The sequence below is a fragment of the Rhinopithecus roxellana genome, chromosome 2 (assembly GCF_007565055.1).
Source record: "Rhinopithecus roxellana isolate Shanxi Qingling chromosome 2, ASM756505v1, whole genome shotgun sequence".
Lineage (NCBI taxonomy): Eukaryota > Metazoa > Chordata > Mammalia > Primates > Cercopithecidae > Rhinopithecus > Rhinopithecus roxellana.
The window spans coordinates 120,083,187-120,155,275 of NC_044550.1; the positions used below are offsets into that span (position 1 = coordinate 120,083,187).

General features: G+C 37.0%; 1 long non-coding RNA gene across 1 annotated transcript; it reads right to left on the reverse strand.

Annotated features, from left to right (window-relative positions):
• Nucleotides 1–17,782: 17,782 nt before the first annotated feature.
• On the reverse strand, nucleotides 17,783–49,959 carry LOC115894883. Its single transcript, XR_004055108.1, has 3 exons — nucleotides 49,912–49,959; nucleotides 18,690–18,839; nucleotides 17,783–18,103 (listed from the first exon to the last, which is right to left on the reverse strand). It is a non-coding gene; the product is annotated as an uncharacterized LOC115894883 (long non-coding RNA).
• Between the last annotated feature and the right edge of the window lie 22,130 nt (nucleotides 49,960–72,089).

Here is a 72,089-nt window from a genome sequence, read left to right on the forward strand (position 1 = left end):
ACTGGAACACAGACCTGACCCTCTCTGTGGATAAACTAGCAAAGCCTGAAATGTGTTAAACTATACATCTTTGACATGTGCAGTAAGATGATCTGATCTGAATGTTTGTTATTTCACATGAAATAAATTTCATTTACACATAGAAATTGCATTCAAGGCCGTGTTGGAACAGAAATCTTCCGTCTGACTATGCTGAGTTTCATTTCTTAATATTAATAGCAAATAAATACATGCACTTACTATGCACCAAGCACTGTTCTGAATGGGTTATTCCTGATTTGTAAATCGGGAATAATAATAGTATCTATCTCAATCTTGTGAGACAGATTCCCAATTTACAAATAAGGAGACAGAGGCACAAAGGCTTAGTAATTTATACAAGGCCACACAGCTACTGTGTAGTGGAGGTGGGATTTAAACTCAATCTTCTAGTTGCAAATTGATATTGCTGGCCTTTAAGCTAAGAGAAAAAGCTTCCTGTGCTATATATAAAAGATTTAAAATAAAATGTCTTTCCTGGAGAGCACAGAATCATGTTCAAGTACAGCTGCAGAACTGTCAGTCATACATAACTGCAAACAGTAAGTGAATTGTATGTTTAAGCTTCAGGTATAAAATGAGTGTCCATTAATATGCATGTGTGTGAGCACAGATGAGTGAGCATCTATTTGAACATATGCATGAGGAGTGTGTGACTGTATTCATGCATGCCTGTGTGAATGTCTGTGTATGTGAATGCATACATGCATGCTTGAGCTGTACCTATGTGTGAGTAAATGGCAGAGCCAGGATTTGAGACAGATCTATCTGATCCAAAGCATGTATTATTATGCTATATTTTCTCAAACAAAAAAAGATAATAGCAACTGGTATTCTGGCTGACTTTAAGATTTGTAGATTTCTTTTGTGTACATTGCTTCAGTTGAAGAAAGAAAATATGCACCACAGAATCTTCCGTCCACAGTTCCCATAGCTTTCCCAGAAAGTGGAAGTGAAGAGGGTTGGGAATTGCGATAAGTTTTATGTTTATACCTAGGTCAAGAGAATGAGAAGGGATGGAAAGGAACACATTATGGAGTTAATACTTTTACGTATACCTCATCCTTTCATCAAAAAGTTTCAAAGCACATTATGGGTATTTCTAGCCAATATTCTCATGCATCAGTGAAGTACGCAGCATTTCGCTTACATTTTAAGGGAAATACATTGACATCAAGAGAGCGTATATGATTCTCCAGAACAAACCAGCGGGTGTGGGGGGCATCATGAAAAATCAGCCTTAAGGAAAATGGCTACTTCGCTTGCCAGGAGACCCCAAGGCATCCTCTAAACAAGTCAGTGATTTTACCACATTTGTCTAGAAATGTCGTTGCACATCTGCATGCTTGACTTTTGATGCTAGCTGAGTTTCCTGTTGGTAGCTCATCTTCACCTATTACCAAGCTCCATAAATAGCTTCAAAAGATTCTCTTGGAAAGAATCAAAGCCAATTCCAGCTGAAGCTTTCCAAAGGAAACTTGAAGCAAACACTCTCGCCTCCTGGTAACTCTGACACATTAATTTCCCTCAGCAACCTCACTTAAAGTAGTAAGTCTGGCACCACTGTGGCGGGGAGTCCTAATCAGATACCAAACCAGCACTGGCTGTGTCAGAAATGATGTCAGATGAACGGCAGTCCCCGGACCACTGCCTCATTTGGAGCAAACACTGAAACACTTGTGTTTTAGGCTACTTTATGACTTGCTTGAAAAATGACTTTGTTCACCATGGAAGGCCACTAATGTATGAGGTGTTACCCCAGGATTTTAGCACTTCTACTATGTGCACAACATTCTTTTTATATGCAGAGCTACACAAACAGTGGAAGTATCATTGAACTACTTATATTATCAATGCCATATATCAGGGAGAAACTAAATGGCAAAAGGTGTGTTAATACTTTCCTGTATATAAAATCCAGTAAGAAACCATTTTGCCAAAGGTAGAGGGAGAAAATATATTCATTTTATACCATATGGTTTGGCTTATATCGGATTTACACATTTGGAGTTTCTTACTTATTTTTAATGGTGGTCCTTCACCTCAGGTACATAAATGTGATTTTCACCTCTCTTCTTTGGGGACAGTGGCTCTATCAAACGGGGTCCTGGGAACTTGCTGGTTCATCAGTTGGTGAATCCTCATTGCCTCCTATCTCTTGCCAAAAAACCTCTGTCCTCTGAGGAGCAGCCAGGAGCACTGCAATTTATCCTGTGGCTGGGGCTGGGGGAGAGTGGCCATTTTTCCTGGCACTACTCATGTTCTCACAATCAGTCACTAAGAACAGCACTCCTCGTTTCCAAACTCTTTTTCTCCCCTGAACAGCTACTGGAAAATCAGGCTCAAGCCTGATCTCCTTCTGGAAATTATTTGGTAATAAGAAACAGGCCCAAGGCAGTGTTGTGAGGTGAGGCTGTGACCTTTCACCTCTAGAGACCTTGGTTCCAGGCCCATCCAGAGGCTGGTGGTCTCTGCATAGTGCACAGCAGGTACCTTTTGATGCCACAGAACTGAATGACATTTGGGAGCAATATTACCTTGACCTCAAGAAGGCGCAGGATTATGGGGAACGACTCATCATTTTCCTGCATCACCATGGTTTCAGATCTGTTGACTTTCTATTTTGACTTCAGTGACATTCACTTTTGTAGATAATAATTTGTAGCGGGCCAGGTGCCAGTGGAGATGGTAGATCAACTTTTCTGTATAGGCCATGGTACTCTTGGATGCATGGTTTTCATTTAGAATATTTTTACATATTAAAATTAATTAGTCCAGATTCTAATTCATACTTCATTGCAATTAGTCCAGATTCTAATTCATACTTTCTAATATGAATATCATTCCTTTGATTCAGGCTTCCAAATCCTTATTGTGTCATTTTTTCAAGTTAAATCTCAGAAACTTTAACTGATACAAAATACACTTGTTATGATGATACTATGATATATATTTTTCCACTTTATTTACCTTCAAGGAAACCTACAATACCAATTTTATTTATCAGAGACCTAGATATATGTTGCTCGGTTTACTTTAGAAAGGAGTTCAGTCCATTATAGTAACTGAGAATGGCTTTGTACTATTACCACAGTGCCAAAATTAAACTCCAGAGAATTGAAAGACAAAGCCCCAGGTCTCTCTGACCCCTCCGGGCATCAGCTCACAGAAGCTAATTATATATCTAACTCACTTTGAGTGGCTCTGAGACTAGTGGGAGCCACATTGCTTGGGTTGAAATCACAGTCCTGCCCCTAATTGTTTGTGTGATGCTGAGCCTGTTACTTCACTTCTAGGCATTGCAATTTTCTTATCTATAAAATGGGACTGATAACAGTATCCTTGTCACAGGGCTATTGTGGAGTGATCTATGCAAAGTGCTTAGGACTGTGTCTGTCACACAGAATAAGTGTTGTGTAAGGGTTTGTTATTATTTCATAAGACAAAAGTAACAACAAACTTCCTCTAATTTGAAAAGTATTTTCAGAAGGCCACAAGAGACTCTATTTGATAATGAAAAGTTCTGCACATGAAATGTAAAAATGAAAGACTTATATGAATCTTTTTCAAAGGACAATGAGGCGGGAGCATGCACAGTTAGGTCAATTTCAGGACTACGAGCTTTCATGGACCTGACAGTACCCTAGAGCCAAAATTAAATATAGAGAAGACCATAGACCACTACCTCTTCTCCTTTCTAAATCAGGTCTCACCCATTGGTATCTTCCAATGCTGGTGCTCATTTTTATTCTAAAATAATAGTTCACAGATTCCTAAAGGCTCAAATAGCACACATTCTAGAAATGTACCTATTGAGGCTCAAGTCATCAAAATAAGTAAGGCAGCAACAACAACAACAAAAAGACAGAGTTATGTGGAGACATATGCACCTTGGACAGTGAATAGAACTTAGGAATTTCAGAAGATTCTACTTGTAGAGAAGTTTCCAGAGCTTTTGATTAAGGGATTGCACTCTTTTCAAAGACATCCAGAAAGAATAGAAATCTTTGCATGCCAGGCCCAGGGATTTTCTGAAGACAACTGAGCTGAGAAATTCCTTCTTTGGTACAAAAGCCTTATCTTTCTGATCCTAACCATAGCATAGAACCACAAAGAAGTTCAGGCAGTAGATGAAATAGAGTCTCTCCTCTGTGTCCCTCTGTTTTCTGCATCCTATGGGGCCTCTTCTAAGAGAATGAAGAACACACACGTAGCAACAGAGAAGTGGGAGCTGTGCCCCATGTGTTGCATTTCTGATTGTAGGCAATAAATCTGGATTTCAAATTGTTTTTATACAAATGGATTTGATTTATCCAAATTGTAGCTAAAAACCCACTTCAAACTTACACCTGGGAACTGAGCACTAAATTTGCCATCATAAAAACACTAGTGTAAGAAGAGCGTATTCACAAATGATTTTTATAATTAAAAGTGAGAAAAAATAATCATATAATTAAAAACATCATTCCTTAAACTATATTGCACTTACATTTTGAGACTCATGGGTGAGCACTGGTGTACATGGTTCCTGTTTCAGAAAACTGAAGTATTATTTTTTAAATAAAATGTGTAAAGACATAAGATGAAAACACTTGTGCATGCTATCCACACATTATGTAAAAATTTTAAGTTGTTACAGAGGTAACAGATTGGTTTACTAAACTTCTAAAGTTCCATTTGAAGGTTCTACAATGTCTAGCATTTTCAAATACTTTGGGAAATTTGGAAAAAAAAAAAAAGAGAGAGAGAGAATGATACTATGTGCCATGTTTATGCCCATGACTCAAGGGCAATATTTCTTAGAAAAGTCAAAATTTGGTGGTCAGATTTCCCACTAATAAGAACCAGGGTTTCTTAAGAGAAATGGCTGATAGTAGGTCCAGGAAATATATACAATGAGGCTGGAAGAAACTAGAAATCTGTTAAAAAGAAACTCAATCATGTCAAAGAGACATGGGAGACAACTTGAAGAGGATTCCACTGGTCTAGAATGGGAGAGTTTTAGTATAAAAATAATAACTGCAATGGATTAAAACACATCACATATATAAAACTCTATATACTCATTATGATAACTTTAAAACTCAAAACAAAAAACATTTGCAGCATCTTTAGGATTGGGGTTACTAGGACCATAACACATTATCTTGAGCATCAATAAACAAATAAAAACAGTTGTAACTGTCTCAGAAGATCTGTATTTTAGAGTAACTAAATAATTAATAAGGTAAAATTCCTATTACAGAAAATTTCAGAAATGACAGAATTAGGGAATCATTATTTTGCAAATTCCAGTAAAATAATGGATATGTGTAGCCATAGTCAATATATGCTAAAAAAAAAATTAAGTGAAGGTGTGATGGGGATCATTATAATGGAGAATTGGGCTGACCTCATCTGACCCCACTGATCAATCTTAGCAATACTAAGAATACCAAGTACTCAACAACATGTTTGAATAATTGAAGCTGAATGTAATCAAGCTTCTTGACCTAAGTACCAGTATATAAGAAAAACCCCCAAACCAAAACCAATAGCAAGCAACTGGCCATACCTAGAACACAGGGAATTCTAATCTCTTTATCAAAACAATGATAAAAAACCAGTAGGGTGAAGAAGGACTATAACAAAATAAAAGAAACTTAATTGACTAACAATAAAGCATAGTGTATTGATCTTATATGAGTCCTTATTAGAACAAACTAGCTGTAGAAAGACATTTTTAAGACAATCAGGGTAGTTTGAAAACAGATTAGAAATATGAATATAGATTATACTTAGCAACTGTTAGTTTTGTTGGCATAGGAGCATGGTGGTTAATAGAAAAAAGTTCATAGCATTTAGAGTGTATGCTGAAAATATTTACAGGTGAAATGACATGTCTGGAATTTTTTTTAATACTCCTGAAAAAATGTTGTTGGAAAATGTCTAATGATAAAATGGTTATCACCACTGAAACTCAGTAAGGGGTAAAGAAGTACATTGTAGGATTGTCTGTATCATTGTTTACACTTGAATTTTTAAAAATTGGTAGACAGGGTCACAGTGATGACCTCGAATGTCTTCATTCTGCATCTCAGAATATGTTTCACACCTCTGGATACCCATAATACCAAAAACATGCAAAATGGACCAATGAGTTTTCTAGAAAGATTTCCAGGTTAATTTTTTTACTGCCACAGTGTAATACAATATTGGGTCCTTATTAAGTATTCCTGAGGTTTTATGCACTTTTGGTACTTATTTATTAGGCAATGGTATGACTTAAGCTATACATATTTTAGGTATTTTATCACTGATCTCCTTGGCAACAAATGAACACATATTCTGATCAGTTTCCTTTAAAAATAAAGTTGATGGAAAGAGCATTAAGCTCTTGGTGAGGCATTCTAGGGCAGCATATAAATCCACAATAACAAATTTCAAAATCTCTCTCCAAACTTTGGGGTCAGAAGCAGTGACATCCTTAGACAAAACTCAGGAGTGAGGCGATAAGAACACCACCTCTCACTTCAGATTCACAACTGCGGGAGGACGAATTGTTTGTTGCATTTTCTACTAAAATGGCAGATTCTAGAAGCTCTGCGGTTCTCCTGGATGACAGCTGCCCAAACTTTCATCCAAGGAAGGGCTAGCTCCAAGTACTAAACCCATTCTCAGAAAGACACAGTCTGTTAGTGAAGCAGTTACAAGCTTGTCAACAGCAGTGACGTCTGGTGTCAGCACGTGGTACAATACTGATATCATTCATCATTTTGACGCTTATATTAGGATATATCTTTACTTGGCTGGTTTATAACTCAAATCCTAAAAGTGAACAAATGTTTCACTGAAATTTCCTGGAGTTTAGTAGTATACACCTGAGACAAACTAAATATATCTCTATCTCACACAAACACAAAGAGAGAGGTAATATCGTATAGTCCATTTAACATTATTTTCTATAAAGTCATAGCCTCCATTTAGAATCTTGATTATTTGAATTCAGGACTTATACTATTGTTATCCAGCTTTATTTTATCCAAACAGCTAAAACACAAATCCTGCTTTGTTGTGAAGCACCAAAGTTATTCAAGAATAAGTGGAAACAAATGCATCTTTCACTTTATGCTGGGCTAGCTAACTCTTTTAAAAATATATTGGGTGGCCCGGGTGCGGTGGCTAAAGTCTGTAATCCCAGCACTTTGGGAGGCTGAGACGGGCGGATCACGAGGTCAGGAGATCGAGACCATCCTGGCTAACACGGTGAAACTCCGTCTCTACTAAAAAATACAAAAAACTAGCCCGGCGAGGTGGCGGGCGCCTGTAGTCCCAGCTACTCGGGAGGCTGAGGCAGGAGAATGGCATGAACCCGGGAGGCGGAGCTTGCAGTGAGCTGAGATCCGGCCACTGCACTCCAGCCTGGGCGACAGAGTGAGACTCCGTCTCAAAAAAAAAAAAAAAAAAAAATATATATATATATATATACACACACACACACACACACACACACATATATATATGTAGAGTGATTTTTAACCTCCAGTTCACCCTGTGCCTTTGATAGCCTTTAGTTTGGTCATACACTGTCAGAGAGTGTGCGTTTTTTAAGAATAGAGAAAGTCTCTGTGTTTGTGATGGGTCACTTTTTCCTTGTATGAGCTGAACCCACTGTTCAAAGTTCAAAGAGGGGTAACAAATAGAGGGAAGGACAGCTGTCACCCCTCTGAACCCCAAGAGAGTCAGGGGATGTCCACTGGGTGCATGAACGGAGCTTGGATAATCTCTGGACTCCCATGGGGTTTTTGGCTGCTAGTGACAAAAAGTTCCGGATTTCCTGCTCAGGCTGATCTCTGAGATTCAATCCAGCTTCCATTTACCTGACACTCCCCCGACTGACTCCCTTCCCAAGTCCAGGAGTCTGATAGTATGAAAAACCCTAACCCTCAAACCCTTGCTCTCCTTCATGTGGGCCAAGGCTGAGTCTCCTAGTATTCTATATCGAAGCACTGAGTGACAGCCAAGCCAAGCCAAGCCAAGTAGAGATGAGAACCTCACGATCTATGTACATTGAAGGCAAAGCTTGGGGGACAGTGAAACAATTGTTGTAATTATTACCTTAACATTTTATCCTACCATACATTTTATAAAAATAGAATACTTCCCACTCTAAAGTTTTTGCTGTCACAACTGCACCATGTGAAGTAGATATCTGGTCCTCAGGCCCTCCAGCCATCCCAACTCACCCCCAGTCTTCAATCTTGGCAATCTACTGGGTTTGGTCATCCTGGATATATCCTAATCCATGAGGTTTTCAATCACCTTTCCCCCAGTTCTCTAAGAATGTACCAATCTTGACTCCAGGAAAGTCTTATGAACAGCTGGTGAAATGCAGTACATTACTAATTTCATGAATGTGAATGTGGTAATGCAGAGCAAGAACACTGCCACTAAACAAAATCAGCGACTTTGAATAAAGTTACTTTTAAAAGTTTTTTATTTTATTTTATGTTATTTTTAAGACACCGAACCTCAGAGGGCTATGGAGGTTAAATTTAATGCATGGAACATCATAAGTGTTGCTCATATATAAAGTCAGCACCAAGACTTTGCCTAATATGGGCAGAAGATACTCAGTAAATGTTTGAAAAAAATGATACCATTTGGTTGAGCCTATGTTTGGCCACGTTCCACACAAATGAACTTTTGTCTTATTGTACTCAAGGCCCATGTATCTTATTTCTCAGCACAATATTTTTAAGACATGGAAAACATTTTCAAAATAATTAACACCCTTTCTGATACAGCCTCTTCACAGAGTACATGCAAAAATTATAAATCATACGGCGATTTAAGAATATTGATTCATTACATGTACTGTTTGTATTGTTATTCATGTTATAACTAACATAAAGTTAGTCCATGCCAACTGACTTGTGTGTTATTGAGTATACGTGAATCCAGAAGACAGCATTTATACCTAAGATAATGCCATGCGCCTGGGATATCCTTGAATGAGGGAAAAGGAACTGTGTAACAGGATTATCTAATTATACTAATACAAATGTAAGTAGATATAAAATGAATTTAAAATGAGGATGCTAATCTGAGACAACCTACTTACACAACCACGAAAAAACACAAAAAAGTAAAAAGGAAGAAATACATTAGAAAAGGCACAGCAATATTTAAAGAAAAGGGAAAACGGAAAACAGCAGCAACAACAAAATGATGATCCTATTTCTTAAAAGCATTGTTCAACCACCCATATATGAACTCAAGAAAAATATCTGATTGCTGCATTTCAGTAAAGGTTGGATGTCCCTGTCCTCTGATGACAGCACTATGCAGAGAATAATATTTTGTACACAGGACTTCCAGTGATGTCTCTTTTCCATGCTTAGTGCCAGGGATCGTATGCCAGTGTGGCGATGAGAAAACAAGTATAAATATTTTTATATTGTGCTTTTAGTAGTTTTTTAAGTTGAGGTAAAAAAGTGGGAACATAAATAAAGTGAAAATATTTTTATAGGGAAAATGAACTCTTTTATAGTCAATTGTACAGAAACAGGAAGCTTCAGAAGCTGAGGTTCCAGGAGCCCCAGTCCAACTCCTGGCCTATTTTTCTCAGCTGCCCAATGTGTAGAGTGACTACACTAAGGAATTTAAGAGCTTACAAGCTGATTTTTATTGAAGTCATCAAAAGTGGAGAAGGCTGATTTAAAATCAACCTTGATTTTAAACAGGGGCCGAAAACTGTGGCTTATGAGGCAAGATTGCAAGTTTGTGAAAAGTTTGAGCCAAACAAAGTATTCTTTATGAAGGCAAGTAGTTCGATTTAAAAGGAAAATTTAAATGAGGCATTAAGAACTGAACTGCGAATTCAATTAGGCTGTATATTGGACTTTCAAAAGAAGCAGTGAAAAACTCTATAGCTTTTATTGAGGCAAAGAAAGGACGTGCATTAAGGTAGATAATGACCCTCTAATGTAATTGATTTTATATATATATATATTAAATAAATATTCAATATTTTCTTCAGCAAATATTTATTGATTGCTGACTGTATTCCAGGCATTAAGATACAAGATACTTCAATGAATAAAACAAAGACCTTTGCTTTCCTAACACTTGAGAGCAAATGGAGGACACACAAAAACAACACACCTACAAATCACCATGTTGTGTGTCAGGAGGTAAGAAGGGAAAAGGGGGGTAGGAATGAGGGTGGGTGTGATTGCAGTTCAGGGAGGGTGTACAATGCAGACCTCATTAAGCAGGTGACAATTTGCACAAAAATGGTGAAAGAGTTATGGGCAGAATGCTTTCAGGAGGAGGAGTGATCCAGACAGAAGGACCACAGTGGGAGGAGATGAAGATTTGCATTGCATGTGGAGGAAAGGCAAGGAAATCTGTGTGACTAGATTAGGGGGAGGTAGAGTGGGGAGAAGTAGGAGAAGTGAACTGAAAGGTTAATTAGGGAACAGATTGTCTAGGCCTTTGGGCATGGAGAGAACTTGGCCATTAATTGAATTCATTATATGCTCACCTAGACACAGGGCACACAGAAATGGAAAATAATCCCCACCTGTAAGAGGCTCTCTGCTAGTGGATACAAAAAACTAAAATGCAATGTAGAAAACGTTAAAGGAGTGCAGTGGGTGCTATAGGACCCTGTGAAGATGATATATTTTCCAGTTCTGCAGATGGGAGGTAGAAGACATCCACAAAGTGACACAATTTTGAAATTGAAGTAAAAATTCAGGCAGGGGAAGAAAGGAGAAGGGTTTTACAAATCCAGGGAGGAGCACATGTACATAATTTGGTTAACAAAATATTATATGATTATTTAGCAAGTTCTAGGAACAGTTTTAGGCTTTGGAAATATAGCAGTGATCAAAACTGATATTTTAAACCTCTTGCTCTCCTGGACAAGGGTAAAATCAATAAAGTATAAAAGCATCAAATAATCAAGGAATTTCGGGTGCCTTAGTGTGCCTTCTGTGAAAAGTGCCTGTGGGAAAGTGACAATGGAGGAGGCCAGATGAGTAAACAGTGGCCAATCCTAAAGGTCTAGTTTAGGAAGGTTCCAACTTGCTAGGAAGTTTAGATTTTATCCTGAAGGAAGGTGGGTGGAGAGGAGGTCACAGAAGGCTATTACTGAGGGGAAATACATAGTCAGTTTCTATGAGTTCATGTCAGATAACAAAAAGATTACACAGTTGAGAATAGAGGAGATAGACTCCCATTGTTTTCAAAAGATAGCTCCAAACGCCTCTCCCTGGCCCCTACTTCTCTTCTTACGGTGTTTGGAAAGAAAACACTACTGGGAGAGAAGATATTAGAACATAACCTTACATATATAAGAAGCTTGGGAGTGTTTACGCTGTTTATGATTCATTGCTATTCCCTTCTCCATGGGAACATTTCACTTGTGAAACACTCACATTCTTCCATTGTAAAATAAAGGCTTAAAAATAATACCCATCCATCCTTGTAAAACGACAAGCCAATTTAAACTTAGGGGGAAACAACTTGAAATAGGTTGGGGACGGGGACCGCGGGCTTTCATTTACTGACTGTGTTAGTTTACTAGATAAGGATACACTCCCTTGCTTTTATGTCAGCTAATCTCCCACTGACCCCCAGAGCTGTCCTGCAGCATCCATCACAGAAAACAGGGTCTTTTTTTTTTTTTTTTTTGCTTTCTAATTGTATCCACTGACGCTCTTTTTCTCCCTCAAGACAGATTTTTCTTCTTCATTTCTTTTTATTATCTGAAGTCAATGTTTTATTCAGAAAATTAATTTATAGAAAGTTTTCTTTTTGGTTATGTTTGGGTAGGATGATGTATGCAATTTTCATATGGACACATTTTTAGGTGTGTAATTTTTAAAAAAGAGTTAAGCATCCCTGTCATTACAGGCATCAGGCTTAGCTTTGTGTTTCCAAAAGGGTAGCGTAGTTATATGCAGGTGATGTCAAGAATTAACCATGGAATAGAGCCCACAAGCTGGTTTATAGCCTCACAGTTTACGAAGCCAGATGGGAGTGTTTTAAAGCAGCATCCATCGCTAAGCTAACCTTCTGCAAGAGGTGAAATAAAGTTCTTTTTAAAAGTCGCCAAAGAATCTGCCTCACTTAAGAAACCTGTGGCATCTGAGGTGATAACAGAACCAAGTCATTTCAGGCTGGCTGAAAACTTAGCGACAGATAAAACATAAATCAGAGCCCTTATCATTCCCTTCCCTGCTTGCCAAATGGGGAGTTAGTTTATCAGCGACCTATGGGCTCACTGCCTGCTTTCCCCCTTAGTACTGGGCAGCAGGGTAGAACTGGCTGGAAGCTATATGGCTGTTCTAAAACGTGTTCATGTAAACAAGCTAGGCTAAGACTTCCTTGAACTGCCAGTGAGTGAAGTGTCATCCATCTCACTAAACTGTACATTGGATATGGGCATATCATCTATATCTTGAAAAGAAAACAAATAAAAGAAAAAAAAAAGTTCCCTGGTTTAGGCTGAGAATTGTCATGTTGATAAAAGTCCTAAGAATTAAATTGCCTGGCTCAAACAATGGCTGTTCATTCAAAGAAGGATGGGGGTTGAGATGGGGAAGAAGAATTTTTTTTAGGACACTTGGAAATATCACTGGGGTCCTCCAAAAAAGCATGTAGTAGTTACTTTAGTTTTTACTAGGTAGTATACTAGTTGGAGTGCTTTCCTAATATTTAAAGGAACAGTTCCAATAACTTGTTGGAAAGACCTTTAAAAATATATTATTATTTTTCATCTTTTTATAATAGATTGCTTGCAGCATCAATGTGGTTTTCTAGACATGGATGTAAACCTCACAACCCCATCCAACACTGATAGTCTGACTAGCAAAGTAATTTGTTGAAACCTGTAAAGAACTGAGAATATTCTGTACAGACACCAGTAGTTTTTTTATTGTTTTCAAAAACATTATCAAGAGTCTGAGTGGCTCACTCTGGCCTCATCATCAGTGAGGCTATAAGGCCCTCCCCTCATTTGGAAGAGTACATATGCATGTTTTCTGACATAGCGAGGGCAACTCTACTCAGAAGAAAACTATGCAACCTTTATAAAAGGCCAAATAGTTATGCATTGGCACTGAAATTAAAGGAATACATCCAGCCAAAGATAGAGTCAATGGCTGAAAATTAACTTTTTTTCTCATTTTACAAGTATTTTCAGGTGAAGTTGATAGTTTAGGAAGAAGAAACAAAAGATTCCTTACAGGAAAGCCTCGTTAAAATTGCTTTTCCTCAGTAAATAGAGTCAGTATAAGTGCAAATACATTCTGATAAGTGATAAACTCTACTATAAATTCCTTATGTGGCAGAAACTCGACATGCATATGGATGTGCATTATTTTGGCTACACCTGGTTATTATACCAAGTTTTGTGTGAGTATGGCTTCCTCACTCAAGACTGGCTCATAGCCACTGAAAGTTCAGATGTTTCCATTTAAAAATTGATGTGTAGTTATAAATATAGAGAAAATACACCTGTGATCCACCAAAGAACTCAGCATATAAATTGACTAGGCTTTATAAAAATGCAGGCCAGAAACCTTTGTCTAAAATGCCCAAAGGCTTCCACTCAAGAAGTTACCTTGGATGTAGATCAGACAAAGCATCATGGGTTATAAACTAGGCTTTTAACTTGATTAGGAACTTATATTTAGGTAGAATTTTTAGAAAGAGATTTGTGGTTCCATTTGATTTTCTCATATTGACCTATGTAGTGACTATTCCTTTACTTATTAATATAAAGCCATGCTCTCCGAGGAAGTTATCTTGTAAAAGACTTTAAAACATTGATATCTTTAGAGAAGTTATTGATAATTACCAAGGCATAAAATTGTTCTAACACTAAATCTCATTGGTAAAATTTCCAAACTTTATTATACCCATGTGCAGCATTTACTTCTTAAAGTTTTGCAGTATAAATACACTGGACCAGAACTGGAGAGGTTGGGCTTCCTGCCACACTTCAGCTGCTTTCTCTACCTCAGCTATGGAAATGGAGACTTTGGTTTGTTTTTTTAATTGTGAGTCAACATATATTCACTCATCAAGTGTCTTTGAATGGATGCTATATCCTATAGTGCACATACACATTTAGTTATATAATACGTATGGTATAGTTACATGCATACAAGGGTGTATTATAATAAAAAGGTAATTTTTACTATTATAAATAAAGACACGGTTTCAGCTTGTAAGGTGCTTCCGATCAATTTCCAGGTATAAGATTTTGATAAGCTTTTAAATGCAAATTTTGTTAGAGAATGTTGAGATATCATAAAGTCACAAATTTTAAGATGAATTTTATTAACACCTAAGGAGAGAAATTAAAGATGGCTCTGACTGAGGCTCAGTGTGTTTGAAAGGGCCGGTAATCTAGTCCTGTCTCATCACCAACTTTCAGAGGCACTCAAAGTATCTGAATAAGTGCTGATACAGCATAGCTATCTTAAACTGTCTTCTCCAATCGTATGCTTATCTAGGACTTCAGAGGAGGCCTTGCCTTATTATCATTGCCCTCCAGGAAAAGAAGAATCACAACCTGTAGCAAGTGTTAAACAACGCTGACTCTTAAGAAATCATTTAAGTTAACCTCCAGCCTTCATGCTGCAATCTTAGCCTGTCTCATATGTCCCCAGGAGATATTTATTAAATTTCGTCTTGTTATTTTTTCCTTCAATCTGAATAATGCCAATTCCTGTCTTTCTAAAAATAATCCTTCATTTTTTCAAGTGTACCATTGAGGTTATTATATTTATTTTCCATTTGATATTGTAACAACACTAGCTCTTTGATTAAGAGCCTGTTTGGCTTAGGGGATTAGAATAGGTCAGAAGTGTTTCTCCTCTGGTTTACTGGATCACTTCTGGTCCAGGTCAATGGTGATACCAATGAAAGTGACTCTTCTCATTGGTCTATACCGACACTGTCCAATAGAACTATGATATGAGCTATTATATAATTTTAAATGTCCTACTAGCCACATTAAAAAGAGTGAAAAGAAACAGATGAAATTAATTTTAATAACATATTTCATTTAACACAGTATACTCCAAAATTGGTATTTCACCATGTAATCAACAAAAAAATTATTAATGAGTTTACATTCTTTTTTATACTCAGTCTTTGAAATCTAGTGTGTATTTCATCTTCGCAGTGCATGTCAATTTATACTACTCACATTTCATGTAGCTAGTGGACTGCACTGTTCCACACGGGTCTGCAGGAAACTGTTTGAGCGAGCCTTGCTCAAACACAGACATCTTCTCTACCAAGCTTCATAGGCTCAGTGGGTGTGAAAACTGAAATTCATTTTTCCTGCCAGAGGTGGTCATTGTTTCCAGTGTCTGTGCTATTTATTTATTTATTTAAGTTTGAAGAGTGGTCATTATAGTGAGTTTTTTTTTTAAAGTATTTATTACTGAGGAGATGCATATATACAATTTACCATCTTTACCATTTTAAGTGTACAGTTCATGGTAATAAATACATTAATATTCTTTTTTCCCCTTCAACTTCTTTCCCCCTACACTTCCTGGCCTCTGGTAATCACCATTCTAGTTTCTGTCTTCTAAGATCCACTTCTTTTGCTCCCACATATGAGTGAGAACATGCAATATTTGTCTCTCTGGGCTTGGCTTGTTTCATTTAACATAATGGCCTCCAGTTCCATCCATGTTGCTGAAAAAAAAAAAAATTACCTACTACTCCTTAACAAAGAGAGACCTTAAGTGTGCCTTTTGTCTGCATATACTTTACCACGGCTCTGTTTGCAGAGTCAGTCAGCTAGTGGAACAATATTTCTTAGGTCTGGGCAGGGTTACAGCATAAGGAATGAGCCATGGGTGACAGAGTCCTGGTCCTTCAGGTGAAATTGTCTCTACTTCTCACTAGTTTTGTCCTGTGAGGGGCTAACAGGGATCTTTCAGACTGGCATGGCACCCTTTGAGTATTAAAAAATTTTTTTAAAGCCTTCAGTCATTTTCTTTTTGTACTATAACATTCAATTTGGCAAGTTTTCTGGGAAATAAAATCTTCCTGTCAAACAAGTGAATCAAATTGCTCCTTTTTATAAATATCTTGTAAGTGACTGTGCAAAATGATGCTATTTATTTCATCTTGTCTTCAGCACCATGTCATATCTGATTTCTTTCCGTCTTAAAAGTAGTAGGAAAGGGAAGAATGCCAGAAAGCCAAAGAATAATATAAATAAAAATCATGAATCTGTAAAATTTCAGGTATTCTGTGGGCAGGAGTATCCTATTTATAGACAGAAGCCCACTAAGAATGGGCAGAATAGCCTCCTGCTTAACCAAGTGAGGCACATTGTTCTGATCTCAGCTGAAAGTTAAGACTGAATTCTCATTAAATGTTCTACCAGCTTCTAATGAAAAAGAGCGCTCAGAACTTCCCTTGGCACACCATGCTCTTTTCCTCTATCAGCTGACTTTAATGTTCTTTTTTCTTTTAGCCTTCAAGTTTCTGTGACCTTAATATGACATTTTAGTTGAGTGATTAATTGCTATTAAATGGCACCGCGCTGATTAAACGAAGGCCTTGTTGGCATAATAGTCAGTTACAATGCTGCAATTCAGCATGATAAGCTTAAACATACACAATTAGAGGTAGTAATATCTAATTTGTCAAAGCTCTTGTGGCTTAATTTTCTGCCACAAAGCTTGAAAGCAACAGTGACTGGACAAAAAGCTCCAGATTTACTGCTTAAGTACCTTCCAGTAAATTGATCTTGTCCATCATGTAATCTCATTTTGAACATTTTGGGAGACAGTGAAGCTCAGCTAGCCTGAAACCTCTTTAAAAATGGGCCTGAGGGTTCCTGATCACAAAACTCGAAAGCTAAGCAACACGATACGAATGTCTCTTCAGAGGCAGACAACAACCAATTTGCCTGGCCAGGGCTTTCCTTTTAGGATAATTAGATAAAATGAATAAATGTCAGTAAGAGGATGAAAGATTCATGTAGAAAAATAAAAATATATACCAGATCCTAAAAACATCATACTGAGACAGGCCACAGTTCTATCCTGTGAAAAGTAAAACTGGAGCAATTGACATTTCTTTTAAACTAGCTATTACAATAATAATTATCTTATCCTAACAATAGTCACTTTTCCTGTCATATGTTTTAAAGACAGTCTATTTAAAAAAGAGAGAGAAGACACTCTTCTAGTGCAATCTGTGAAATAACAATTACCCTTTCATTTGGTAAATAGGAAAGGAGAAAATGTGAGCATTTTCTGTTGACTAAATATGAAAGACATCTGTTTTAGCTAAATAAATACAGAGTACGGCTTATAGTCAGTGCATATCTCACAAACATTTATGGGATTACTGAGGACCTATTATGTATAAGACATTGCTCTAGATATCAGGGAGAAAAAAATAATAAGATGATAGTCTCTGTTCTGAAGCACCAGTGGAATCTATACACATATGCATATAATTATTACATTAGACAAAAAAGTATGTTCTGTGAAAGAAGCACAAAGGAGGAGATTAATATTGCCTGAAACAGCATAGAAGGCATAGGGTCAGCTCAGGAGGAGAGGCAAAATTGGTAAGAGCTCCTTAAGTAGATAATACTTGAGCAAACCTTGGATGGAAAATATAATTCCTACCCATGGATAAGGGACATTACAGGGAGAGAAAAGGGCATGAATAATACCTGATGTTGTAAAGGTATGAGGTAGAATTATTTCATACCTAAGGTAATGTTTTATTAAACCATTTACACAAATTTCCTTACTCTGATATCCATTTATGATGGCCTATTCATTATGGTAGAGACCAAGAGATTCTCAAAAGTACAGTTGCTTAAACAAGAGGGAGGTTTCCTTCTCTCTCCTGGAGAGGCCCATTGTGAGCTGGCAGTCCAGGCCAGGTAGATGTCTATGCTCCACAAGGTTGTTTGGGGACCCAGGCTTCTTCTGTCCTATTGTTCTTCTAGCCTCTGGGTTACCCTCATCCACAGGGTTGAAGCTAAGTCACCGGAATCACATCTGCATTCCTGTAACTGTATAAGGAAAAAGAAGGTGGAAGGTAAGAAGTTTTCCTTCTAAGGAAATGTTGCACACATAACCCAACAGCAAGCATCTAGTTGGGGGACTTGTGTCCTGTAGAAAGTTCAAGGAGTTCTATTACTAGTGAGAAAGAGAGATTGCATATGTGGGATAATTAAGCAGCTTCTGATATAGTTGGTGCTTAATCAGTGTTCACTGCTGAAATAATGAATGAATAATTAAGTGAACAATTAGCCATGTTTCTACATTCCATCCAAATGCAATCTAATATGGTCATCAGTAACCTCTCAGTTCCTTTTGTGAATCAAAGGAATTGAAGATGATTAGTTATGCCAGATACCTCAGTGGAGGGTGCCGTGTGTGTGTGTGTGTGTGCGTGTGCGTGTGTGTGTGTGTGTGTGTTTGGAGGTGGAGGGTGAAGAGAAAGATGAAAAACTGAACTGCCAGAGAAAGACTTGGATGTCATGGTAATAGCAGCTTCTCTTAGGAAGTATTATATCTTCTTAATTAGGGAAACAATTTCTCAACTAGAATACAGGAAACAGTTTCTAATATTTGGGACCCTGGAGTGACACTAACTGTACAATTTCTCCCTGGCAGCCATGTCTTTCCTTCATCTTCAGGGGCTCCATGTTCATTTCATGCCTTTGATCCAGCTGTTGTGAAAAGGGCTCTCCCTTCGGAGGAAGCACGAAGTGCCGCCTGTCTCCAAGTCTGCACATCTTCATTCTTTACTTGTATCGATATCATATTTTCATTAGAAAAAATTGTCTATGGCTTTGGAAGGAGATTTCCAGAATTTAAAACTGGATTCTAATTATATCATTTTATATATATATTTCCAAAAAGAAACCTCATACCAAAAATAAAATACATATATGCATGTTTAACTTAAAGCTTACAAAATTATAGTAAGTACGAATTCCTTAAATACAAGGACTCGTTAGTACATCTCATAAGTATTATAAGTATTCTGGTATAGAACTCAAAGTAGGTAGAATTGAATAAATGTGGATTGAATTTAATGGAGCACACAATTTCAATGTCATGGATTTGTGGTCATAAATTATCACATGTGAACTCTTCATACATCGTGATTAATCAATGAAGAACTATGAGTCAAAGAAAATAGGTAAAGTATACAAGTCTAGAAGTAACCATAGATGTACAGATAATTTTAAAAACAAACTAAGGGTATTGTCTTTTTATAAGTTAAGTCATTCCTTTTTCTTTCCTTTTTTTTAGTGATAGGATCTCGTTCTGTCACCCAGGCTGGAGTGCAATGTCATATCCTTGGCTCACTGCAGCCTCGATCTCCCAGGCTCAATCAGTCCTCTCGCCTCAGCCTCCTGAGTAGCTTGAACTATAGGTACACATGACTTTTTCTTTCTTTCTTTCTTTTTCAGAGATAGAGGTCTCACTATTGTTGCCCAGGCTGGTCTTGAACTTCTAGGCTCAAGCAGTCCTTCTGCCTCTGTCTCACAAAGTGCTAGGATTACAGGCATGTGCCACCATGCCCTGCTAATTTTATTTATTTATATTTTTTTAGAAACGGGGTCTTGCTATATTGCCCAGGCTGGCCTCAAACTCCTGGCCTCAAACAATCCTTCTGCCTCAGCCTCACAAAGTTCTGAGATTACAGGTGTGAACCACTGCAATTGGCTTTCCTTTCTTAGATTAAAAAATAAATACAAAAAGAAGTTCAAATATTATTGTCCCCCAATGGATTGTTTTGTGCCTTGCACTTTGGAGACCACAGTAGTCGAGAACTGGAATTAAAACAACTATTCAAAGAAACTTGAGTCATGTTTATTTCAAGGAACGAAGGAATCATGGTGGTAAAATTTTTTTAATTTTTTAATTTTTAATTGCTGCGGATACAATAATAGTTGTACATGTGATATTTTGAAACAAGCATACAACGTGTAAGGGTAATTGGGATATCCATCATCTCAAGCATTTTATCATTTATTTGTGTTAGGAAGAATCCAATTCTACACCAGAAGTTATTTTGAAAAATTCAGGCAGGTCGCGGTCACTCACGCCTGTAATCTCAGCACTTTGGGAGGTCGAGGCAGGCGGCTAACTTAAGGTCAGGAGTTGGAGACCACCCTGGCCAACATGGTGAAACCCTGTCTCTATTGAAAATATAAAAATTAGCCTGGCATGGTGGTGCATGCTTGTAATCCCAGCTACTCGGGAGGCTGAGGCAGGAGAATCACTTGAACCCGGTAGGGGGAGCTTGCAGTGAGCCGAAATTGTACCACCGCACTCCAACCTGGGTGAGCGAGACTCCATAAATAAAAAAAAGAAAGAAAGAAAGAAAAAAGAAAAACTGAGTATGTTTTTCCTAATTGTAGTCACCCTTATGGTGCTATTGAACACTACCTCTTATTCCTTCTATCTAACTGTATTTTTGTGCTCATTAACTATGTCTTCTTATCCCTCCTCCCCACTGCCCTTCCCAATGTTCATTGTAATAAGTGCTCCATCTTAGGCCAAGAAACAATGACCACAGCAGCAAGACATTGGTTTCAGAAAGAGTTTTCATTGGAACACTTGGTTCAAGTCCTAGAGCTCACAGGTCAGATTATAAACATAAAGCTACTAGAGAAAAATATAAAAGATTAAATAATCCACTAGTGCAAATAATCACAAACTGTGGGTTGTGAATGAAGAGTCAATTTGGAATTAGTGAATGGAAGTTGCCATTTAAAAAGAATATTAACCAGGACCAGCAACATTTTGACTTGGAGAGATACTTCCTTTTGGGAAGTGAAAACAACATGCATGTTAATAGAGGGCAATAAGAAAGGATAATAAAGAGAGCATTTTTATTTATGTGATTAATATATTTCACCTATAGATACAGAATTGAAATGTGAATTGCAAGTGCAACTTGGGGCATGGCCAAAGCTGAGAAAGTCTGATTTAATTGGTGTAGACTGATGAGAAGATTCAGATTAAAAGTATCTCTTTCATCTAATCTTAAAATTGTTATATTGGTGACAAATATGGCTTGTGGTAAACAATTTTGTAGATTTTTTAAAAATTACTTCTCCCAGTTCCTAACTTCTTTACAAGAACAAGATTATTTTAAAACCTTAATAATTAATATCTATTAGGTATTACGTAATTCATATTACATAACCACACAATAAGAAAACCCCTATCTCGCAAATGAGAAAATGGAAGCCTGGAAAGATTAAATGACTTGTGAGGGCCATAGACACTGGTGACACCAGCGTGGCCTACCTTCAAAGCCGTGATCGCTCCTGTTTTCGGAAGCTGTGAGATCAGGGGAAGGTAATACAGGATGTGATGCATTGTCTTCCTTAAAAACAAGAACAGAAACATAAAATAAAGGAAAGCAACAGAAAAATGTTTAAAAGACATGTAATTTGGACTTTTATAGGCTTTAAAGAGAAAGTATAATTATTCTTACCACAGGTAAGGATGCTATGAAAACCCTATAGTCCCAGCTACTCGGGAGGCTGAGGCAGGAGAATGGCGTGAACCCAGGAGGCGGAGCTTGCAGTGAGCCGAGATCGCGCCACTGCACTCCAGCCTGGGCGACAGGGCGAGACTCCGTCTCAAAAAACAAAAGAAAAGAAAACCCTTTGGGAAAACAAAGTCACCTTAGGGGCCATTGAGAACTCCTTATGAAGAGGGCTCAGCTCCCAGAACTGTTCAAGAAAGACCTCAGAAATCTCTAGGGGGCTGTCAGAAGAAAAGGTCTGAAAAGGATCTGGAGAGACTGAAACTTGTCTGCCTTGGACTTTTCTTTTGACAATTCACATCCATCTTAAGCAGAATCATTGTTTATTCTTATTATGCCAGGTTTCCTTTTCTGGTCTGCGGGTTCTCCAGGGTTTCATAGGGTAGTAGTTGGAATTTTCAAATTTCAAAAGCATTGGGGATTTTGCAAAAACAAAATATAAAGGATACTCAGCAGCACAGTTTACTTAGGAGGTTTTAATCATAATAATCTGCATAATGTATGAGAATTTCTACCTCAGCTGCCTCTTTTCTTTCTCTTTCGTGTCTGGGAAAAAGCCAGAGATTTTTTCCCTTCCTCTGATTTAAATACCTTATAAAATTTGTGGAAGCATTTTGTCCTATTCTGTCTTCCTGATTCATTTTCTGCTATAACAAGCGAAATTAATTTGCAAGAGCTGCCACTGACACAGTGTAATAAACTGGGTCATAGGTAGAATCAGTGCCACCTTATGACCCTTAGCTGTCATTACTTTAAGGAATTTGGCATGGTCCTCAAAGGCCAGAATGCAATGTGGGTTTGCATCCTATAGCTTTTGAGATCTCAGAGACTTACTGCACCCATGGCTGGGAATGAACTGCAAATGCTGATACCGGTAACTAGGTGCCAAATTGAGGTGATCAGAATCTAATCTGAGCCAAAAGGCATTTCTTTGCAGCAGGCATAAAGCAAGATCAGACTCCCATAACCCACACACAACACAGAAATCATTACTGAAGAGGTTCAGCAGCATCATGCCAGACACTGAGTTATTTCTCTACTTCCCTGTCTCACCACAGTTTCCTCCCACTTGGTCACAGATGGTAAGCGTACATCTAACCCCGACCACAGTCCCCTACTCTTATCAGAGATCTGCACTCCCCACCATTTGAGCACGATGGAGTGCATATTTCCAATGTAAAAAGAATGATATTATGATTTTCATTAACTAGTTTCCAGCTTGCATTCTTTTTTCTCCCTTTTTTCCCTCTCAACAGCGCTTCTGTCCTCTGCCCAACCCCAGCCAGAAAAGATGTTGCTACATTCAGTGAAAAATTATTAGTAGTATATGCATGAAAGTTGGTGATAATGTAGATTATTTTGTGTCATCTGCAGGCTGTTGCAAAACACTCGGCATCACTAAAATGTGTTGACCAGAAGGATGATGGTGTTGTCACGATACTGAGGTCTTTTAATTACTTTGTGACTTTTATAGCATTTAGAAAATGCAGAACAGAATATTTTCTTTAACGGTCTAGCCAAATGAAAAACTGGTTACTAATGTATATTATCTTCATCAATGAAGGTATAAAATAATAAAAACAAACAAATTAAAAATTGTTAATAAAGTAATAACTAATAAAAATAAATAAAGTAAAAATTGTTAGCATGTTTCATCCATGACAGTCATGTATACAATTTTGTGATGTGCAAAATAATATTGTAGTTAGGTATCAGTGTATATTTTTACACATACTACCTTTTTTAAAGGACTGTATAATTTGACTAAAATATTTTCAAAGAGTTAATGAAGATACAATATAGGAATTTGTTATTTCCACAAAGGACGTTTTAAATTTTTCAATGCATTTGTTTTAAAGAGGGCTTTGACCACACATGTACATTTTCTAACTTGGAAAAGTAGCTTCCTGTTATAATCAATACAGATTACTTTTGGACTTAAAAAAAAAATCAGACAAATATTCTAAATTGTTGAACTCTCTGGGTACATGTATCTTCTGCTTTGTTAAGTTTATTTACTTTATACAATTCCCCTTCTTTCCTTGCTGTAGAGCCTGTTCAATATCACTGACTAAATTACAGAAAGAACTCCAAGATCATCTAGCTCACCAACAATCACTGAAGCAAGCAAACGCTTGTTTAAAGAATCAGGGTAGGTGACGCTCTCTTCTGTTTTTAAATCATTGTATGAGTAAAAAATTATAAACGTTATTTTTCATTTAAAAATGTCTTCGCACACTTTATATATTTACAATTCACCAACAAGTCATTTGAAAACCTCTGCACACTCCAGTACTTATAATTTTAAAAATCAGATTTTATATTTTCATTTTCTTCTCCTTTCCCTAATACAGTTTTAAGTCCCACATTTTACAGGATGCTTTATCTTCCTAAGTTCTATTTTGTTTTGAACATACATGCAGAATGCTTACTTATAAAGTCATGAGCACATAAATCCAGTAGAGTATATGTGCTTAATTAAGTACTATCCTTCAGGGTTGACATATTAGAGGGAATGAATTTATTATGGATTTGTCCTAACCTCAGCAACACCCATCCATAAATGGCCCCCAGGTTGCTGCTTTTTGCAATAGAACTCAAGTTGAAGAGAGGAGATTTTTCAAGGATAAGATACCTGGTGATCATAGCATGTTCCAGAAGAAAGCAGAAAGTAGAAGCTGAGGGGAGGATGGCTCCAACTCTTGTCGGACCTAGGGGATATGGTGAGATTAGCCCGTGGGCAGTACAGGAGGCCAGCAGGCTTAGGTAAAAGTGTGCATTATAAAGAAGATAATATGAGACAAGAAACCTGGGATTAAAGTCCCAGTGAGCAAACAAATCACTCTTTTTTCCCTTTGGTTCTTCATAAAATGAGAATGTTTATATTCAGTTGAAAACCTTGGTGCCCCAGATATGAATCACTATAAGTATCTGCCAATTTTGTAAAGAAAAAATATATATGTTCTATTATGGAATTTCCCACATGTTGCCTTCTTGCTCCTAAATTATTTGTGAGACTTTAGAAAGCAAATAACAGAATATTTTCTTGGCTATTTTGGCAAAAGGAAAATCTGATTATCAACTTATGTTACCTTCATCAATGAGATCCAAAATAAAGAATACCTGGCCATATTGTTAGCTCATTTTATCAATATACAGTTGCACAGAATTTGGTCTCCAAAGAACAAGTAATCCAAGAGCATAGTTCCCTGGTGAGGGAATTCAAACCTGCTTAGTCATCTGCCTCAAATAACCAGAATATTAAATACTTTAAAATGTGCCAACAGTTCTGGGCTGCTAAAAAGCAAATCCCTAAATCATTTTTGTTGACTATAGATTTTATCTCTGGATTAGAAATGCTGTCTATTCTTTCCCTTATTAGATTGCAAAGTGGAATAACTATGTATTCATTCGATATTCATTTGTCCTCCACCATGAAATGGGCTAATTTTTAGGTATTGAGGATATAGCAGTGAAGGAGACTCAATTTCTACTCTCGGGAACTGTGTGGTGCAATTGGGATGTGGAGACAGCAGTGGGTATATGTAAGAAGACAACAGCCTAAATACGCACTTCCAAAACAAGGAGATAGATGCTATCATTCAGGGAGACACAGACAGCTCTGCGATTTATAATACTGTTAAGCACTTTAAGAGTGTTTGCTGCCAGGCACTGTGGTGCGCACTTATAGTCCCAACTATTCGGGAAGCTGAAGAGGGAGAGATCTTGAGCCTAAGAGCTGGAGGTTGTAGTGAGCCGTGGTCACTCCTGTGAATAGCCCCAACACTCTAGCCCGGGCAACAGGGTGAGACCCTCTCTCTCTTTAAAAAAAAAAAAAAAGTGTTTGCTATATGGCAGGCACAGAGCCAGCATTGTACATGTAACATCTCATTTAAACCTCTTAGCAATCCCTAAGGAGTAGGTCCTTGTTCCCATTTTACCAATGAAAAAACAGACGTAATAGCTTACCTCAAGCTACCTGTTATTTAAAGTGATTGATAGAATCAGAATTTGAACCTAGGTGCTCTGACTCTAGATGTTTTATGTACCTTCGTGAGACTAAACTGAGAACTGAAGAATAAAAAATTACCCCAAGAATGGGGACAGTAGGTATAGCAGGAATATAGAGATTAGTGGGGAAAGAAAAAAACAACCCAGAGAAGGAAGACAGCATGGTATTTTCATGGCACAGTCACCAGCAGAGAATGGCTGAAGCAGAGTTCAGAGAGAGGGAGAAGAAAGGGAAAGTTGATGAGCTGGTGGGCTCATACTGTGCACGGGGCCTACTTACCAGCTGCTGCTTCACACTCCTCCACTGTAGAAGGGAGCCCTGACGCTGGGTGTCACAAAAGGCAACTTATGTAAGTTGTAAAGTTCTTTGTTTTTGATGAAATAGTAGTTTTTTCCCAAAATTTTTGTTTTAGAGCATAAAAAGACAGTACAACTGGCTTAATTTTTATTTTATAGATCATAAAGCTAAATTTCAGCATGGGTTAGTGACTTTAACATTCTGATTAGAGAGTAAATTCAATCTAGAACTGATGTCTTTCCTTATCTCCTGTTGTCTTTTCACTCTACCATACAACTATCTTATTATAATACATTTAAGGCTGAATATCTAATTTTTAGAAACACTATGTTTATCACTAAAACTAAAGTGCCTGTTTCCACTCCCAGTCCCTCTCCTTTCCTAGCACAGGTGATGCCAGATTAGCACTCCTAAAGTACAATCCTCTGCACGCTGCTTCTTTATTTCTATGTAATCATACAATAGTCAATTACGATCAATAAAAATAACAAGCTTTTATACTGAGAGAGTATGTTATTTTCATCTCACTTTATTCCACATACTCACTAAATCACTTAGGAGATAATAAATACATAAGTAGAATATATTTCCTTCCCCACAGAGTTGATATTATTATATTTTTTTTAGATTTTGGCACTTTGTCACAAATTTGGTTTTATCAGAGAGTTCAAAGAGTGCTTCAGAAAATAAGAAAACAAAGTGATTCCTTCCATCATTCTGTATTTTCCTTCTGATAACCTTCACCTATCAACTTAGTCACCATTTAACTCTTAGTGATAGTTACCTTTCATCTTATCTCTACAAATTTCCTTCGCAAAAAAAGGAGTCCATTTGTCTTGTAGATAGAACTAGTTTTGAATGGAAATACAAAAGAAATGTATTGTGTTCTTACATAACATCTACAGATACTGACTATGTCAAAAAAGAGACAGTTTGAAAAAAAAAAAATGAGCCAGTATATACTTACAAATTTTAAGAATGATTTTATAAAGTCATTTCCATTTAAAATCTGCCTTTACAAATTTTACATGTTTGTAAAACATGGTTCATGTTTTTCACAAATGAAATTGGAGAAGTCTTCCTCCCAGGCACTGTGGCCCAAGGAGTGTGTGCACCTTAGCGACTTGTGCTGCTCTCAGTGACAGCCTCTATAGTTTGAGAAGCCTTGTGTCCTGGGAGCCATGGCACAGCCCCTGGGAAACCCCTGTGAGCTCTGACACCCAAAACGGAGGGCACCCATGGATCTATCTGCCTCAGATTCCTCTCAAGGTATGAATGGAGACCCCAGGTGTCAACTGCCCCAAACACTAAGTTCAGAAACTCGATCTCAGTCAGCCTCCAGTGTTTCCCACAGCCTGTATGTGATTTTTTGGTAATCTACTACACTTAAATTTCCTGGACATTTCTGTGCTCCCCCAAGGGTATCACAGTACTGGATCTCTTCTCAGTTTCCATGGAGAGCAAGTAGAAAGCGACATCCTTCCCATTCCACTAGTCATTGCAGGCTATTCTCAAGGGTTGCCATTCACTAATGCAAACTTGAAAGAAGCCATTAACAAAATGGCACACTACAATTTAAACATTTAAAAACATTACGCAATTCATCTGTATCAATGTTTTTTGTGTATCTGAAGTTTATATAACTTGAGATTTGAGAGATAGCTGAGAAAAAAAATCTTATGTTTATTTAGACATGAAACATTTTTTTTTAATACCAAAGAATGCTGAAAGTCAGAGAGTTGATACTTGAAATAGTTAAACTTGCAAAGAGACTCATTCATTACTTTTCAGAGAAGAAAATCTTCTTAAAGCTAAAACATTCAATTCTTGGTTTAAGTCCAAAGGTTCTGTTCAGTTGTTTTGAAGTTACAGGGAAAAAAATGTACTTTTCCTATCGTACCCATTGACATTTTTAAACAAAAATAATTCAAAGATATTTAAACAGTATGACTTCAAATGTCTGTGGTTAATCCATTGCGGAGAAGTATCTGTAGGAGAAAAAAAAAACTATGAAAAAATAAACTTGGAGTTTGATCATGCTTTCAAACACTGGAATCAAACTAAAATTCTTCTAGGTTTATAATTGTACTATCAAAGTTTGGTTTATTTTTAACTAAAAGAGAATATGGGTTCTTGTATTGTATTTTTTAAAGTATTTTAAGGGTAAATTAAAAATAAACTATTTAGACAGAATAAATAGTCACACAACAGAGAGTTCTGTTTCATTAATTCTGTAGAATTAATATGTGATCTTCCCCCATCTATTTTTCAGTTGTAATTTAAACCCAAATTCTATTCTGAAGTGGTCTAACATGCATAATTTAGTTTAAAGGGATGACTATTTGGTACAACAGCCCAGAGGTAAAAGCTAACACATATGTCAGTGTTATCGATGTTTATGGTTATTTAGCCTCCTGCATTCAGGGACAATAAAAAATAGGTAGGATTGAATTCTTGGGTAAAATACTTTATGTCTTTCAACTTCCATTTCTTTATCTGTAGAATGGGGGTAATAGTAGGATTATTATGACTGTTAAAAGAGGAGATATATGTAGAACAGCATAGGTAATATCTGAAACACAGTGTATACTTAGGAATTGTTAGTTTCTTTCAACTTTCCCTGAGGCATTCATTAATGGAATTAAAAATTATAAAATATCAAAGTAAAATTAGACTTAATAGCTGATGTGAAACAAATTTTTGTAATAAATTCATTTACTCTCATTTGAGTCAATGTCTTTTTCAAGTTGTTCTTTATACACTATTTGTGGGTGTAAAATCAACGTAGTTGATTCTGACCAGAAGGGAAGGGAAGAGAAGGTAAAGTATCAGAGTGTATCACACATAGAAGAGTGGTTTCATTAAATTTTCATTTCAGTTATGCATATGGCCTGTATATGTATTGCAGAGTAGGTCACAATTTAAAATGTATTTCCAACTAGGGGTTACCATTTTGTTTTGTTTTTTAAAGAGAAATATTGCATTATCTGTTATTTCTATTCTCACTAACATCTTTTTCTATTTTTGAGTTCACAAAATATATATGGAGATGGCCTTAAACATGCCAATGTTCAAAAATTCACTGATTCATTTTAATCAATTGAGCACATTTTTCAAATGAAAGAAAATATTCTGTCTGATCACATACTATAATTTTTTGAGCCATTACCAATTATGAGGCATTATGCTATCCACACACTGTATTCTTCAAAACTGCCTCAAGAAGTATTGCTTATTCTATTTATGTTACAATGAGGAAACTGAGTCTCAGGGAAGTGAACTCAAAGCCAGGGCTAGATTCCAGTTTGGTCTCACTGCACGCCCAGGCTTTTCACCACCAACCCATAAACACGCTCCCAGGTGGAACAAAAATTGTGTGGCTTGGTCAGTGGACAAATGGCTCCCACGGCTCTTGCTGAGTGACAGACATGGGAAGGAATGCACCACACAAAGGAAACAGTGCTGAGATGGTAAAGAACGCTTCTCTCACAGAGCAAGTTGGGTCTATCAGTGACTAGTTTAGTCATAACACAATTTAGCCTTTTAAAGAGGCAGAATTGTATAAATACAGTACAGGAAGTTCAAAAAGTAATATTTTAGAAACCACATTCTTTTCTCCAGAACAGACAGCACAAAAGGTTCCATTCCCCACATTAAAACACTCTGTCTTCTCCTTGGGACACAGTGAAACGTTTACTAAGAAGTCTGAACAGTCTTAGGAGCATGAACCCTGATTTTTTTCCCACTGTGTTCACAAGAGCAATGGATTCAATGGCAGTCCAGGACTCTGAAACAGCCTGTTCAGATTTCTTTGCTCATGCTCAGCTAAAATGAATCACTTTAACTAAGTATTGCCCTGCTTTGCAGAATGGTATTCTGACATTGCTAATAGTTGGCTCAGTTGAGTTGACCACAATAAGAGCTTTCTCCAGACTGAGAGAGAGCCAATCAAGCCCTTGTGAATGTCAGCATTTAGTTTGGAGAGGGATTCAGATCCAAATTTTAAAATATAGTAAACACTCTCCAAAGATACATTACAACAGGCCAGCTACTGAAAGCTGTCATAACAGGGCAATTGTGGAACGCCGGATGAAACCTAAACTTTGTATTATACGAGAGCATGCTATAATGGAACTTCTTAAGGGGCTTTTCACAGTTGCTACTAAAGAATGTCTTCGTCTATTCCTTTTTCATTTTTTTGCTTCCTTGAAGCTAATAAATTCAAATCTGAATCAACTTATTCTTATATGATATTAGATGGTCTCAAAAATGTCTTCTATTTCAAAATTCCTTCCTTATAAATGGTACGTACTCAGCAATAAAATATTATAAAGAGCTTTTAGAAAGTACTGTGAGAGTCACCAAGAGGCGTGCTGCACTTGGGCCCTGTGTAGCACTGCCATTGACAGAAGGAGAGACACTCAGAATGGCTTGGGAGATTGAATATAAACAACCTCCACGTATCTTGAATTAACATTCTTTCTAACAAATAAAACTATTGCATAGAATTCCAATCAAATTGGCCAAAGCCACTATATTTAGACTAGAAGCAACCCTTTAAATCACTTAATTCATATTCTGCTGAAAAGGGTAATTCTCTATTGAGGAACCTATGATTTATCTGCTTTTTAGGAATCCAAGAAGAAATAATGATCTACTTTTTAATAACAAAATTTAGACTATTGACAACCTTTCTTGCAACCACCTCCCACTCCCCTTAGCCCAAATTTCATTTATAATTGTATACTTAAGACAATAACACCATTCAGCTCATGCTTTCTCATACTGAGTGTAGAAAAAGAATCCTAACAGTTTTAAAATTATTATATTTTATGTAATATTTTGGCAGATGGTCTCAAAATCATTTCTATCAAAGTTCATTTTCTGTTGATTTCTTAAAAATGATTCATTATTTACATATTTTTATAGTTCTTTTATTGGGTATAGTTTCTGACTGTGTAATATAGGCTCAGTACAGGAAAATTAGAGAATAAAGAAAAAAATAGAAATGAAAACAAAAAGCTCCCACAACTCTGCCATGCATAAGAAATCACTGTTAACATTTAGGATTCTATCGTTACAAAATTAGTTTCAATGCATATATGCATGCATTAAGTTTTACAAAATGTGTCATCATATAACATATACACCCCCTCCCTCAAAAACTATCAATTACAATTAATTGCCTTTGTTATCAAAAATTGTTCAAAAATATTTTTGACAGTTACAAATTTTGTATTCCTGGAATGTGTAATAATTTATTTTATTATCTTATACATTAGGCATTTAGGTTTCCTCCAGATTTTCACTATTATAGTTTATGCTGCTGGGAATATATTTTATACATGCCTTGTATTCATTATTTCTTTTTTTTTTTTTTTTTGAGAAGGAGTCTTGCTCTGTAGCCCAGGCTGGAGTGCAGTGGCGCCACCTCGGCTCACTGCAACCTCCTACTCCCGGGTTCACGCGATTCTCTGCCTCAGCCTCCTGAGTAGCTAGGACTACAGGCGCCTGCCACCACACCCGGCTAATTTTTTATATTTTTAGTAGAGACGGGGTTTCAGCGTGTTAGCCAGGATGGTCTCAATCTCCTGACCTTGTGATCCACCCGCCTCGGCCTCCCAAAGTGCTGGGATTACAGACGTGAGCCACTGTGCCTGGCCTTCATTATTTCTTAGAGGTAGCATTGCTGTGCCACAAGGACAAAGGAGATGTTAAACGTTTTGTATGTGTTGCCAAATTGCCCTCCAGAGAACTAGAAACAATACCTTCTTCCACCTGTTTCATTGCAGTCTGCCACATTGGAGGTTCTTATTGTTAGGTGATCCCCAGTGATTCTCTCCTCTCCCGTGTGGGCTGCACATAGTAATTTGTTTCTAGTGAGCAGAATATGGCAGAAATAATGGGCTATGGCTTCAGAGATTCAGTAATGAAAAGACTGCTTCTGTCTTGTGTGCTCTCTGTCTCTTTCTCAAATCACTTGAGCTGGGGGAAGCACAGTGCCGCGTTGTTGGCAACCCACTGAAAAGGTGGACAACTCATCACCAGGAGCTGAAGTCCTGACTAACAACCCAGAGGGACTCAAACTTGCCAACAACCATGTACATGAGCTTGAAGACAAACCTGCAACTCCAGTCTGACCTTGAGGTGACTGCAACTTCACCAGAAGCCTTGAGCCAGAACCACCCAACTAAGCTGTCCCCAGATTCCTGATGCACATCACTGTCGGAAAGAATTTGTTGTAAGCTGCTAAGAAATGGGGTGAACTGTTAAACAGAAATAGGCAACAAACAACCATTTTTCCCATCCTCACTAATTTTCATTTGAATGCCTTTTACCTAATAGAAAGGTTGAGTGAGGTTTTCATTTGTTCCTTGATCACCTGTAGTTCTTTTGTTGAGAATTATCTGTCATCACATTTTCATTTTCTCTTATTAATTCACAAGAACTCCTTATGTATGGAAGGTACAATTCTTCATTTTTTGTGTATGTTGCAATTAGTGTTTTCTCAGTTTTCCATTTTGTTTGTATTTCTTAGACACTGAAGTTGTTTGATATTTTTTAAAAGTTTCAATTTGTCGTAGAAAAATCTATCCATATTTCCTTCTGTGGATTTTTCTTTTGAGATAATGCAGAGAAAAATCTTACTCAACCCTAAATTAAATACATGTCTACCTATATTTGCTAACAGTATTAGATAATAAAACCATAAACATGTACTATTTAATCTACTAAAATGTATTTGCATAAAATTTGGTATAAATAAAATTTTTTTCTTCCAAATAGATTTACAGTAGTCTTAGAAATATTTATTCAGAAAATTTTTTCAGACTGATTTAAATTCCACCTTTACTGCATAGTAAATTCTTAGAGTAGCAGTTCTCAAAGTGTATTCCACGGACCTTGGGGGTTCCTTAGAAATTTTCATGGGTTCCTCAAGGTCAACATTATTTTTATGATAATACTAAAGTATTGTTTGACCTTATCACTGTCTTGACATTTGCACTGATGGGGTCAAACTGTGGATGCCTTAGCACATATCAAGGAGGTTTGACCATCTGAGCTAATGGTCATTATGTTGTTCATTTCCACACACTTGCACTTTTAAATAAAAAGGTAGTTTCACCTAAGAATGACTTAAGTAAGGCAGTAGAAAGTATTAATTTTATTAAACCTTGAACCTTGAGTACACATCTTTTTGATATGCTGTGTGACATAATAGGAAATATACACAAAACACTTCTACTGCATGGTGGAGAAATATGGTTGTCTTGAGAAAAAAATGTAATTGAATTGAGAGCTTTTTTATGAAATATTATTTTATGTGAAAAATTCACTTATTCAGGCTTAGGTGTCTGGCAGACATTTTGTTGAAAATGAACTGAGTGAAATGATCACTTCAAGGAAAACAACTGAAACTATTTTTTGCCAATGACACAATTCAGGCTTTCAAGTGAATATTGGAATTTTGGGCAAGTTGCATCTACCATCATAAACTTGACAGCTTCCCAGTACTTAAAGATGTTTCTCACTTTGGGAGTCTGATGTAGGCAGATCACAAGGTCAGGAGTTCGAGACCAGCCTGGCCAACACAGTAAAACCCCGTCTCTACTAAAATTACAAAAATTAGCCAGATGTGGTGGTGTGCACCTCTATTCCTGCTACTCGGGAGGCTGAGGCAGGAGAATCGCTTGAACCCGGGAGGCAGAGGTTGCTGTCAGCTGAGATCATGCCACTGCACTCCAGCCTGGGCAATAGAGTGAGACTCTATCTCAAAAAAAAAAAAAAAAAAAAGTTTCTGATGAGATCAGTGATAATATTAAGTGTAATTTTTGACATTGTATGAAAAATGTTAGCATTTAGAAGATCTACATGACTTGATTTAAAGTACATGACAGACAAATTGTTTTTAGAATGCAAAATGTTCGTTGATACCATTACAGATTCCACATTGTGGCTAATCTTCATTAAACTACCATGTGGTGAATTTTAATGTAGTATCCAAGAAGCATACTGACACCTTCCCCATTGTTCCACTATGTATCTGTGTGAGACCAGATTTTCTTCATATGCATTAACCAAAGCAACAAATGGCAACAGACTGAATGCAGAGGCAGGTATGAGAATCCAGCTCTCTTTTATTAAGCACAACATTAAGGAGATTTGAAAATATGTACAACAGTGCCATTCTTATCACTCATTTATTTTCACTTTGGAATATACAGTTTTTAAAATAAAAATATTTATGTGTAATGAATTAATTATGGCTAATTTTAAATGAATTGATAAAGTTATTTTAATAATTGTTCAGTTATGATTTCTCATATCGTAAGTATTGATATATATGTATATAACCCAAATAAAGAAGACCACTTTGGGATTCCACTTTCCTTCTTTCCTTTTCCATGTCATGTCTACAACATTCCTCCTATCAGCATTTAAATATGTTCAAGGTCTAAAATACTCCTCATCCCACTTCCCCCCGATGTAGCTTGTTATCTCCTCTTCAAACCAAACATTCTCCTTTCTTGTCTTCGGTTAACCTTGATAACTCACCATCCTCTATTCTGTTTTTGAATTGTGAAGTCATGCAGTGTCCTGAATTTCGGCCATTCAGGTCCCTTCTCGTCTTATTATGTCTTTCTTCTGTCAATCAGTTCACCTGCTTTTATGCCTATATAAAAGCTCATCAATATTTATGCCTCTAAGTATTTCATTTTATGCAGGAACATGATCTTTTTCTCCTCTATTTTTCATGTTGCTACAAACATTTAGTTGAAAGTAACTGCTGAAAAATTAAAATGCTTCATCCATTTTCTTTGAGGCTCTTTGAGCACATTAGGTAACGTTAAATGGGGACAGTGGTTTAGATCCAAAGTTCTGCCAGTTGTGTTTCATCCTGGCATGTTTGCAATGGCTGATCAAGGGCACATAAAAGAGTTTGGAAAGGGCAGGCCCTTCCAATTTACATAAAAGGCTTAAGCTGCTGCTAGTGGAAACGAACTCTGTAAATGAACCAAAACAGTCTACTATGAAGATCTATACTTCCCTTAGATAAATTTATAAGTTTTCATTATCAGTAGCATAAATCACTCAAACCACATCAACTAAACCAAATTTTGTGTAAATTGTAATAAGGGGCCCAATGGCTGGAATAATTCTAGAGCAATTTAACTCATTAGAGCTGTTTAACTTGTTAGAGCTGTTTATCTTATACCAAAAGTTTTCCTCAATCTTGCTTTTATAAATGATCATTTCTTTGTTGTCAGGTTTCCTGGGGCTCTATTGCATCAAATTCTACTTCTAGCCATCAATTTTAAAGCATTTCATCAGCTGGACCTACCAAATCTCAAGTCAGGATTTGGCCATCTCTGCTCTTGCCATTCCACCTCTCACGACTTTATCCCCAAAGTAAGGAAAACTTCATTTTCAAATTCCAGCTGCTACAGTTATTCACCTCTTATGTATGTGGACTTCCATTAAAATGGTTTAGACTCTTAATGCTTGTTCTTTAAAGGGTAGTTTTCTCTAAGTACTATCTTTTAAAAATATGTAGTTGACACAAATCATCCCAGTATAAGTCTTGACTGCTGAATCTCTGAATATACCAAGCAAGCTCAGAAAAACAATGGCAGTAAATTATTTATTCTCTGTGAGAGTTGCTAAAATACAGGAGCTATAAGGAGCATCATTTTATTTTAAAGGTAGGAGACATGTCTGGGGAACATTTGGCACATGTACACACACACACACACACACACACACACACACACACACACACACACACACAGATCTCAATGCAAGACCCCACCACACCATATATATGTGTGTGTGTGTACATACATATGTGAATCTCTGTCTCTATACATATACACACACATACATACATACATATGGCTTTACGTGTGTGTATATATATATAGTGCTGTTTTTTATATATACACATATAATTATAAGGGGATGGTCTCGCATTGAGACAGGGACTCACTCTGTTGCCCAGGCTGGAATGCAGTGGTGCAATTGTGACTCACTGCAACCTCAAACTTCTGGGCTCAAGCGATCCTTCTGCCTTGGCCTCCCAAAGTGCTAGGATTACAGGTATGAGCCACTGTGTCCAGCCACTTGGTGTATTTCATAAGCTATTTGAAAACCACAGTGTGAGAAGAAAAAGATGAACACAATTTTTAAAGAGACTTCTAAGTGAAAAAAATATTGCCTCTGTGCTTTAAAATGCACCATTTTATTTTACCTTCTCAGAATCACTGTGAGGTAGGTATCTTTTTGCTCTTTTAGTAAATAAGACAGTGAAACTGAAAGGCACATTTGAAGTCAATCAGAATGATAATTTTGAAATATTTTCCAATGCACTTTCTCTGTCTTTAATGCACATGTTCTACTAATAAGGATAAAGCCAAAACTCACTGTCCTAAGAAGGAAAAGGGTTGGTATAGTTCAGATTCTAGAAAAAAAGAGGTCCTGGCTCAGCTTTGATTTCCAAGGAGACGTTTTTTAAGTCCATGATAAAATAAAAATTTGCTCATTTTATTTCCCCAAAACATTTCTATCCTCCTATATTCGCCATAATTTTCAATGGCATCTGCCTTACACCATCCAACCTGGACATCTGGTGGTCACCCTCAACTCTCTAACCTTTCCATCACCTTCCAGGTTCTGTGGTTACCAAATCTGTTGATTTCACTTTGAAAAAGTAGTATATATAGACTTTTATTCTTCCTCTGTGTTCCAAGTCTAGCATCCTAAATCAGAGTCTCATGATCTCTAAACTGGCTGCTAACACATTCTCCTATGTTGTCCTTGTCTTCATTGTGTAATGCTCCATGTCCCCGATCATCCTCTTTACCATGCTGAGAATAATCTGAAAAACAAAACTGATGTTGTTCTGCATCCTCTAGTTAAACTTAGTTAATTGTCCAGTTGTCTACAGTATAAGGTCCAGATTGTTTTGGATGGAAATAAAACACCTTTCTGATCTGGCGGCTCCCTCTTTCTCATTGCACTTCTTCCTCCTCCTTCCTGTACACTGCGAAGTCATACCAAATTATCAAGAGGTACAAGAATTTACCCTAATCTTTCTCAACTAGTGCACACACTACTTCTTTTGTTCAGAATTCCTCTAATCATGTGGGAAACTCCTAGCTTAAATGTCCTTTACCCTTAGATGTTTCCTGGACTCTACTACTTGCCCTCTCTCCATTTCCCCTTCCAGAATTCAGTCCTTCCTCTTCTATCTCCTATAGAATTATAAATGCCTCTTTTTGTAATTAAGTTCATCTCTTCAAATGTAAGGTAAAAGGCAGATTCCATGCTCTACTTTTGTTTTTAGTTCCACTTAATAGAAACTTGTCATTTGAATGAAGAGAGAAAGGAAAAGAGTGCAGTGGTATAATTTTGAGCCTTCTGCAAACCCACATCTGAATTTGAGGTGTGTACATGATATGAAGGTGGAGATATGCAGCACATCATTGAAGCTTGTTTTCAAGAGACTGACTAATACTGGAGATAGAGATTTAGGAATCATCAACGGTGATAGACGAGGCCATGAGTGTGGGGAAAAAATTTAAGAAAAGGGAGCTAAGAATTGGATGCTAGAGAACACTGGTATAAGGATTGGAGAAGTCAGAGAAACTTAGAGAGATGACTTAGGAGTGCTCTGAAAACTTGGAGAAAATAATATTGAGGAAGTCAAGACAGAATAGAGTTTCCAGAAAGAGGAAGTGTCTAATAAAGATAACTGAAAAATATTCATTAGTGTAGACATTCAGTTTAGTTATAATCTTAGTAAGAATATCACTTTTAAGGGTGGAGACAAAATTTAAGTAGTTGAGGAATAAAGATAAAAATGTTGAAATCATGAATTGTGGTTTTTTTTTTTTTTTTCATCTAGGATTTGTTGGTCTTAGCATTATAGTTTTGGGTGTATGGAGACACAGTGGTGAGAAAAATGTTAACAGTGTCTCTTGTTGTGGGAACACTACTGGCCTTGGGGACAGGACAGGGTTCAGAGTCAGGGACTGGTGCCGAGCATCTCTGACCTTGTCCATTAGTGGCCCTTGTCATTGTGAAAGCCTATCCCCATTGTTTCCTAAAGTCTGCACGTGGGAGAGTCCAACTCCTAGTTGAGAAAAGCTAATACCTGGGTTTGCTGTGACAACAGTAGCAGGATGCTGCAGAGAGTTTTGGAATTTTCTTGACTGAGAAGTCTTTTAGAGGTGGAGGTTATCAGAAGCCTTTCTTTCCTAATCAAGACATGTTATTAGTTTACTGTTAGACTACTGAAAGCCTTTATCTTTCAGCCACTGCTCATATCTCACAAAAAAGTTTTGATACTTCTTGCCTGTTTCCAGCAGCACTTTCACATCTGCTTCCTCATAAATATTTACATGTTTTGTTCTTAATACATCTTTAATGCTACTTTTCCTGTTGAAAGAACACCAATAGCAATTCATTATTTTTAACATAACCTTAATCTGTGTGAACATACAGGTGTTCATAAATGTAACTGTGTGTATATGGTAAAATAAATCTATTTAAGATTGTTCTTATTTATTCTTGTGTGAAGACATACTGTAAAATGTATGTAATGTATTTTATTATGAACACACATTGCTCATTTCTGCCTTTATACTTTCCTCATGCTGATGTCCTTCATGGAATATCATTTACTCTTCTGCTCTATCCAACTTCTTCTGGTACTTAGAAGCCCTGCTCAAATAACTCTTCCAAAAGGCTTGCCGTACTGCCCTAGCACTGCTGTAGGAACTTACTACTTCCGTAATCTTAGGCAAACCCTGACCTCTTTGGTCTTTGATTTCTGAAACTTTAAATATTATTATCAGCATGGCCTACATCACACACATTAACTCTGAGGTTCAAATAAATTATTGCATGCAAAAGCAACTATGCAAATATAAAGCCTAGTATACATAGTAAAAGCAAATTCATGAATCTTCTATTATTTCATGTCAAGGATTTCAATATATCTTTTTCTATTTCGAAATATATTTCTTTTGGAGGTACACTTTGTCTGAGACACAGTTGTTTTGTCATTACCTTCAAACAGCATGTTTTTTACTGAGTTGTCCAACAGGGTAGCAAAAAGCCACCATAGATTTGACGATCCGTACAATTGCACATGAGAAACTGATAACAGACCACCAACTTACTTCATATTGAGACCAAACAGCTCTCAGATGGAAACAATGACTTTTGGTCATTAACAGCCCGATTAAACAGAAACCATTGACCTGGAGGTGAAAGGCTCCAATCCCCCATTCCCTATTCTTAGATCTGAGTAACCTGTCCATGTGCTTTGCTTAATTACTTCACTCATTAATGGAATGCCACAGTAAACTGCAGCATGTGTGTGTTCACACACACACGCACATGCACACACAGATGCATGTATCCCACCAGAGCAGAGCTTTATATTTGTTGTCCAGTTTCTCAGCAATTTTTGGAGATAATCTAGGGAATTTGTGGCTTTGCTTAAGCCACACATATCACACAGGGAAATACCTGGAACACTGAAAGGATGTTTAAAAAGATCAGAGGAGATTATATTATAAAATAATATTTATACTACTCACATATACCAACATAGTCCTAAAATGATTAGGGCCATGTTTCAGGTTTCAGAGTGAGGCATTTCTGGCAGGAATGAGTTATTGCAGCACTAAGAGCCCCGTGGCTGCTGAAAGACTACTAGCCTGTGATAGGTTTGTGAACTGATAGGGTCTTTTTTTTTCCCTTTCTCCAGATGAGTGCTATCAAAAACACAGTAAGAACCTTAGTATATTGCTGTATAGCACTAAGGGGGATATATTCACATGAAGTGATTATCTCTGATAGTTCTGGACAATCTAAAGATACATTACATTTTCCTAATAATACTTACCTTCTTTTTGATATGATGTTTTAGAAGAACAGCTTGAGCTTATAATCAGTACAATTTATCACCTATCCCCAAAGTGCCCTGCCGTTGAAATGCCTGACATATATATTGGGTGTCATGGATTTAGCAAAAATTGAATTATAAATTGCCCTGCCAGTTTTTGCCTCTGGAAATAATGAAAAAGTAAGCTAAAGAAATGTTCTCCTAAAGGATTTGCTTTTAAAGCGACTACGAAGAAAGAAACAAGCAATATGAATTCCCAAAATATTATCTCTCTGAGCATAGATTATTTAGACAACTGAGAAAATATAACAATAGCATTAAGAAAAAGTGTAAATTCCACTTCCAGGAAACAAAAGCAGTTGTAATATAATATTCATTTTAAACAATGGAAGAATTTGACGTTTAACAATCTCAGGGTCCACTTAAAACCAAATCAAACGGCATGCAAAATTATTTTTAGAGATTATAATTTACTATTATAAATGAAATGATGCCCTGTTGGAGTTAATTACTTACTTTAGTAATTAGCAGTCAAAATAGGTTTATTGCTCAGCATCAATCAATTCATTCAAACTTTATTTATTATTCTTATGAATAATTTTATGTGAGCTTTTTACTATATGCTCATTGTATAAAATTGAGACATGCAAAAGCTTATAAAGGAAAACTAAATTTTATGTCTCCACTCAAATCTGGGGTAAATTTTTCTAATATTTTTTCCTCTGCTGTATGATTTCAAACAAAATTATGTGTATACTTTGTGTGTACTTTTAGATTTGTTTTTCCTACCCAAATATAAGCCATTATATTAAAAATATGTTATTTAATGTCATATGAAAGTATACTCACTAAAATATTTCTCTATTTTTGAACATTGTGTTTTTCTAACTTTATGAAAATAACAGTAAAATGTATTTATATGTAATCTATGCTTCAATTCTGACTATTTGCTTAGAAATAGAATTACTGGCTGAAAAATCTAAAAGTTTTAAAGTTACTTGATAATATTTTCAAATATCTTTTCATAAAGATTACATTGCCTTTCCTCCCAACAGCAGCCAGTATGACTGCCAGTAACAGAAAGAAAGCCTTATCAAATTTAAATTTTTTAAGCTTTTGTCATTGTGGTAGGTAAAATATTTTATTTTTTTAATTTGAATGTTTAGATAGCAAATTGTAAGTTCTGTTTTTGTATTTGTCTACTGGCTGTTTGAAATTTTTCTATGAATTGCCTTCATAGTGATCTTTACTTTTATTGAAATGAGTAATTTCTTTAAATTTACTCTTTGTTGAATCGATGTTTCAGTAATTTTTTCTCTTAGTAATATCTTACAGTAGATATCATAATTGATTATATAGGGTATTTTTCCAGTATATATATTTATAGTTTTTTAAGAACATGGTTTTAATGTTCTGAAAGAGGCTGAATCCTTATTTAAGTACGCTTATTACATTTTTTTATATTTGTAAAAACGAGCTTGATCTTTCAAAATTTCAGTCATTTTAGGACTTATTTCAGTCCCATGCACTGGGAGAGAAGGAAGATCTCAAAATTCACCGATATTTTCCAATTGGTAACATTTTATAAAGTCATTTTATTATTTTCCTCTGACATTAGCCTCACTAATGCACTTAATGTAGGTAGAAGCATTTTCAATAAGGTTATTTTGGAAACTTACAGAAGCACACAACATATATAATATGCTTATTACTAGTATTCTGTATACGTTATAGGCTCAGCTGTTCATAAAGACCTTGGCAGTCTTAAAGAGTCTTTCCCAGTCATGCTAATGTCAAAAAAATTAGAGAGAAGTGAGGGTCCAGTCTGTGTGTGTATTCTCTTGCATCCTAATGCAAAAGGTGGAAATATGAAATTAGGAATGTAATAATAACAGCCCCAAGTAGGAAGAAAAGCAAAGTACTGAAAAATGGTTAAAATCTGCATCCCTTTTTTCTTCTCAGATAAATGTAAAATGCATCTACTGGGATTTGACATTATTCTGTACTTACTTGCTGAGGGGCCTTGAGCATATTGTTTCACTTTTCTCTGAAACCCAGTTTTTTTCATTTATAATATTGGGTTTTTTAAAAAATCTACTTTACAAAGTTATTATAACTATTAAAGAAATGTATATAAGGATTCTGACACTTAGAATAGGTTTTACTGTATATTAGATGTTCAAGAAATGATGGCAACTACTGCTGTAATTCTACTACAATTTCTACTACAACGCTACTACTGCTACTATTTCTATTTGAATTTCTTAATTTATTTGAAATGTTCATTTGGCTATCTCAATAAAAATACTTTAAAATTTGTATAAAATCTTCGAGTTTTGTAGTTCTTTTCTAAAATATCTCACTTGATCTTTACACAATCCTTGTAGAATAAGCAGGAAAGGGGTTACTATCTCAGTTTTATAGACATGGAAACTAAGTTTCAGAGGTGATCAGTGGCAGGACTAGACCCCACATTTTTGTAATTTAATTTAGCCCTGCTTCCATCACCACTTCATCATCCGTCCATTCCATCACCTCCTGAGGAATTCAAAGGAAGCCAAACAAGGTCAATATTAGAATGCAAGACTTTTCTTTCTGTTCAGTATTCTTCTTTACCTCTTTTGCTACCCCACTCATCAAACAAATGCCATTTGAGTTCTAGGAAAAACATATGTTCTTCTCAAGGTGAACAATGTAAATGAAATGCATGGAGGTACAACAGCCCTTATGAGAAGCGTTAGTCATTAATGCTGAAGGTTAAATAGGGTCAGCTGCTGCCATGAAATCCAGATGCCTTTGGGTAACCAGCTCTTCCCTAAAGCTTACGGCGACATAGCTCTATACATCATTACATTCAGATTTTGTCAATGCAAACCTCATTGGCCTGTCTCTGAACCAAGTAGTCCATGTCTATACCATGAATTGCCCAAAGGTGGATTTTTCAATACAGTGTTAAGTGCAAATATCAATTTTTTAAAATCATTGCCTTTATTGGTGATTTTAAGTAGGCAAAATGATGAAGGCAGGATACTTGACTACATTTCTGAGAGTTCAAACTCCTTCCATGGTTGGAGAAATGAGCCTCACAGGGCACAGAAGCTCAACTCTGCTTCTAATGCCATCAGGGCCTCTTGATCTTCCAGGAGGTAAGATTTCTCTCCAGAGAATTATGAATCAGATATTCAAAGTAACATCTCAGAGACAGTGCAAACCATAAATCTGCTAACTCGTCTCTTCTGGGTTTACGTATGGTATGACAGACAAGGAATTCAGACCTACATAATAAAAGTAGCCAATATATTCTTGCTAATGGTGGACTTGCTGCCACTGGAATTACTGTCCTAAATAAATGCTATAAAAAAAGTCTCCTGGACTTCATTTTGTTCTGGCTGACTTCCTGGCTTTCGAAAATAGTGATAGAAGTCAAGACCCAAAAGGGAGACTAGAGCCAAAAAAGAAGGAGGATACATGTCACACAGACATAACACAGATCAGCTAAGCCCACCTTCACTTAACAAACACTAGATAGTGAAGGCAGAAAATAGAACCATCAAACCTTATAGAATAAACTCAGGCAATTTCAAACAAACATGTAGACATGGGAAGTGCAGTGTGTATGTTCATACTACTTAATTCTTTCCTTTAAACTGTAAATCTGCAAACAAATAGCTACAGAAATTGCTTTTGATCACAACAAATCTAGTCTGACTTGCACTTGGGGTCTAAGGCTGTGACACTGAATGTAAATGTGTTTTCTCTTCCCTTTCAGTCCTGGGCTTGGCTGGGAACAAGAGCTTCAAATCAGACTCTTAAGTTTTCCTAAAAAGACTGCTGCAAATAAGGTAAACCACAACAAAAGTCGAAAAGCAATACTAAACTTCACAGAAAATATCTCAACCTACATGCAATCTTCAAAACTTCGTCTTACTTGCTGCTTATGATTTGAAATTATCCCTTTCTGACAGTCAAATGCCATGTCAGTAAAACAGTTCTGGGGCCGCTTCCATTTATGAGGCTAGAATTTTTTTTATCTCTAGCCTCTCAAATTGGTTAAAATGTATTTATTTGGCTCACAGGGCATTGTTTTACTTAAGGGAGACAATATTTTAAATACAGAAAGAGCAAAAGTAATTCTAACTGTTGAATACCTTATAGTTTGGTAAAATGTATGGCAAACCCTCATGTGTATAAATTTATATGGAATAAAGATACTGATGGCTTCAAAAGTAATACGAAATGTGGGAATATAAAGTTGTTTAGTGAGGCTGACTGTTAAGTCTGTAGCAGAGGGGTTGAGAGCATCAGTTTGTTGTTTTCGTTTTCGTTTTCATGCAAACAGATATCTTACAGAGTGCATCAGTTTTGATTCAGACCCTGCAGTTTCTATCGTTCCCTTTCTGCTCTTATCCTCCTTCTTGGTCTCCACACCCCCACCATTCCTCTCCCCCCACCTTTAAATGCTAGAATTCCTTTAAATTCGGTCTATATTCTAATCTTTCTCAAATCTATCTGATCATACAAAGCAACAAGAGTGTTTATTAAAAACACATTGAGCTGGGTATGGTAATGGGCACCTGTAGTCCCAGATATTTGGGAAGTTGAGGCAGAAAGGTCACTTGAGCCCAGGAGTCTGAGACTGTAGCGCATTATGATCATGCCTGAATAACCACTGTATACCAGCCTGAGCAACATAACGAGATACCGGTCTCTAAACAAAACAGTACAGATTGCCACTTCTCAACACTGGAAACTTTTACTCAGTAGGTCTGGGGTAGAGCTTAGGAATGTGTATTTTAAATAATTGCCCAGGGATCCCTATGATCCAAGAAGTTTGAAAGCACTGCACAAGGCCATCTTATTCATCCCTGTAGAAATCATCTCCATTCTCGGGATGTCTAAATTTACAGATCCTATCCAGACATCTCTTATATATCTATTTGACAACATTGCTTAGATGTCCTATATGCATCCTAAATTTAACTTGTCTAAAACTTATCTGAGGATTATCTGCCCCATATTTACTCCTATTTCAGTCTTTCTTTTCTCTACAAATGACACTAGAATCCACCTGGTTACCTAAAAACCTTATAACAATCATTGACACCTCTTTCATGCTTAACTCCTCCATCTAAACCATCACCAAGATCTGTGAACCAGACGTCCAAAACATATGGCACCCATCTACTCTCATCTTTCACATTTTCACTGCCGCTGCCCCTGGAAATAAGTCAACACTTTTCTTACCTGAAGTACTGTGATAACCCCTTGATTTTTCTCCCCTATTTTACTCTTGTTGCTTTCCTACTCGTTCTCCATGCAGCAACCAGATGATCTTCTTAAAATGTAACTTGGATCACTCCTTGCTTAAGAATCTTTAATGAAGTTTCTTAGTACTTAGGATACATTCCAGTTCTTATTCCATGTTGGATGAGTTACCCCATTTACCTCTCCAGCCACATCTCGTGCTATGCTTTTACTCACCACACTCTGGGCTGTTTCTCTCCAACGAATCATTAGTAAGCACCTAGTCTTAGTCTCACTTAAATGTCATTGCTGTAGAGAAGCCTTCCCTGACCACCATTCCCTCAAACTAAATTACCATGTCTCTCAGAATCTCTTGTGCATTCTTTTCCTTCTTAATGGTTGTATGTTTGTTATTTGTTATTTTGGTAATGTGTTTAATGCCTGTTTATCCCACTAAACTAAATACCCTTGAAATCAGGAGTCATTCACATTTTACTAATGACTTACCTACCAGTGTTTGGTAGGTTTGGTGCATACTAAGTTCTCAATAAATGCTTTTTGAATAAGTAAGTGATTGTTAGGTATTGAAGACACTTAAGGGAACAAAAAATAATAATAATCCCTGCTTATAGGGAGTTAACATTCCATGAGGGAGTTATTATTACCTAGGGTATTAATATTTTTGTGACAAAGAAAAATGGAAGGAATTTTTTGTTTTGTTTTGTTTTGTTTAAGACAGAATTGCACTCTTGTTGCCCAAGCTGGAGTGCAATGGCACAATCTCTGCTCACTAAAGCCTCTGCCTCCCAGGTTCAAGTGATTCTCCTGCCTCAACCACCCGAGTAGCTGGGATTACAGGCACATGCCACCAAGCTCAGCTCATTTTTTGTATTTTTAGTAGAAATAGTTTAGTTTCACCAGGTAAGCCAGGCTGGTCTTGAACTCCTGACCTCAGGTGATCTGCCTGCCTCGTCCTCCCAAAGTGCTGGGATTCTAGGTGTGATCCACCGCACCCAACTGAAAATAGAAATTTTTAATACAGAAAACAAAACAAAACAAAACAAAACAAAAAAAAACACTTGAACAACATGAAAACACATTTTAAAACATTCATTTCTTCTCTGTAATAGTGCTAATTACTGATTGTGTCAGCATCTGTACCATTTTGATTATTTTAAAACTTGTAAATGAATAGAAATTTCTAAATAATTTGTGTGTAGAAACTATTTAGAAGAGATTTTAATTGTATTCCCAACTACTCCAATTGGATGATTGATCCTAACCTCAAGAGATATTCTTCAAATGTGCGGGGTTGAGCCCTGGCTGAAGGCCTCATGCTTCCATGCCCTTTGCTTGTCCACCCACCAACAAGCCAGAGTGAGGGGAAGCAAAGACAGCAGCATTTACCTACAGAACCCTTTGCTGGCAGGAGCAAAAATTGATAGTGGAACACAAGAGGGCAGTTCCACAAGGTCCTTGCATGAAGAGTTGGATTTGTCAAGAAAAATATGATTCTTTAGTGAGCAAGAAAGAAAACAAGACAATTTAAAAATATCTAGATTAAAGATGAGCATGTCAATTTCAGGGGAGTCAGTGAGCTTATGGAACTAAATTAACAGACTTCTCAAAAAACTTACCACTTACTCATATTTTACTAAAACAATGCCATAAACGTTTTACAAAAATTTTAGAAAAGGGAGAAAGCCTGTATGTACAAACCCTAGAGTGTGTTTATGTGAACTCCAGGTCTATAGCAATGTAAATCATACAACTGTAGCCAACTAATACCTTATGGGAGAAAGGAACCCAAAATGTCATTTTAAGTCAGATACCAGAGTCAGGTGTGGTGGCGTGCACCTGAGTTCCAGCTACCGGGGAGGCTGAGGTGGGAGGATTGCTTGAGCCTGGGAGATCAAGGCTTCAGTGAGCCATGAGTGTGCCAGTGCACTCCAGCCTGGGCAATAAAGCAAGACCCTTGTCTCAAAAGTAAATAAATAAAATTAAAAAAATTAGAAACTAGTAAATACGGTCCATTTAAATCTGAGATTTTCCTTACACTCTAAAGGAAAACATTGTTCAGCTTTTGATTGCCTTGGAAGCACAAGGTCCTGCATAAAAAAGTCAGCTACAGATTTCTAAGCAAACGTTCCTTTTATAATATGGCACACATCATAATTCCTTTGTCTGGTCCTCCCTGAAAAAGAGAGGGAATATAACCCACTAACCAACAGCTATGCACTCTTTTCTTCAAAATGCAGAAAAAAAAGAAGAAAGAAAGAAAGAAAGAAAGAAAGAAAGAAAGAAAGAAAGAAAGAAAGAAAGAAAGAAAGAAAGAAAGAAAGAAAGAAAGAAAGAAAGAAAGAAAGAAAGAAAGAAAGAGAAAGAAAGGAGGGAGGGAGGGAGGGAGGAAGAATGTAGGGAGAGAGGGAGGGAGGGAGAGAGAGAGAAAGCAAGAAAGCAAGAAGGAAGGAAGGAAGGAAGGAGGGAGGGAGGGAGGGAGGGAGGGAGGAGGAAGGAAGGAAGGAAGGAAGGAAGGAAGGAAGGAAGGAAGGAAGGAAGGAAGGAAGGAAGGAAGGAAGGAAGGAAGGGAAGGGGAGAAAGGAAGATAACCACAACAAAACAAGGTATTCAGAGCAAAGGTTATGCCCTGAATTGATCATTTATTTGTGTTTCTCTAGTTTTTAAAAATATCTCTAGGTACTTCCTTTTTGCAAATAATTAAATGTCAGTTAGTAAAATCACTGTACAACTATTTTCCTCCAATAAACTAATCCAATTTGGCCCCTAACATACAAACACTGGTTAACTTTTACTGTGCACATTATCTCATGATTAGTACAAGCAAGTGTGAAACTGTAACACTTAGTCCTATTTTGCTTTAATGGAGAAATTCTCCTTGCACAAAGTTATTTAAAAAGAATTCACTCCTCGAAAAGCCCATACATGTCTGGTTCTTTCCTTTTCCTCGGAACTTATCTATTCTCACGTTAAGGTATAATTTGCCAATTTCCAGACAAGAGTTAATTTTTCTAAAAATATTACAAGCATTTGAAAAAAAATCAACTGTAAAAATGTTCACATCCTTAACCAAGCAGCATGAACAACATCACTGCCATAAACAATCATTTAAGGGCTATCTTTTAGTTAACTCCAAAAGCACAGGGAAACTTTCATCTCTATTCTGTTCCTTTGTCCCCATATTGACTGAAAAAGGAAATATATCTTAACATAATATTATTATGCCTTCTACTCATGATAGTGGCAACTTTAAGATAAGTGTGTGTAATTATTTTGTCCCAGGGAGGCCTCTCTATTCCAGCAGATCCTACAGAGGGGACATTCTTTCATCAGCTCTTACATTTGCCTCAGCTGTACACTAGGAAATTAGAAAATGTTGCATCAATCATTCCTACCATTCAGCTAGCCAAGAGGAAAATATTCCCAGATAATTAAAAATGCAACTGATGGCAATGAGTTGTTAAAACACATAAACAACAACAAAGAGTACCCTTCATAATTTGTTATTAGTAATATTAGTATTTTTTCTCTTTCTCTAAAGGATTCTTCATAAAACTAATCTTCGTGATTTCTCTTATGACTCCACATCTTTCTTCGATGAACCAGAAACCCAAAAGCAAACTAGTTAGATGTGGGAAAGAATAATACGCTTATTTTTATGAAATTAAAGAATATGTGTATTGATACTATTCCCATCCAGAATAAAGAATGAAAATACACTTACCAAAGAACACTTCAGAGGTATGACTAACCTCCCAAATGATGTTAATAATTAAAGGAAACAAAGAATTTGTGATTCCACTTGAATTCAACTCTGCTGAAGACACAGTTGACATTAAATGTGGCCATTTTAACAGCCAGTTGCCAGGCATGTTTGTCCTATGTCCAAGAACAAATATGCCATATATTTTTTTCCAATCTCTGTAGTACTCTAATTGTTCTTACTAATGAAGAATGATGATTGGAAGGTGGCATGTGTAGGCAACACTAGACCCACCTAATTTTTCAGATTTTAAGTATTGTCAAACCTGTGAAGCAAACTTTTATAAATGATATCCAGGTAAAATTTGAAATGCCAATTACATGAGTACAAAGAATTGTTCCATTTCAGAAAAGAAAATGTAACATTTGACACCTTAATGGTTAAATAAAGTTTAATTCATGAAAGAAAACATCCTCAAGTCCCTCTTTAAATGAAGGAAGGAAGGAAGGAAGGAGGGTAAGAGGAGAGTACTTGAGGTTTCATGACTGAGAAGGGCTTTGATAGTGTGGCTAACACAAAATGGTTATGATATACACCCTTAAATGATATGATATTAAGGCAAAAAACAAACAAACAAACAAAAAAGCCTAGAATGAAAACTGTACAAAAAAAGTCTTAAAAAAAAAAAGCCTGAAGTCAAAACTGTGCATGGAACACGATACTAATGTGTTTACAAATGCATAGTACCCTAGGTAAATGCATCCATGATCAGGATGATTATCTTTAGAACATCACATTATAGTTGCTTTTGTTTCTTTTAACTCTTTTTTTATAATGAGCATATTTTATAGTGAGAAAACAAATCAATAAGGCTAATTTTCTAATGGACATTTTTCTTGTCATCAAGAAATTATTTGTATTGAATATCATAACAGGTAATAGTATAATAGTATCATTATAATTGTTACCATATCATCACTCGTGCTCCAGAAATGATATTGAAGTCTTGGGGACCCTAGAAGTGGAAATTATTCATACCAGAAGGAATAATAAGGAAATTCTCATATGAGGGAGAATTTAGAATTGGTTCTAAAGAATGAGAAGAGTACTTACTTTCTGTTTGTAGAAAGGGCATGGTGAGAACACCCTGGTCAAGAGATGTGTTTAAGAAGTGTGATTAATTTGACATGCTTGAAGAGGGAAGCCAGATGGTCAAAGGTCTTGTAAGCCACCTTTACATCATAATAGCTGACATTTAAAAAAAATCCAGACTACATATCGGGTGCCATTCTAATACTATAACTTACTTTTCGTCTTATCTAATTTTTGACATAACCCTGGGGGGTAGGTACTCATCCACATTTCGTAGATGAGATGCTCAGGCAGATTGAGTAAGTAACTTACCCAGGATAACATTAAACAGTTCCATTAAATGATAGCAGTTTAGTGAGAATATTTTAAGGATCAAATGTATGTACCAGATTCACATTCATTGAACAAGTAGAACTACTTGTTCATTCTTTATTAGAAGTTTCCTATTGTTGTCTCACCCTACACACCATTTTCGAAATCAAAAGCCCAAAGCTATTATCATTTTTCCATCACTGACTATTCTTTCTCTCTTGCCATCCATACATTATCATTTCACTGAGAGTTTCCTACATTTGTCCTTGTCTTTTCTTCTTCCCATCTCCACTCGGGTGTAAGTGGCCTAGCAGGAATGAAAGACTGTGCTTTCTGTATACAAAGTTGGACCGCTGCACTGTTGCCTCCCTGGAGAACTTTATGCTTTAACCTGGAAGCACCCTATCTTCAAAGCAGGGGTGTTTAAGAATTCATTTCCATAACAGTGTGAAGTACATTGAGAAAGACTGTATTGAAACTTCCAGATAGAACTTATGAGGACCTAGACCGAGCAGTGGCTGTGAGTATGAAGAGGCAATGGGATCTAGGACCTCAGACAGATCCAAGATATATGCAGCAGTGGGGATCAACAGCATTGTATAGATCCTTGATGTTAGAAGGAAAAGTGAGATGAATGACGATGATATGCACTAAAAAAAAAAAAAAAAGAAAGAAAGAAAAAAAATGAAAGAATTTTATTTTAGGAAAACATTTTTCAAACTAAATGGCCTGAAGGACTTCAGAGTGATTACAGACGCTATTAGGGTGACCTCATTTACATCAAGAAAATATACAGAAAAGACTTCTTTTTGCACCATCATCCATCAAAATTATCTATATAAAGTACATCCTAGAAAAAAATGTGCAGAATTAAAAAGAAGGCACACACGTTGTCTGACCTCAAAGAGTTTAAAAGCCTGGTTGAGAGAGAGATTATGAACAGAGAAAGCATGAGGTAGAGGAGAAAGAATACAAGGAACAGGAGGCACTTTAAAACAAATGAACGAATCCATGTCCTCCCTTGTACCAGACAGGATTTATGACGTATCCGTGGTTGCAACCAGGGAGGTATTCCAGGAGCTGCAGCATATATAACTGCTTTTAAAAGCCTGGAGGAAAGAAAAGACAAGGTTTACTTGAGAGATGGCAAGTTTGACTGTAATGGAGATCTCAGGAAAAGAGGTTGGAAGTGAGTCTTGAGAGGAGAAAGCTTGTGAAGGATCTTGAAGGCGGAATTAGGAGTTTGAGATGTGGGCAAAGGAAATTCATTGAGAAAGTTTGATCAAGGCAAAGAATCTCATTGAAGTAGCCCCTTGAAAAGAGGGCCTGTGGGTCTGACGAAGGACTACCCAGAAAAGGCAGAAAGTGGAGGCATGATCCAAGCATAGGAGAATTCACGCCTAGGCTCCATGGTATCATGAAGAGGAAGAATGAGACTAAATTAAGAGGTGTTTCAAAGAAAGAATCAACAGGAAACCAGTTGCATTTGGGGTTAAGAAGAAGAAAGAGTCAAAAAAGAATCCTGGAGCTATGTACAGGTTATAAAATTGGAAATCATATGCTAGAGTCAATCAGTTCTCATGTCCTTTCGTTCCTTTCCCCGACTGCAGTAACCTGCTGTCTCTGTGAGGGTAGAGTTTTGGACTTTCCTCGGTTAGAATCTGAGTTTATGTTGTAAATTGGTACTATTGACATGGAAATGCATTCACAGTATACAATCATTAGTTTGTTGTTTTTGTTTTTGTAGAGATGGGGTCTCTCTATCTTGCCCAGGCTGGTCTCAAACCTCCTGGGCTCAAGTGATCCTCCCATCTCAGTCTCCCAAATTGCTGGTATTATAGGCATGAGCCACAGCACCTGGCCATAAGTTATTTTTAAAATAGTTAAGTTCAGTTTTTAATCCTTTGAGTCTTATAATGGTGTTTGATCTCAGAACAGTAAAATGGTGATTGGACCAATATCTTTAGCAACAGGAAAGCCAACAGTTGTACAAGCTGTAGAGTTCTTACTCTTAAACAAAATGCTACTTTCTTATGAATCTTAGTATGTTTTTACTGCTATAACAAAATACTGAAGACTGGATATTTCATAAAGAACAGAAATTTATTTCTCACAGTTCTAGAGGCTGGGAAATCCAAGACCAAGGTGCCAGCAGATGCAATGCTTTTTGGGGTTTCTTCGTTTGTTTGTTTTGCTTTGTTTTTTTGAGACAGAGTCTCATTCTGTCCCCCAGGCTGGAGTGCAGTGGCACGATCTTGGCTCGCTGCAACCTTTGCCTCCTGGGTTCAAACGATTCTCCTGCCTCGGCTTCCTAAGTAGCTAGGATTACAGGTGTGTGCCACTACACCCAGCTAATTTTTTGTTATTGTTGTATTTTTTTTAGTAGAGATGAGGTTTCACCATGTTGGCCAGGCTGGTCCCGAACCCCTGACCTCAAGTGATCCACCCACATTGGCCTCCCAAAGTGCTGGGATTACAGGCGTGAGCCACCGCTCCTGTCCAGATTCAATGTCTTGTGAGGGCTGATGTCTGCTTCCAAGAGGTGCGATGTGAGGTGTCTCAAATGGCAGAAGGCAGAAGGCTAAGACACTAGGGTATTCCCTTCAACCTCTTTTATAAAATCACTAATCCATTCCTGAGGACAGAGCCCTTGTGACTTAATCCTTCTTAAAAGTCCCCACCTCTTAACACCATCATCTTGAGATCTAAATTCCAACATATGAATTTTAGAGGGACACACACATTCAAACCATAGCACCGTGGAAGCAAATGTTGTCCCGAGGTCTTAGAATAGTGATGTTGGGTTGAATTTCTGAACTCACGAAACTGCCATTATAAGTCCGTTTTAGTGCCAATCTACATAAAAATAAAAATTTTAACAACTAATTTGCCCTAGTGCCTTTTAATAATCAAAAATTAGGGAAAGATAAATTATCTATTAGAGAAGAATGCATATTCCTAGTTCCTCTTGGTATCATCTGAACTTTCCCACAAAAAAGTCTGTCCTCTCTTTGTTACCTATAATCCATGAAGAAGATTGCCTTGTCTAATATGCAAGTTTGAAAGAAAGGGATAAGATGCTTTGTCTCAGCTTCTAAGCCTCATTCTCAGCTATGAAATCAGCATGACTGCTGGAATCATGAGTTCTTGTCTGCTCTGAGCCATCTGTCTTGCAGAGGACAGTAGTCATCCAGGCAGATACAGACCTGGTCCTATTGGGTGTGCCTGGATACACTCTAGACACACCAAAAATATTTTTGCATATACCACCCAAATAAAAGTTTTAAAACAATATGTGTGAGACTCTGTGAAATGTTTTAAAATTCTATTCTTTTTTTAAAAATTTCCAGTCATAACCCTCTAGATTGATTTCACAACCCACTAATGGGCCTTGATTCAAAGTCTCAAAGCACATCCCAGGCTCTTCCTGCCTTGCCCCATCATCTAAGGAGAATCTTCCTAATTCAAGTCTCTCCCACCCCACACCCTGATAGTTCCAGAATCTAGGTTTCCTCCCCATCACCACTTCTGAAACATTGGCACATGTTCTAATAATTTCTCATTTCTCACCAAGACTATTGTAATAGTACAAATAGGAGTAATCAAATGCTAATAATAGTAAATCTAGAACCTACATTCATTAAAAGCCTACTACCTACCAGAGGCTGTTCTTGGAGCTCTTCATGTAGCAACACTTTATTGAATCCAAACAACAACCTAGGCTATTCTCTCCACACGGGTCCTCTTGCCTCCAGACATGCTGAGTCTTTCCTCCATCTGTGCTCCCTCCATACTACTTTCAGTATGATTCTAAAATACAAGCAGAATCACATCATTCTAATTTTTGATATGGCTCAATTTATAGGACAAGCTCCTTAGCAAAACCACCAGACCCATCAGGACTTGCACCTAGAATTATCTACTGGCATTCCACTAGCAGCTTCTGCTCGGAATGCTCCCCATCCCCTATCTGTACCATGTACTGCTTTGAAGAATTGTGAGCTCCTTACTCCACATTCAGCCATTCTCTGTGCTCGCAGGGGCTCTAGTTCATGTCTCTCATCGATCATTTCTTTTGTTGTACTGGGTTATTTATGTGCCTGTCTCTCCCACTGAACTGCAAACCCCTGGAGGGTCAGCACTGCAACTGTTTTATGTTTGCATTACTCTTTTCACTGCTAATATTCTGGTAGCTATCTAACCACATCATGCCAGAACCACTGTGGTGTTAGTCTTCTTCCTGCTCTTCTCGACTCTGTTACTTCAATAATATTTAGCCTGCAATTGCCAAATGTATTGATTACGTTCTACTTCTGCTCAAACAGTAGCTCCCCATTACTTGTCCCATTATATCCAAATTTCCTGGAGTGCATTTTAGAGCCCTTTATAATGGGGTCACTGTGTACAAATACAATCTTTTTCCTCACTTTGGTAGGCCTAAAAATTCTCAGCTTTCACCTTTATGGATTTTACTATATTCGGTGATAACAATGTTCCATGACATGGGGTCATTTGAAAGTTATTGCGGCAGAATCTTTAAAACAAAGGGGTCGTTTGAGAACAAAAGGCTTACCACTGAGTGAACCTAGCCAACTGCCCAACATCCTTGTGATTGACTTTGTTCAATATCACGAAAAAGGTAACTCTAACTCTAATTCATGAAATCATGAATACAGGAGTGAGATGACTAAATATTTTTAATTATAGGTTACTTTATTCTATGGAGTAAACAATATGCTATGATGGTATTCTTAAATTTGAGACTATACAAGACTTGGCATATATCACCCTCTAATGCATTATAAGTGCAGGTGCTCCTCAGGGTCCTCAACTATCTTTTTTTGTTGTTAACATTGCCTACAGAATTCAGATTCCTTGCATGTAATTTTCCCTCTACATTCTTGTCAAATGAATGGATGAGTCAGTTGATCAGAGGACAAAATGGAGCTCAAATAATTTAAACTTAAGACATGATAAATTTAACAGCTGTTTACAAATCAAGTAATGACTGAAATAGTCTATTAGATCCAGAAGACATACATATGTGAGAGAGAAGCAAAAAAAAAAAAAAAAAAAAGATAAGTAATGCCATGAATATGCTAGGTTAAGGATTTCTAGGCAAGTGGTGAATGGAAATAACATTAAGGGAAACAAATACAAATATTTCACTTCAAAGATGTAAGAAGGGTTTCTTTCTTCATTTTATTATTTCTCAAGTAGTATGAAGAGAAATAATTAAATTATTACACAATAAAGACAATTGATGATAAAAAATTGATGACAGAATCTTAACATTTCTTCTCATCCTTGATAATGGCTTTATTTGATATTGAAATCAGACTTTCTGTTTACCACATCAAGTCTAGCCTATTTTGCTTGACTTTCAGGGTCTTCTATAATATGGACCAACCTGATGTTTCCAAATGTATTCCTTTTTCCTACTCATCTGAATGCCTGATACTCCAGTCTAGCCAAGGAGTATCCTCAGTGTCTGCCAAAACTGCCCTATTCGTGAATGTTCCCTTTGCAAAAGACAAAGGTATGCATTCCATATTATGCCTAGTACAGCACTGGACACATAGCAAGAATTCAACAAATGATTGAAGTTCAGCCAGCAAAATAAGTTGACAAGTACTCAAAAATCTGTACTCTTTGTCGAGAACTTGATAGGTATGCTTGAGCATTCAAATGTAGACTATATAGAATCTGTCCTCAAGAAGTGTTATTTGTCTTAAAGCAATGAACAGTAAAATGCAAAACAACACATAAATAGATGCTAGATACGTGTCACAATTATTTTATGTGCCCATCAGTATTTAGGTCCAGTACCTTACACACATAATTGAATTATGTTGTGCAGATCAATTATGCATTAGGAATTTAAAGAGTGGTGAATTGGGGGTGGGGCCAAGAGGGCCGATCCAAGCAGCAGCCATCAGCTGTTCCCATTGAAAAGATCCAAACAGCATGCGAAATCTGCACTGGCAACCGAAGTATCCACGTTCTGTCATTAGGACTGACTAGGCAGCTAGCGTGACCCACAGAGAGGAAGGAAGAGCAGTGTGGTGTGGCAGCCCACCTGAGTGCCACATGGGGCAGGGGAGCCCTCAACCCCAGCCAAGGGAGGTGGTGAGTGAGGGTGCTACCCAGCCTGGGAAACAGTGCTTTTTCCACAGAATTGTGCAACCTACAGATGGAAAGATCCCACTTGGGAGCCAGTGCCACCGGGGTCTTGGGCCCCAACCATGGAGTCACGTAGATTCTCAACACCCATTCAACTAGAATCGGCCTAAGCCTACCAAGTTCCCCAGAGGAAAGGCAGCCATAACTACTGCTGCAGCTGCCTGTGGTCTAAGCCATCTGAGCTGCTTGGGGGAGGGGGCGGCAGCCAACACTGAGGCTGCAGGGCTTCCCTGCAGGAACTCCAATTCCAGCTGGAGGCTCAGGGACAGAACTCTGATTTCCCTGGGCCTGAGCCCCTAGGGGCATGGCTGGCCATAGTCTCCACGGACCAACAGGCTTCATCTTTCTCTTGCTAGCTCAGAGGAATCAGGACAGCCCAGAGGAATGGGTTTCCCCCCAGCACAGCACACCCCCTCCACCAAGGGACAGCCAAAGTGTCTCGTTAAACAGGCCCTGCTTGCCATGCCACCCAATTGAGTGAGACCCCCTACAAGGGTTGTCAGACATTCTATAGAGGAGCGTTCCTGCCAGCTTCAGCTCAGTACCCCTCGAGGTCAGATATCCCAGAGTGAAAAACGAGCACCCATCTTTGCTGTAGTTCAGCCTCTTCGAGTGACATCTCTAGGCACAGGAGTGAACCAGATCAATAGGGTGTGAAGTGAACCCCCAGCAAACCGCAGCTGCACTACAGAAGAGGGAACTGACTATTGAAAGAAAAACAAACAAAGAGAAAGCAACAACAGCATCAACAAAACAGTCCCCACAAAAACCTCATCCAAGTGTCAGCCGCCTCAAAGATCAAAACTAGATGAACTCATGAAGATGAGAAAGAATCAACGAAAAAATGCTGAAAACTCAAAAGGCCAGAGTGACTCTTCTCCTCCAAACGATCTCAACAACTTTTCAGCAAGAGCACAAAACTGGTGGGAGGATGAGATGGACCAATGAACAGAAGTAGGCTTCAGAAGGTGGGTAATAACAAACTTCACTGAGGTAAAGAAGCATGTTCTAACCCACTGCAAAGAGGCTAAGAACCTTGATAAAGTTTACAGGAGCAGTTAACTAGAATGACCAAGTTAGAGAGGAATATAGATGACCTGATGGAGCTGAAAAATGCAGCACAAGAACTTCACAAAGCGTACACAAGTATTAATAGCCAAATCAATCAAGCAGAGAAAAGAATAGCAGAGATGGGAGTTTAGCTTTCTGAAATATGACAGGTAGACAAGATTAGAGAAAAAGGAATAAAAAGGAATGAACAAAACCTCTGAGAAATATGGGGCTATGTAAAAAAAATGAACCTATGATGGATTGGAGTACCTGAACGAGATGGGAAGAATAGAACCAAGTTGGAAAACACACTTCAGGATATTATTCAGGAGAACTTCCCCAACCTATCAAGAGAAGCCAACATTCAAATTCAGGAAATACAGAAAATACCTCTAAGATACTCCATGAGAAGATCAACCCCAAAAACATAATCATCAGATTCTCCAAGGTAAACATGAAGGAAAAAAATGTTAGAGAGAAAGACCAAGTCACTTACAAAGAGAAGCCAATCAAACTAACATCATATTTCTCAGCAGAAACTCTACAAGCCAAAAGAGAGTGGGGGGCCAAAATTCAACATTCTTAAAGAAAAGAATTTTCAACCCAGAATTTCATATCCAGCCAAACTAAGTTTCATAAGGGAAAGATAAATAAAATCCTTTTCAGACAAGAAAATGCTGAGGGAGTTCATCACCACCAGGCCTGTCTTGCAAGAGCTCCTGACGGAAACACTAAACATGGAAAGGAAAACTGGTAGCAGCCACTGCAAAACACATGAAAATATAAAGACCAATAATACTATGAAGAAATGGCATCAACTAGTGTACAAAATAACCAGCTGGCATCATGATGACAGGATCAAATTCACATATAACAATATTAACCTTAAATACAAATGAGCTAAATGCCCCGATTAAAAGACAGAGACTGGCAAATTGGATAAGGAAAGTCAAAACTTATCAGTGTGCTGTATTCAAGAGACCTACCTCATGGGCAAAGGCACACATGGGCTCAAAATGAAGAATGGAAGAAAATTTACCAAGTAAATGGAAAGCAGGCAAAAGCTGCAGTTGCAATCCTAGTCTCTGACAAAACAGACTTTAAACCAAAAAAGATCCAAAAAGACAAAGAAGAGCATTACCTAATGGTAAAGGGATCAATTAAACAAGAAGAGCTAACTATCCTAAATATATAGGCACCCTATACAGGAGCACCCAGATTCATAAAACAAGTTCTTAGAGACCTACAAAGTGACTTTGACTCCCACACAATAATAGTGGAAGACTTTAACACTCCACTGTTAGTATTAGAGAGATCAATGAGACAGAAAATTAGCAAGGATATTCAGGACTTGAACACAGCTCTGGATCAAGTGGACCTAATAGATATCTACAGAACTCTCCACCACAAAACAGCAGAATATACATTCTTCTCAGTGCCACATGGCACTTGCTCTAATATCAACCACATAATTGGAAGTAAAACACTCCTCAGCAAATGCAAAAGAACTGAAATTATAACAGTCTTTCAGACCACAGTGCAATCAAATTAGAAATCAGGATTAAGAAACTCACTCAAAACCACACAACTACATGGGAATTGAACAACCTGTTCCTGACTAACTTCTGGGTAAATAATGAAATTAAGGCAGAAATCAGGAAGTTCTTTGAAACCAATGAGAACAAAGAGACAACATACCAGAATCTCTGGGACACAGAAAAAGCAGTGTTAAGAGGGAAAGTTAAAGCGCTACATGCCCACATCAGAAAGCTAGAAATATCTCAAATTGACATCCTAACATCACAATTAAAGAACTAGAGAAGCAAGAGCCAACAAATCCAAAAGCTAGCAGAAGACAAGAATTAACTAAGATCAGAGCAGAACTGAAGGAGGTAGAGACATGAAAAACCCTTCAGAAAATCAATGAATCCAGGAGCTGGTTTTTTGAAAAAAAATTTAATAAAGAAGAGACAAGAATCAAATAGACACAATAGAAAATGATGAAGGGGATATCACCACTCACCCCACAGAAATACAAACTACTATCAGAGAATACTATGAACACCTCTGTGCAAATGAACTAGAAAACCTAGAATAAATAGATAAATTCCTGTACACATACACCCACCCATGACTAAACTAGGAAGAAGTTGAATCCCTGAAGAGACCAATAACAAATTCTGAAACTAAGGCAGTAATTAACAGCCTACCCACCAAAAAACAAGCCCAGGGCCAGATGAATGATAAAATCATCAGCCTAATTCTATCAGAGGTACAAAGAGGAGCTGGCACCATTCTTTCAGAAGCTATTGCAAAAAATTGAAAAGGAGGGACTCCTCCCTAACTGATTTTATGAAGCCAGCATCATCCTGATACCCAAATCTGGCAGAGACACAACAAAAATAGAAAATGTCAGGCCAATATTCCTGATGAACATTGATGCAAAAAATCCTCAAGAAAATACTGGCAAACCAAATCCAGCAGCACATCAAAAAGGTTATCCACCATGATCAAGTTAGTGTCATCACTGGGATGCCAGGATGGTTCAACATTCACAAATCAATAAACGTAATCCACCACATAAACAGAACCAATGACAAAAACCACATGATTATTTCAGTACATGCAGAAAAGGCCTTTCATAAAATTCAACATCCCTTTATGCTAAAAACTCTCAATAAACTATGTATTAATGGAACATATCTCAAAATAGTAAGAGCTATTTATGACAAACCCACAGCCATTATCATACTGAATGGGCAAAAGTTGGAAGCATTCCCTTTGAAAACTGACACAAGATAAGGATGCCCTCTCTCACCACTCCTATTCAACATAGTATTGGAAGTTCTGGCCAGGGTAATCAGGCAAGAGAAAGGTATTCATATAGGAAGAGAGGAAGTCAAATTTTCTCTATTTGCAGATTGACATAATCCTATATTTAGAAAACTCCATCGTCTCAGCCCCAAAACTCCTTAAGCTGATAAGCAACTTCAACAAAGTCTCAGGATACAAAGCCAATGTGCAAAAATCACAAGCATTCCTATACACCAATAGACAAGAAGGGAGCCAAATTATGAATGAACTCCCATTCACAATTGCTACAAAATGAATAAAATACCTAGGAATAAAGCTAATAAAGGATGTGAAGGACCTCTTTAAGGAGAACTACAAACCACTTCTCAAGGAAATCAGAGATGACACAAATAGAAAAACATTCCCTTCTTATGGATAGGAAGAATCAATATTGTGAAAATGGCCATACTGCCCAAAGTAATTTATAGATTCAATGCTATCCCATCAAACTACCACTGATATTCTTCACAGAATTAGAAAAAACTTCTTTAAAATTCATATGGAACAACAACAACAAAAAAAGCCTAAGCAAAAGAACAAAGCTGGAGTCATCACAGTACCTGACTTCAAATTATACTACAAGGCTACAGTAACCAAAACAGCATGGTACTGGTACCAAAACAGACATACAGACCAATGAAACAAAATGGAGACCTCAGAAATAGGACCACCTATCTACAATGATCTGATCTTCAACAAACCTGACAAAAACAAGCAATGGGGAAAGGATTCCCTATTTAATAAATGGTGCTGGGAAAACTGACTAGCCTTATGCAGAAAACTGAAACTGTACCCCTTCCTTATACCTTGTAAAAAAAATTCACTCAAGATGGATAAAGACTTAAATGTAAAGCCCAAAACCATAAAAACCCTAGAAGAAAATCTAGGCAATACCATTCAGGACATATGCATGGGCAAAGATTTTATGATGAAATCACCAAAAGCAATTGCAACAAAAGCTAAAATTGACAAATGAGATCTAATTAAACTAAAGAACTTCTGCACAGCAAAAGAGACTATCTACAGAGCGAACAGACAGCCTACAGAATGGGAGAAAATTTTTGCAGTTTACTCATCAGACAAAGGTCTAATATTCAGAATTTATAAGGAACCTAAACAAATTTACAAGAAAAAAAAGCAACGTCATCAAAAAGTGGGCCAGGAATATGAACAGATATTTCTCAAAAGAAGACATTTATGCGGCCAACAAACATATGAAAAAAAGCTCAACAGCACCGATTATTAGAGAAATGCAAGTCAAAACCACAATGATATGTCATCTCACACCAGTCAGAATGGCAATTATTAAAAAGTCAAGAAACAACAGATGCTGGCAAAGCTGTGGAGAAATAGGAAGACTTTTGCATTATTTGGTGGGAATGTAAATTAGTTCAACCATTGTGGAAGACAGTGTGGCAATTCCCCAAGGATTTAGAACCAGAAATACCATTTGACCCAGCAATCCCATAACTGGGGATATGGCCAAAGGAATGTAAATCATTCTATTATAAAGATACATGCACATGTATGTTTGTTGCAGCACTATTCACAATAGCAAAGACATGGAACAAACCGAAATGCCCATCAATCATAGACTGAATAAGAAAATTTGAAACATATACACCATGGAATACTATGCAGCCATAAAAAGGAATGATATCACTTTCTTTTCAGGGACATGGATGAAGTTGGAAGTCATCATCCTCAGCAAACTAACACAGGAACAGGAAACCAAACACCACATCTTCTCACTTATAAGTGGAAGTTGAACAATGAGAACACATGGACACAAGGAGGGGAACACACACCAGAGCCTGACAGAAGGAGGGTGAGGGACCGGGGAGAAGCAGAACAAATAGCTAATGTATGAGGGGCTTAAAACCTAGGTGGTGAGTTGATAGGTCCAGCAAACCACCATAGCACAACATACACCTATGTAACAAACCTGCACATTCTGCACATGTATCCTGGAACTTAAAGTTAAAAAATAAATAAATAAAATATAAAAATTTTAAAAATTTAAAATATTTTTTAAAAAGACTGGTGAAATCAACTTTGGAAGCGATTTGTCAGCAATTTTTAATAAAGGTTTCAATTTAGCTGAAGCCACATATTAATATAAAAATGGAACGGTTCAACATGGTAGAGTAGCAAGGACATTGGCTTTGAAGTCAGAAGATATACACTTAAGAGCTGGTTCTACTAATTGCTGGCTGAGTGACCTTGTTAAGTCACTTATTCTGAGACTCAGCTTCCATACCTTTGAAATAGCACTAAAGATAACTTCTCTTCTTCCTGTCTCACAGGGATGTCTAATCAGCAAATTAAGTAATACGGGATGGAGAGAAAGTTTTGTAAGCATAATAGTACACCGGCATATGTTATTGTATTATTAGCTATTATTTAAACTCTTTTGCTACTAGATGAGAATACAAACTTGTTAGAAAATATTCAAGAAGAGTCAATTATCAATGATATAATTTCAGCTTAAAGGACATGAATGCTTTTTCAAAGGAATCATCCTAGGTCAGAAGTATTTAGTAACATCTTTAATGACACAGATGAATTTTGGGAGGAGCTCATTAAGTTACTAGTGGCACAAGCTGAATTATCTTTTCCAACCTTAGCAACTTAGAAAAGATAATTATACTTTTAAATGACCTTGAAAATAAACAGAATTAATGGAAATAAAAATTTAATCAGAACAAGTGAAAAAAGGAAAAGCAAACCATACAGAAATGATGTTAAAGTCATGGTCACAGGCAAATACAGCATAAACAAAAGACAGAATTACAGAGGATCATACATGAGTCACCAATGCCATGTTGATGTTTAAAAATGTGTTCATAATAAAGTAAAATAACTAGGATTTTAGCAAGTGGGAGTTACTAGACAGTCTTCCCACCATCCTTAGGATTTTATCATCTTGAAAAAAAAAAAAAACTTATCAAACACCTACAGCATTCAAGGCGCAGTCATAGAGAAATGTGTCTGATCTGAAGGCTTAAATATGAAGTATGGGCTCCCTGGATGGGATTCCAAGAGAAGAAGCAAAATGATTCATAGTTTGCAAACTAAGGTCTCTGAGTAAGTTAAAAAGATTAGGTTTATTTAGAGTGGAGCAAGGGAAAGCAGAGATGTGGAGGTTGGGTGAGATTAGTAAGTATCTAAAATTACAAGAAAAAACATATAGATAGAATAAGAGAAAATTCATGCATCTGTCCAGGAAGAGTTTGTCTTGGGCAACACCAAGAAGCTGCTCGCCTGAGCATTGTGAGAGTTGCACCATTTTGCCAGAGAGGCTTCTTGTTACCAGCATCCTGGACAATTACAAGTTCAGTAAGTACCATTTCACATGGATAGCAGTGAAGTTTACATTTATTGAAACTTTTTTTGAACCCAAATTTTTTTCCTAACTCAATTTATGAATGCTATAGTGCTGTCAATATCTTTATCTCTTCTGATTTTTCCATATTCTATTACATTGTCCAAGACAGAGGCCTAGGAGTCATCCTTGATTTCTTCCTCCCACTTTCCTCCAAATGTTCAATTAAGCATGAAGCTTATTCTTGGTTACCTCCTAAATTCCTCTTAAACGTTTTTGTCTTATCTCCAGCACTGAGAGAATCTTAATTGTTCTTATTGACTCTTACCTAAACCATTGCAATTGCTTCCTAATTGGTATGCGTGCCTGGAGTTCTGGCCCTCCCAAACTTTTCTTCCATCTACACATCCCAGTGATATATTGAAACTATAAATCTCTACTAAACTGAGTTACTAAACAGTCTTCCCACCATGTTCAGATTGTGTTATTCTGAGAAACATTTATGAAACAACTGGATGCTTGGCACAGGTGTAAAGAAAAACTGTCTAATTTGAGGCCTAGACCCCAGATAAGGCCTTTCTAGGAGGATTCCAAAAGAAGCAAGAGTATTCAACAGCTCCCTTTCACCAACAAAATTAAATTCAAGTTTCTTGATGTTCAAGCCCCTTGATCTGGCCCCTCCCAACACTCTGCTCTCAGTTCTTGCTTCTCTCGTTCTTACACTTACAATCCAGCAACATGTTTTTCCCATCCCCTAATTTTGTTCCTGCAGTCCCTCAGCCTGCAAGGCTCTTCTTCTATTCTTTGCTCGGCTTGCTCTTAGGGATCCTTACAGTCTCTGCCTGGAACGTCTTCTCTAGCGCCATGAATTAAGATACTCTGTCGGGGTTCTACTGCCCATGGGTCTCTGTCTCTTAGTCACCTGTTAGTGTGACCATCTCCCATAGTGAGCGAGTACTTTGAGGACAGGGCCTTGGATGCATTCCTTGGGTCTCCTAAGCCCTTCTCAGAGTACCTGGTAAAGTGCATGCTGGATGAATTTTTAAGAATTTCTAAAAATTGAAGGAATGAAAGAATGAAACTATCGTCAGTTATTTTGTAAAACGTTACCAAGTAATTTAAATTCTAGCAGAACCATAGTACCTTCATGTAAGGTATGAAGCCTTGATTTAACTGCATATATCTGATAAGTTACATTAAATGTTTCTTTTTTTTCATTTTCACCAGTCTAAATGGAGCTAGAATAAATGGCTGAGAACACGACAGATGTCATTCTTGAATGCAAAAACAAGGCAAAGCACAAAATAGGATGACTACAGTGAGACGTTTTATTCTCCTTAGTTGAAAAGCTTAGAGTTGAAACTGGAGAAATATTAGAAATTGTACAAAATTAAAGTAAGATGGATTATTTTAATAGGATTAAACTTAGTAGAAGCCACTGTTTTTTATTTGCTACAAAATTGCAAGGTCTCACATCACTTGAGCTCTACCAACCTCTTTACTGTTACATTACCTTGCTCCACTTTCCCTGTGGCTGCCATGTACAATGCGAAGGTCATGCATTTGAGCACTCAGCCAAGGAGGTGATGGGGCCGAAATACAGCCCACATGGCATTCAACAATCCATGTGCCCTGGTGCAGTCTGCATCCACTTTGAGAAAAAGGTGCACAGAGACACTGATTAAGCAAGCTGGGCTCTGACTCACTTCACCTCCTATCCTGATGCCACATGGACCTTCTCTCAGCCTCACCACAAAGCCTTTCACGTATGCCTGTACCTCTGCCTGGAATTCTCCTTGTTCTCTTTAGCTCATTGTTCATACTTCAATTTGAATCCGCTTTCATCAGGGAAGCCTAACCACTGTGACTGACTAAGACAGTGCTCCTGTAGTCAGTAAGCTTTCATCAAACCATAAACCTCCCTGTCACATTTCCAGGTTGATGATTGTACAATCACTAGATTGATGGCTCTCCCACTATATTGCAAGCTCTATGAAGACAAGAACGGAATCCATTTTTACTACTATTGTACCCCCAGAACACATGGTATATGTTAAATAAATGATTGTGGAATTAACAAATTAATTCACACAGAGCACATGGGGCACACAAATTTTGTTGAATGATTGAACTGCTGTATTTCACTCTCAAGTGATTTAGCTGATATTAAAAATAAAATAATAAAAATCAAGTATAACATTCTAATTCCTCTACACATTTTGGATATTATTGGCTTTTGACTTGGCTTGTTTCATCATTTCATAATGATCTTCATCTTCAAGGTTTAGTGTTAGGAGAATAAGTCAATACTTGATTTTAGCATCTTAAAGATCAGGAACACAAAGTTTAGTTATTTAATCATTTGTCAAATCAGCAAAAATTTAATGCTTTCTATACATGCTTTCTATACAATTTGTTGGAATAAAAATGTAATGCTTTATTAAATAGTGAAGATAATATGAACTTTCAATAATGCAGACAGGTTGATTATAACTGTAAACCACATGCTTATATACTTTGGACTTTTACAGCTTTTAATTTATCAAAGGAAATAATTAGCACACTTTGTGGCAGCTAGTGATGGAATTTATTCATTTGGAAGGCCATGGGTTTCCTGTCATTAAAACTACATCATGTCCTTCCTTTTCTATTAAACTTCCACTGAGGGCAGTAAGAAGTCACTAAAAGGAAATGAAGAGTTTTTTTGGCAATGTTTTTGTACAATGATTTAATACTCTTAAAAGATAGCAAACCCATAATGTATGCCAACAAGTCTATTATATTAGATCAGGGGCCCAATTACCACATTATTTCCTTTATTTGAAGTTTCATCTGACACTCAATTAACTGTGATTTGCAAACTCTTGTCAATAAATTTAGTTTCTTTTTACAGGTTAATGCATTTTTTTTTGTTTTGTTTTCATTAGTATGTTTCACTCTAGCAAAGGAATAGAGTTAGATTCCATGACCACTGTATGCAGTTTTATATGTCAAAGGATATTACTTTCCTCTCCACATGATCAATGGCATCTCATTAGCCAGAGAATCATTGTAGTTAAAGCTCACACATATTTTTTTTTTTCTCACTGAAAGGATTTTCAGTGAGATTAACTACTAATTCTAATTTTCTTCTGCTGGGATAGTACTAAGGTTTGATCTTGACTTTGTTCCAAATATTACAACCATAGCTGTTAATTAATGCTCTGTAGTTTGGGAAGGTTTAAATGAAATCCTTGTTTTCCTAAGGCTTAAAATGGGCCTGACAGAGAGGTGGAATTAGCCTCTCTCGCCCCCAGAATGGGTGGTCCTTTGAAGCTATACTCAAGGTACGCTGTTGGTGGTTTAGTCTCAGTTCTCTGACAAAATCAGTGCAGGTGAAGGGGGCTTCACATAGTATGTGAAGGGTTGTTTGGCTTGACTATAAACAAACAGTTGGTGAAAATGCTTCAGACAAGTTCATAAAGTCCTTTTGCCCGGCACATGCTAAGAAACAAAAATGCCCTTAGTTCTTAAAATCACTGAAACGGATAAAACCACAACACCCTGAAAACTCTGTTAATTCATAAGCAGAAAAAACAAAAAAAAACTTCATATTTTCTCCCAGTCTTTAGGCTATCCCATTATAATTTTATCTGGACAAGAACAATGTAGTTATTAACAGTACATCAATTTATTTTAGACTAGTTGTAGATTTACAGAAATGTTGTAAATAGAGTACATAGAGTTCCTTTCACCAAGTTCCTCCCATTGTTGCCATCTTACAGTACATTTGTAAAACTAAGAAATTTACTTTAAGTGTGTCAATTTTAGGAAATAATAAATAAAAAATAAAAATAAATTTGTAATGTTGTAAGTTGCTTTAAAAAAAATGGCTTTGCGTCAGTACAGAGGACATTTTGCTGAATTTCTAAGGATAAGTCAATTTCAACACTGTTTTGTCTGAGCCACTTAAACCAGGTACTGATATTGCTGCCGAGTTTGCAAATTAAGATGTAAGATCAGAGCTTGGTGAGATTGTCATATTGTCTCCTTTAATTTGGGAAAGTAGAACGAGGCTAGAGACCGACTCGTAAAACAGGCTTTACGACTCTCTTCAAGACAGATATAGAAGCCCACACTCCAATCCCTTCTCCCAGCTTCTGCAATCACATTTCCGCAGGAAGAAAGAAAAGGAATTAGAAACAGGATAATGTAGTCTTAAATCACCATTTTTAGCCTTTGCCTTCTTGTGGGAGCTCTGAATTTTTATAACGCGGCCCTCATATTGTATAGTGTGACACAACGAAAAACACAACTTGACCTTTCCTCAATAAAAATCATTTTGTCTGACATCCTATAAACCCTGTGCATGAGTCTATCCTAAGCTCCAGTGTCTCCTCCAATTGGCAAAAGAAAACATTGTAAACATGTACAGTAAAGCTAAAGATCTCTTTCAGTGTAGTTTACAAAGAGCTAATCATTGAACATTTCTGGCTGGGTATCAATTCCTAATACTGAACCAGTTGAAAATGTGGAACATTGGGACATTAGAGATAGTCTTGAGTCATTTGAGTTGTCTCAGGATTCTTTTTAAGTAGTCTTAAGAATTAGAATATTCAAATTGAAATATTCTTATTAGAATAAGAATGTAATGTGATCAAGTCTTTAGACCAAGTCTGAACTGCACTAGTAACAGCCTGCTTCTAACAGAAAGCTGTGTATCTTGACGTCACTAGAAGTGGATGTTGGGTGTAACACATTACAGTGTTTTTCCCCAGAAAGCACAGAATAGCCACAAGCTTTCACCATCAACTCTTATCTTGGGCATCAGCAGTGCCAAGAAAACTAGCCCTGCGTGTCTGAATGCACGTGGGAGGAGATGCACAATCTCTACTCCCACTGACTTTGATAAGACAAGTCCTGATGAGATCAAGAGTTAGGAGGATTCATGACTCACAGCTAGTTTAGCACATATGCAGCTTCTCCAAGTATTTGCACTCTACAGTGCCAACAAATGAATACAAAGCTAACATGAACACGAATATATGCTGTGACTATTCTTAATAAAATATTTCACAGCACTTTGGCACATAATATCCTGAGGTCTGCAAAATTTAATGAAAGTCTAAGATAATAGTCCAAGGTATTTTGCCCCTCGTTTCCAAGTCCTATTTCTAAAGTCAGAAAGAGAGATTTTGCCCTTCAAAATGAAGAGAAATAATTATATGTTCTGTGATATAATTAAATACTACATCTAATTACCATGTGAATGTCGCTACCTAATGTAACCAACAAAGGCACCAATATGTGTTTTAAATGAAGACTTTAAATACAAGGAAATGCCATAATCTGTACTTTGTTCACAAGTTCAAATTATTAAGTTAATTATAATTAAATAAATATGTAATTATTTTACAATTAAAACACTGTTAATCAAAGATAGGAAATTTAGGTTTTAACCCGCCTCTGCTATTCTAGGTGTGTAGTCTTAGATGCATTCCCAAATGTTCTATGCCTCAGTTTTCTTCTCTGACAGATAGATGAAGAGAGAGGGAGAGACAAACAGAGAGACAGAGATATTAAAAATAGCTACTTTGAATTGCTGAAATTAAACCTAAATTTCCACCATCTATATACACTCAAATCAGATACTCTGTAGCAAAATCCTGGGACACAAGCAAAAATTTCTTTTTTACTTCTATCAAGGGAAATAAATTAGGAAACCAAATCTAGTTTGGTTTACACCAAAGTGTAAGTTAACAAAAATGCAGGTTTCCTAAGCATTTTAGTCCTACATAATAATATAATATACTATAAAGCATATATGTTATGTTTACAATAGGTAAGTCTCTAAACTGACAAAAATGGATCAGTCTTTTTCTGAACTATGAAATACTGACATTTGCTATCTCTGAATGCTTACGCATAGAACTCAGTGTTTTTAAGACTTGTAAAATATTTAAAATGTGGAAATTAAAGTTCTTTTCACATAAACTGATGTGATCCACAGTTCCTAAAGCATGCTGTTTATCTGTCTTAAAGGAAAAGAAAACAGTCTTTCATCAATTATGGTTAAGGATCCCCAAACTGAAACACATGTGGCTGAACGCCATTCATGTTACCAGCCCACACCAGTCTGGTGGTGGGGGAGGGAAGGAAAAAGAGGAGATAAATGGCCTACATGATTGATTTCAACTAAGACCCAAATCTTGGAGAACAATTATTGGATTTACCATTGTTTGTTTTTGCAACATTTCGGAAATTGGCAAAAAAAAAAAAAAAAAAATGTTTACAAAGTCGAAGAGGCGTGTGGCAGCTAAGAAGTTGATTTCCCAGGTAAGTGATGTTTTTTTTTCAAAAACTTATTTTCTTAATTTACCTTAACTGGTACTAGGCATTGGAAATCATCCTTGGTGAAATTATCAGTCGTGAAATTAACAATGTGATGGTGCAAAATATTGTGCGTGTTTCCCAAATATATATATATGTGTGTGTGTGTATATATATGATATATATTTCCAAGCTCTAGTATTATTTAGAAGGTTTTTTAGATTATCTGAGCTTACATGTACCTTTAATTATCAGACTTTAAAAAAAAAACAGAACGAATCAATTTTGTCCAAAGAGAGGGATTATGTCTAATTAATATATCAACATGTCTCTTTCTCCTAAAACTGACAAATGCTAAATGCTTTATCAGTCTGGCACCAAAAATGATGTTGTCTCTGAATTTTCCCAGACTGCCTTGTCTGAAAAGCTACATGAAAAGGTTTAATGATCATATATTAGGTGGGAACTTTAACCTTCTTTGTACCAGGTCAATTGAGTAGGTAATTGGAAAAGTCAGTTCCACTTGTAATGCATTCAGAAGGAAACTTACATTTACACAGAATGTAGTTTTCAGTCATAGAAATAGTGTGAGGCTCTGTAGAAAAACAAAACAAAATACAACATAATAATTCTGCATATAGCTTTTCATTTATTTAATTGTATTAAGGTTAAAATACTAAAAAAAGAATAAAATACACAGATCAGAATAAAAACTTTTTATAAATTCTTGTCTCTTCCTCTGAAAATAGGAAAAAATAAATTTAGTTGAAAATTAAATATAAATAATTGTTATTGAGAGTTGGTTTTGTGCATGGCATTGTGTGAAACTTTTCACAAAAATAATCTCACACAAATCCAGTAAAGTCTGGGTACGGTGGCTCATATCTGTAATCCCAGCACTTTGGGAGACTGAGGCAAAGGGATCAAGAGGTCAGGAGTTTGAGACCAGCCTGGCCAACATGGTGAAAAACTCTGTCTCTACTAAAAACACAAAATTAGCCTAGCATGGTGGCGCATGTCTGTGATGCCAGCTATTCTGGAGGCTGAGGCAGGAGAATCATTTAAACCTGGAAGGAGGAGGTTACAGTGAGCTGAGAGTGAGCCATTGCACTCCAGCCTGGGCGACAGGGTGAGACTCCATCTCAAAAAAAAAAAAAAAAAAAAAATCCAGTAAAAGGAAGGGTTCTTATGATCATATCATAGGTAATACCTGCACAGTGAAGAAGCTAATAGTGTAGCCTTAGTGCCAGCTACCATGCTTTCAACTATCACTTATTAGCTATCTAGCCTTGGGCAGATTAAATCACCTCTCACTGTGTCAGATTTTTCCGTCTCTGAAATGGAAGTGATACCAGTGCCTCCCTGGGAGGGATGTTGTGAGGAACAGATACAATCGCTGGCATATACATGCTCTATAGAAGTATTTTTGTTATTATTTTACAGACAATGAAACAGAGGCTAAAAGAGGCTTTAAAACTTGCTCCAAATCACAGAGGTAAATGACAGGACAGAGGTCCGGGCATCTCTGTCCTCCAGGAGCCTATAGATAAGCAGGAAAAGCAGGAAGAGAAAGAGGAGTGCACCGCTCTGTTTTATGAGTGGGACATAGGGGCTTTCCAGTGTGCTGAAGAGTGAAGCAATAGAGGGGCTTTCGATTCAACAGGGACTGCCTGGAGGGAAGAAGGGGAGTTGGGGATATTTGCCAGACACAGGCACAGGCACAGTTGGTGCATACCGGGCCAAGTCACTGCAGATTTGAGAACTGTAACTGAAGGCAGCAGTCACATGTAGTAATGACCATGTTTTCTCTGGGGCCATTGGAATGTTGCTGAAGCAAGCGATGGGATCTGAAAACTGCAATTATCTTCTAAAATTTGTAGCATTTGAAAAACATACACCTATCATTGTAGATGAGTTCTTTTATGTGTAATATATATGGTAATTTGAAAATATATGAGAACAGAGAAAATTGGGCTTCTTATGCTTTTCTATTTGGTGCTAATAAATACTGTTTAAAGTAGTCCGAAAGGCAAATTACGTTAACAGTAAAAGCATTTAGATTCCACTGTCTTTTATGACAATATTTTACTTGCCTTTATTACAATATCTTTTACTTTTATTACAATCTGTTTTCAAATATTTAACAATTGAGAAAATTTTCTGGCTT